General features: G+C 47.6%; 2 protein-coding genes across 2 annotated transcripts; both read left to right on the forward strand.

Annotated features, from left to right (window-relative positions):
- The first annotated feature begins 3643 nt into the window (after positions 1–3643).
- mpst (mercaptopyruvate sulfurtransferase) lies at positions 3644–11762 on the forward strand. Its single transcript, XM_041177525.1, has 2 exons — positions 3644–4274; positions 11070–11762. The coding sequence occupies exons 1-2, from the start codon at positions 3683–3685 to the stop codon at positions 11357–11359; spliced, it is 882 nt and encodes a 293-aa protein (XP_041033459.1). The 5' UTR covers positions 3644–3682; the 3' UTR covers positions 11360–11762.
- A 4335-nt stretch (positions 11763–16097) lies between these two features.
- Positions 16098–26085, forward strand: LOC121271550 (active regulator of SIRT1-like). Its single transcript, XM_041177548.1, has 4 exons — positions 16098–16271; positions 20522–20701; positions 24700–24797; positions 25655–26085. Exons 1-4 carry the CDS (start codon positions 16217–16219, stop codon positions 25784–25786), a joined length of 465 nt encoding a protein of 154 aa, XP_041033482.1. The 5' UTR covers positions 16098–16216; the 3' UTR covers positions 25787–26085.
- The last annotated feature ends 45304 nt before the right edge of the window (positions 26086–71389 follow it).

Consider the following 71389-nt stretch of genomic DNA (forward strand, 5'->3'; position numbering starts at 1 on the left):
AACGTAGCAGCAGTGTGTCACCCTGCAACCATGTCTCTGTAATGGCAATTGGATTCTATCTGCTTGCTCCATTTGTGCCATTAATTATTCTACCCTATCTATGAATTAGGCGTGCATTCAGAAAGATGCATTTCAGGAATTCACCAAGGCTCCTTCGACAGCACCTTCCAAACTCATGACCACTACCTTCTAGAAGGACAAGGGCAGCAGATAGATGGGAACACCAGCACCAGGAAGTTCCCCTCCAAGTCACTCACCATCCTGACTTGGAAATATATCGGCCGTTCCTCCACTGTTACTGGGTCAAGGTCCTGGAACTCCCTCCCTAACTGCACTGTGGGTGTACCTATGCTATGTGGACTGCAGCGGTTCAAGAAGGCAGCTCACCACCACCTTCTCAAGGGGCACTAAATGCTGGCCCAGTCAGCGAAGCCCACACCCCATGAATGAATAAAAAACAAGAATGAGGGTAAGCACTCTTGTCAGACCTGCTGAGTTTTTCTAGCATTTTCTGTTTTGTTTCCCCAGTATTTTGCTTTTATCTGTGTGGATGTGTGGGTGTGTGGGTTTGTGTGTGTGTGTGAGGGGGGTGGGGGCGGTGGGGGGGGGGGGGGGGTGGGCGTGTGTGTGTGTGGGGGTGGGAGTGTGTGGGGGTGGGTTTATGTGGATGTGAGGGTGGGTGGGGGTGTGTGTGTGTGGGGGTGGGTGTGTGTGGGGGTGGGTTTATGTGGATGTGAGGGTGGGTGGGGGTGTGTGTGTGTGGGGGTGTTGGTGTGGGTGGGTATGTGTGTGGGTGTGGGTTTATGTGGATGTGTGTGTGTGGGTGGAGGTGTGTGGGGGTGTGGGTGGGGATTTGTGTGGGTGTGTGTGTGTGGGGGGTGTGTGGGTGTGGGTTTATGTGGATGTGTGTGTGTGGAGGGGTGGGGTTGTATGTGGGTGTGGGTGGGGGTTTGTGGGGGTGGATGTGGGTTTATGTGGGTGTGTGGGTGGGAGTTTGTGTGGGTATGTATGTGGGTGTATGGGGGGGTGGGTGTGTGGGTGTGGGTTTATGTGGATGTGTGTGTATGGGGGGTTGGGGTTGTATGTGGGTGTGTGGGGGTGGGGGTTTGTGTGGGTATGTATGTGGGTGTATGGGGGGGTGTGTGGGTGTGGGTTTATGTGGGTATGTATGTGGGTGTATGGGGGGTGTGTGGGTGTGGGTTTATGTGGATGTGTGTGTATGGGGGGGGGGTGGGGTTATATGTGGGTGTTTGTGGGGGTGGGTGTGGGTTTATGTGGGTGTGTGTGTATGGGGGGTGGGGTTGTATGTGGGTGTGTGGGTGGGAGTTTGTGTGGGTATGTATGTGGGTGTATGGGGGGGTGTGTGGGTTTATGTGGATGTGTGTGTATGGGGGGTGGGGTTGTATGTGGGTGTTTGTGGGGGTGGGAGTGGGTTTATGTGGGTGTGTGGGTGGGGGTTTGTGTGGGTATGTATGTGGGTGTATGGGGGGAGGGTGTGTGGGTGTGGGTTTATGTGGATGTGTGTGTATGGGGGGTTGGGGTTGTATGTGGTTGTGTGGGGGTGGGGGTTTGTGTGGGTATGTATGTGGGTGTATGGGGGGGTGTGTGGGTGTGGGTTTATGTGGATGTGTGTGTATAGGGGGTGGGGTTGTATGTGGGTGTTTGTGGGGGTGGGTGTGGGTTTATGTGGGTGTGTGGTTGGGGGTTTGTGTGGGTATGTATGTGGGTGTATGGGGGGGAGAGTGTGTGGGTGTGGGTTTATGTGGATGTGTGTGTATGGGGGGTTGAGGTTGTATGTGGGTGTGTGGGTGGGGGTTTGTGTGGGTATGTATGTGGGTGTGTGGGTGGGGTTTTGTGTGGGTATGTATGTGGGTGTTTCTGGGGGTGGGTGTGGGTTTATGTGGGTGTGTGGGTGGGGGTTTGTGTGGGTATGTATGTGGGTGTGTGGGTGGGGGTTTGTGTGAGTATGTATGTGGGTGTTTGTGGGGGTGGGTGTGGGTTTATGTGGGTGTGTGGGTGGGGGTTTGTGTGGGTATGTATGTGGTTGTGTGGGGGGAGGGTGTGTGGGTGTGGGTTTATGTGGGTGTGTGGGTGGGGGTTTGTGTGGGTATGTATGTGGGTGTGTGGGTGGGGGTTTGTGTGGGTATGTATGTGGGTGTGTGGGTAGGGGTTTGTGTGGGTATGTATGTGGGTGTATGGGGGGAGGGTGTGTGGGTGTGGGTTTATGTGGATGTGTGTGTATGGGGGGTTGGGGTTGTATGTGGGTGTGTGGGTGGGGGTTTGTTTGGGTATGTATGTGGGTGTTTGTGGGGGTGAGTGTGGGTTTATGTGGGTGTGTGGGTGGGGGTTTGTGTGGGTATGTATGTGGGTGTGTGGGGGTGGGAGTTTGTGTGGGTATGTATGTGGGTGTATGGGGGGGAGGGTGTGTGGGTGTGGGTTTATGTGGATGTGTGTGTATGGGGGGGTGGGGTTGTATGTGGGTGTGTGGGGGTGGGGGTTTGTGTGGGTATGTATGTGGGTGTATGGGTGTGGGTTTATGTGGGTGTGTGTATAGGGGGTGGGGTTGTATGTGGGTGTTTGTGGGGGTGGGGGTGGGGGTGGGGGTTTATGTGGGTGTGTGGGTGGGGGTTTGTGTGGGTATGTATGTGGGTGTATGGGGGAGGGTGTGTGGGTGTGGGTTTATGTGGATGTGTGTGTATGGGGGGTGGGGTTGTATGTGGGTGTTTGTGGGGGTGGGTTTATGTGGGTGTGTGGGTGGGGTTTATGTGGGTGTATGGGTGAGGTTTTGTGTGGGTATGTATGTGGGTGTGTGGGTGGGGGTTTGTGTGGGTATGTATGTGGGTGTGTGGGTGGGGGTTTGTGTGGGTATGTATGTGGGTGTGTGGGTGGGGGTTTGTGTGGGTATGTATGTGGGTGTGTGGGGGTGGGAGTTTGTGTGGGTATGTATGTGGGTGTGTGGGGGTGGGAGTTTGTGTGGGTATGTATGTGGGTGTATGGGTGGGGGTTTGTGTGGGTATGCATGTGGGTGCGTGGGTGGGGGTTTGTGTGGGTATGTATGTGGGTGTGTGGGTGGGGGTTTGTGTGGGTATGTATGTGGGTGTGTGGGTGGGGGGTTATGTGGGTGTGTGGGTGGGGGTTTGTGTGGGTATGTATGTGGGTGTGTGGGTGGGGGGGTTGTGTGGGTATGTATGTGGGTGTGTGGGTGGGGGGGGTTGTGTGGGTATGTATGTGGGTGTGTGGGTGGGGGTTTGTGTGGGTATGTATGTGGGTGTGTGGGTGGGGGTTTGTGTGGGTATGTATGTGGGTGTGTGGGTGGGGGGGGTTGTGTGGGTATGTATGTGGGTGTGTGGGTGGGGTTTTGTGTGGGTATGTATGTGGGGGTGTGGGTGGGGGGGGTTTGTGTGGGTATGTATGTGGGTGTGTGGGTGGGGTTTTGTGTGGGTATGTATGTGGGGGTGTGGGTGGGGGGGTTTGTGTGGGTGTGTATGTGGGGGTGTGGGTGGGGAGGTGTGTTTATTATGTGAAGTGCGCAGCGCTGTCATGTAGGGGGATTGGCAGCGGCCACAAGGGGAGCGCATTTGGCAGCGTTCGGGTGGGAGGTTCGCCCTTTGGGAGGTGACTCCGCCCAGGAAGGAAGGAAGGAAGGAAGGAAGGGGAGAGCAGCAGCAGCAGCAGCAGGAGGATGGCGTTAGTCCGGACCGTGGTGTCCGCCGCCTGGCTGGCCGAGGCTCTGGGCAGCGCTGGGACGGGGACGGGGGCGGGGGCGCTGCGGGTGCTGGACGCCTCCTGGCACCTGCCGAAGCTGCAGCGGGACGGGAGGCAGGAATTCCGGGAGAGGCACATCCCCGGCGCCGCCTTCTTCGACCTGGACGAATGCAGCGACCGGTCCTCCCCTTACCAGCATATGATGCCCCGGCGGGAGCACTTCTCCCGGTACGTGGGCGGCCTGGGCATCGGCAACGACACCCAGGTCGTGGTCTACGACGCCAGCCACCTGGGGCTTTTCAGCGCCCCCCGGGTCTGGTGGATGTTCCGGGCTTTCGGCCACAGCCGGGTGTCCGTGCTGGACGGCGGCTTGGTCAGCTGGCGCAAGGAGGGTCGCCCCGTCACCTCGGAGGTGCAGGACCACCCCCCGGCCGAGTACAGCGCCAACCCCAGACCCTGGGTGAAAACCTACCAGGAGATCCTGGACAACGTCCGGAGCGAGAAGTTCCAGCTGGTGGATGCCAGATCGGAGGGACGCTTCAGAGGCACAGAGCCTGAACCCAGAGAAGGTTTCTTTCTTAAAACTTATTCTGCATTCCTCATTCCCTGAAAATACCTCCTTTAATCACTGCGCTCGACTGAACTTTGCAGCCCATTGCACTAAGATTCTTAAAGCGTATTTAGACATTAGAATTTCTAAGACGCTGTCCCTCAACTTTGCTTCCAGCCTTTAAGCAGGTTCTTGCACTTGCAGTAAAATTTGTTCTTTGGGTATGGCATCGCTGGCACTTATTGCCCATTGCCTGCTCTGGAACAGCCGCGCCAGGGGTTGGGGTGCTGGAGACGATGCCTTGAACCGCTGCAGTCCCCATGTGCTGCCCTTATCTGTAGCAGTTTAAAACAGCTAAGTGACAAGCTGAGCCTTTTATTAAGTCAGCTGTGTTTGTGAGGAGCTGGAGGCTCATCTAGGCCGGACTGGAGTCACTTATAGATCTGACTGGGTATGAATGGCAGGTTACCTTCCTTCAGAGGGCATTAGAGGATCAGACAGCACCTTCCAAACTCACGACTGCTACCATCTAGAAGGACAAGGGCAGCAGACACATGGGAACACCACCACTTGGAAGGTCCCCCTCCAAGCCGCTCACCATCCTGACTTGGAAATATATCGGCCGTTCCTTCACTGTCGCTGGGTCAAAATCCTGGAACTCCCTCCCTAATAGCACTGTGGGTGTATCTATACCACATGGACTGCAGTGGTTCAAGAAGACAGCTCACCACCACCTTCTCAAGGGCAATTAGGGATGGGCAATAAAATTCTGGCCTAGCCAACGATGCTCACATCCCATGAATGAATAACAAAAGTAGCTGGGTTTTTATGAAAATTCGGCATCTCGATGATCACTTTGACTGATGCTAGCTCAATATTCCAAGGATATTGAGAACTACAGGTACAAGCTTCTAAACTAATCACTGTAATCTAGCTGCTGCTTCATGTTATTTGCTTATCTGCTGTTTGAGGGAGGTATTTTTTCATCTATGGAACGACAGAAGCAGCTCCTGTTCAAGCTGCTCATGTTGTGAGTTTGCAGTATGGATGGAAGGCTCGCCTGTGAGGAAATTTACAGCTTCTGCTTCCAATTTCCAGTTCTTTTATTCCTGCAATTTCCTGAAATGTGACTGTGACTCAGAAAACTCAATCTGATGGGTCATGTAATGGTGTGTTTAGATGCTTTTTTTGTATCGCTGCACCTTTACAGTGTATTAAGCTGGTGGCTATTAGATCTATTAGAGCACCCAGCATGTTCCCCTAACCTTTTTGAAAGGCAGCAAGTATAGTTAGACTAAAACTACACAGGGGTCTCACCATAACATGGCCTATGGGGACCATATCTCAGGACCAAGTTAATTCGAGGCCATTTTTGAAAGGGCCAAGCCAGTAAGCCAGAATAATGCCGAACTGCAGATAAACTGCTTAAAATGCCCTTGTAAATTGATATACCATCTGACCTGATGTGAACAGTCTCCCAATAACAATCAATTCAAATGAATTCAATTTTATTTTTTCTCGTAACAAAAATGTGAGTGTACATGTACAATCACACTTTTTACATCCAAAGATGGTCAGTTCTCGCCTACGTGGATTGCACAAAAATATTTTTGAGAGCGTACAGTCTGCAAAAGCATAGTCCGTTTGTTGAGTGAATGGGCGTGTGTTGAAGAAATCAGTAATTTTTAACCATTCTCATTTACTCCTCACCTCTACCTTTGCTGGTTATAGAATGTTCTAAAGTTGTGTCACACTTGCAGCAGTTGATGTTTCATTGGCTTCCAACCATCTCGACAATTCTTCTTGATTTGGATAGCTGTGGGTTGATGGCAGTGGGTTGGTCTCGGTGTCATTGTCGTCATCTTCAGCGAGCTGGATGTCATAAGGGTTTGGATCTTTTACACTGGCCAATATTTCAGCATCTGTCATGGTCTCTTTGGCAGCTTCTTGAGAGTCGATATTGGGCCATGCATTGACACTAGTATCTAATTTGGCTCCAAGTACAGACCTGGCGTTACTTGGGTTGTGGGCATTGAATCCATCATAGTCCCCAATTCTCTTCTCGCTTTCAGTGAAGCCTTCAGAATCTTCCTTTTCATCGCTGTTGGTTTCCGCCTCAAATGCAACAACCTGGGCATGTCCCCAGGAGATTTTGACACAGTTGATTATCACCTCTTGCTAGGCATGGGTGCGTAGATAGATTTCCTCTTTCACATTGAGTTCCTTCAGGCAAGTTATCGCATGTTCCTTACTGTCCACTTTTCCTCTGTAGTTACAGTTGAAGTTGATATGATGCATTGGTCAACGGGTTGAATTTTTGATGTGTTTTTCAGCAGATGCATTTGATGCTCCCATCTCATGTTACCAGGTTACCTGGGTTTGCAGGGCAGTTATCAAGCAGTAAGATGGCCTTCTTCAGTAATTTGTTCTGTCTGCAATGTTTTGTAACATTTGGTGCGAATTCATGGTGGAACCAGCCCTTGAAAATTGAAGTCATCTGGGCTTTGGCACTATTTGAGTGTTGGCAATTTTAGTTTCAGCTGATAAGAGCAGCCTAGTTTGGCAAATTTTCCGATATCAACCAGTTTTGCTGCAGCAAAGGATGATTGTCAACCTTTTCTTTACCTGTTTAAACAAGATATTTTGTTAGTGTCATTTCTTGCCACCAGTGTCTTCTGGTAACATTTAGCAGTACTGAATTTTCTGTTCACAGTTGAAGATTTGCTCTTCAGTGTATCCTCCTTCAAAATCTAAAATCTTCTTTAGCTCAGTGGGAAAAGTAATTGCAGCTAGCTTATCCACGGACCATTGTTCTCCTCTCATAGGAACTTGAAAAATGCTCGTCTGGTTTTTGAATCTTGCTAGCCACCCTTTGCTAATTCTAAGCTCTACTAGGACTCTGGTATTTTCATTCATTCGCTGGAAAAATGTCTGAGCCTTAGCTTGGATAACAGCACCGGCGTGGGCGCACACTCTGCTGGGTGAACCACGTGTGCACAACCTTGCTGAGAGATGTGTTGTCATCATTTTAGGCCTTCTTACCTGCTTGGCCACCTCCATCCATTTTGATTGACGCCCTTCTCAATGTCTCTTCGCCTTTAGCCACCTTTAAATTGATTCAGTGAGCAGCATTCTTCTCGAGATGGGTGCTCGAGTAATGCTTTCCTTGATCGGGGTTGATGATTTTCAGCTTCTTGGCAATGTTATAAGATTTTCTCTTTTATGATTCAGTGGACATGATCTTGTGTTGTTTGTTGCCTGGGTATCAGTACAAGGGCAGGACATCTTTATTCTAAATTTGGCCCATACTAAAACAGAGAAAGCAGCGTTCAGTTACAGTAGGAACCTTTCACTGGCTAAACCCTTAATTAGTCACCAGGCTGCCATGTCATTGGCTGGTTCTAAATCTAACTACGTGTTTCATTATCAAAGACTTATTATTAACAGAACACAGTTCTGTAAATATTGAATACCATAAGTATTTTTCAATATAAAGTGTGACTGAAATTAAAAAGTTTGACAAAGTTAATTTTATAGAATTGGTAGCGACAAATTAAAATTTTCTGGTAACATTTAGCAGTACTGGATTTTCTGTTCACAGTTGAAGATTTGCTCTTTAGCGTATCCTCCTTCGTCTAAAATCTTCTTTAGTTCAGTGGGAAATGAAATTGTGGCTACATTGTCCACGGACCATTGTTCTCCTCTTATAGTAACTTGAAAAATGTTAGACAGTACCACATTGTAACGAATTTCATGCTGTAGCAGACTAGTGGGGTCAGAGTGTAATATTTATTTACAGTTTGGTAAGTATCCATAGCATTTTTAGTTATGTTTCACAGCGAAATATCCAGAGGTCCTTCACAGTTGTTGGAGTGAGGTTGTGGGGAATGGTGGTAGGAGCAAAATAACTTTGTTGCTTAGGTTTATTTTAAAAACAGCACACAAAATGATTGTCCCATCCAGGCAGCTGACATGTTCCTGAGCTACTGGCCAAGCAACCACAGTTTTAAATTAAGTAGTTTTAAATTAGCTCATTCGATTTGCATTAAACATTTTCTAATACTGAGTTGTAACCTTCATAATTAGACCCTGTGCTTTTCTTGAAAGCGTGATTACTTTTTTGCAAATGTATTTCTGAATTTTCCACAACATATTAAATTTCTGCCTGGTATGTGGTACGAAGCAGCTAGAATCCCTTCATCTTAAAATCCACCTTGTATGTTGTATTGTGAAAACACACTGCCCTAACCCATTTTCTCTCCATTCAAATTGCCTCAAACACTCTCCCTTTTGTATCCCATCCTTTAAATTGCGATTACGATTAAATTTGAGTAGGTTTTACATAGACTAATGGACTGAATCAGCTGGATGTCCACTCATTTATCTTGGTAAGACATTGAACTTGTCTCTGTCAATGCTGTTGTTGCTTCTCCTTCATTTCCTCCTCCTACAAATCCCGCTTAACTTCCAGAAAAAATCAGTCTGAGCTGCACATCTCATTTCCTGACCACTTTAAAATTTGGGGAAAGAATAAGGGTTTCCAGTTTGACTGTAGTTAGCAAAGTGTAAAATTTAAAGACAGTGTTCCCCGTTTGTCACAAGATGTAAATTTTATCTGAACCACTTGAATCTCTAGTCACCATGTTAGTGGGCAGGTAAAGCCTCAGCCAACAGGTAGAAACTTACTGTGTACTTATGGCTAATATCACATTGGTTCTCTGTCAATGCATAGTCTTCAAAATTTTTGTCCTCCTATTGCTCCGGGCCTCATTTCATCCACCAAACACTGGTTTACTGCATTTCTATCTGCTATACATACATATAAACATTCTCTCTCTCTCTCTCTCTCCCCCTCACACACACTTTCTCTCACTCTCTCTCCCACGTTCTCTTCCACCCTCTGACTCTGCAAAGATTGAGACGAGGCCAGAAATGACGTCAGACACTCTCCTCACAGACTTTCTCTGGCTTTGGTCCCTAGCAGCTTTCACCTGCTTTGGTTCCTGCACTCTTTAACACACACTCTCTAAACCCCTTCACTTCCCAGAGCTTCAGAAACACTCTATTAGCTGTGAAGTACATTGAGACATCATGAAAGGTTGTTTACAAATACAATTTGGATCTTTATTCACTTGTCCAAAGCTGATGGGTGGCAAACCTGACTTGCCCAAGCTGAACTTTGGACACTAGCTACATTTCACATGTGGGAGGAATTGTTTGCTGTGTCCTACCCCCAGGATTCCTGGTTCAGTAAGAGTCTGAGCAGAACAGGTATTTGACTTCTGACAAAAGCTCTGTAATAATTAACATTCGCATTGATTCAGAGTAACAAATGGAGCGTTGTAAATGATTGATTCAGTGGTCAAATTCTTCAGTGATGTGGAATTTCTCATATAATTTTGTTTTTATGGGCATGGGAGCATCGATACACATCATTATGCTTCAAGCACGTTTCAGATTGTAAACACTCATATCGAAATACTCCACTGAAGTCTTCCTGTGCCAAGTAAATGTGGTATGTCTGATTTAAGGGACCTGAAAGGGAGGTGGGTGTGTCTGTTTGTGTCTGTCTGTGTGTGTGTGTGTGTGTGTGTGTGTGTCTTTTAACATATTAACCATCTCTTACGTCAAAAATAATGAGCATATTCAGTACCACAGCCACAATAATTGGCCTTGGGTTTCTTTTATGAGTAACCGAGTTAACATAAATTTCTTGCCTTTGGACTCTGTGCCCCTATTGATAAAGCCTAGGATGCTGTATGCTTTATTAACCGTTCTCTCAACTTGTCCTGCCACCTTCAATGATTTAAGCACATGTACACCCAGGTCCCTCTGCTACTGCACCCCCTTTAGAATTTACAGCCTGGGGGTGGGGGGCGGCTGTAACTTCACAGATAATCTCTCCTCAATGTATATATGCTCCTCATTTATATCACTCTAGGAAATTTACTCACATTTGCAAGAGGAAAGGCTTGGGGAAATTCAAAGCGTGAATTGATCTGGAAAATTGCCAACTCCTGATTACTAAGAAAGAATGTCAGACTTGCATTTACAAAGCATCTTTTACAACTACAGGATGTCCCAAAGCAGTTTTTCAGCCAGCGAATTTCTTTTGAAGTACAGTCACCCCCGTTGTGATGTAGAATATGCAGCAGCCCACATCACGTTCCCACAAACAGCAATATGATAATGTCCATGTGATTTTCCCTGGCGATATTTGCCAGGACCTCGGGGAAAACTCCACTGTTTTACTTCAATGAATCTTTCACACCCACCTGGGTGACCAGCCACGGCCTAAGGGGTAGAGCCCGCCACCTGGCATTTCAATGTTGAAAATAATAGGAGAGAAGATTAGGTAGAGCAAGATGTTGTGGACAGAAACAAAAAATGCTGGCAAAACTCAGCAGATCTGACAGCATCTGTGGAGAGAAAGACAGAGTTAACGTTTCGAGTCCGTATGACTCTTCTTCAGATCTGAAGAAGAGTCATACGGACTCGAAACATTAACTCTGTCTTTCTCTCCACAGATGCTGTCAGATCTGCTGAGTTTTGCCAGCATTTTATGCTTCTGTTTCAGATTTCCAGCATCCACAGGGCTTTGCCTTTATGAGGTGGGATAGATGCTGTTTCAGAAACCTGTTAAGATTTTAGGAGGACATCTGCAAAGGGATTGAACACAGATCCTGAGAGCTGACATGCACTATGACCCAGTGTGGCGATCAGCATCGCATTTGACCATTGCTACGTATGCTGTTGACCTGGAGCTAGGCTGGGCTTGACCCAATTCATCATTTGTTTTGTTTCATTTCTCTAGGTTGTGAACCTGGTCACATCCCCAACAGCACCAACATCCCCTTTAACAAGTTCTTGGACCCAGAGACCCTGAAGATGAAGAGTGAAAAGGAGCTTCAGTGCTTGTTTGAGGACCACAACATCGACCTGAATAAGCCACTGGTAGGGACCTGTGGCTCCGGGGTCACTGCCTGCCATGTTGCCCTTGGTGCCCACCTCTGTGGGAAAGAAGACGTCATGATCTACGACGGCGCCTGGGTGGAGTGGTTCACACGAGCTGACCCAAGTTACATAATCTCGGAGAAAAATTAGAAAATTAAATAGACAGCGCCAAAATCAACGGTTAAGGGTGTGATGTGCAAGCATTGAGATTAGTAGTTAAGTTAGTGAAGCCCCTCTTAAGTTTGATTTCACGAGTGTATAGGCACTCATTTTTTATTACTTTAGGAGGTAGGAGAAGGGATCAGTCACAACAAAGTTTGTGAAGCCACTTGAAAGGTTCGGTTTACACCCTGTTAAAGGGGCACTCCACTCCAAGTACTGAGCAGGTGTGGTTCACTCTATTGATGACAACATTAGATGGCCTTCTCTTGTAATATTGTTTTGCCATCATTGTGTATTTAGAGGGGTGGTGGTGGGGGAAAGAACAGTGAAGGATGACATCTTCAGCAGTTCTAAGTGCATCAAGAATGATGAGTTGGTGACAAAATTTTGAGGTTGGGGGTGGGGGGGGGGGGGGGGGGGGGGGGGGGGGGGGAGCGCGAACGTGAAAGGAAAATCCATTTCTGGGGAAAATTGACATCAGCCAGAATCATTCACAGATTTTCTTTTATCCCCCCATCTTTCTCTGAGGCACTACCTTGTCATTTACCCAGGATGCTTGGTGTGCCCTTAGGCTGAGTGTCAGCTACTCTTAATGTGTCTCAAACTGCTTCTCACAGTGAATTACTCCTTATTCACAATGACTGTCTATGTTAAGCCAACATTTCAAAGTGAGACCAGATGGTTTTGATGCATTTAGGATGACAGAAGTTGAAATCTGAGCCTAGGTTATCTTTCCCTTTCTAACTAAAATTGTTTATCAAAAGGCCAAAGTTCCACTTTACAACTTACAAGGTTCCAGATGTTAATACAAATAATGTTTCTCAGCCTATGTCAACAGGAGAGCAGGTTTGGGTCAGCAGTTAGACGGCTTATGCTGCATCCACAGTGTGAGGGAAACAGGGGGCTAAATCCCTGCTGTGTCCTATTCCTGATCAAAGCCATGCCAAGTGAAGGCTAAAATATTTCCCTCCAGCAAGGAAGAAATATTGGAGAGGAAAATAGCACCTGAGTGGACCTTAATATCATCCTCCAGCCTACTGGACTTTCTTCATGGAAACTGAACCTATCTTCTGGGCAGAAAAAGTTTCAAAGCTAGTGGCCAATAAATTTGCCCACCTGGTGGCAAGTGTGTGTCCTCCTATTTGAAGAGTTTAAATTGGAAACTCTTCCACTGGTCAATTAACCCAGTCGAGTTGGTCTGTGTTGCTAAGTAAATAGTACCTGCATTAAGCCTGAAGTGTGCATGCAATGGCTAATTCCAGATATTGCTATGAAGCCTGTTTGCTTTGCGTAACACTCAGTGCTGTTATCCAGTAATATGTCTGACGTTGTTTCTGGTCTCTTCTCAATCTTCATAGACTCAATGCATACCAAATGTGCCTCTGTGATCTTCTTGAGTTCCACATACTGGCCAAGTGTGCTATAATGCAGATTTAAGGAATGCATTGGACAAGGAAGTTGAGACATTATTCAGAGCCCATACATACAAAGCCTTCCCCGGACACCCTTACTGCCGGTGAAAGGAATAAGGAAGTGGAATATGCGGGATCCACACCCAAGATCATTCATTTTGTTGCTGTATCAGTTTGCCGTCAGGCCAGCTGAAGCGTTTGATTAAAGGTCCGAGAATTTCAAATAATTTGTGTGAGACAAATGTGTCGGAAGTCCTTTAGAGGGAATCTTAATTAAGATAAATGTTTGAAGAAGTAATGAGAGGAATAACGTTGTGCTAAAGTTGCTAAGACCCAGATTATTCAATATACATGAAAATCCAAAGGAAGTAAGATATAATGAGAAGTCAAGCAATCTGAACCTTTAAGTCAATCTCTAACAGACATTCGACTCTGATTGTAGCAGTCAAGCAGGGTTCTGTGTTGTAGCTTTCTTCCCATGAGGTTTCCAGTGTTACACTCTGCCTTCAGTGTATCAAAAGCACGTGGTTAGAATTTCCTCAGTTAATTTCATTACAATGAGTATGTGACTGCCTATGGACAAACAAAATGGATGGTGGTATTTCTACTAATAGCATCCACATTCCTGGCTAGCTGGCTTGTTTGTGGGTTCAAGTCCCACTCCAGAGAATTTCAGCACAAAATCTAGGCTGACTCTCCAGTGCAGCATTGAGGGAGTGATGCACTGATAGAAGTGTCGTCTTTCAGATGAGACATTAAACTGACACCCTGTCTGCCCCTTCAGGTGGGTGTAAAGGGGAGGGCAAAATAAGTAACATTACAGTTTCAAGCCATTACCTTTCCATTGAATGAAGTGTTGACACTTTTGGAAATTAATCGTTTAATATGTCACTGAACCCAACAGATGCTAATTGTAATTCTTGCAATAAAATTAATTCAATTGACTAAGTTGTTTTATTTAGCTACCTTTTGCATCAAAGTAGATTCTTAAAAATCGGATATATAATTACACCTGTCTTTCCTGTATGTTTTATGTTGAGTGGGTATTGCAACATTGCTGACATGGCTACACGTATAAGACCAGTCTTAGAATATAAATTAGTCAGATGAAGATTCTGAACTGTAGTTCATTTGGTCCAAATGTTATCCTTGCTTCCAAGTTGAAAGACCAAAGCAGTAGCTGTGAAAAGGTCATAGGGTCATGAATTTTAACCCACAGAATCCAAAAACCATTGTGATCCTCAATTGTGCCCCTTGCGTAAAACTAAGGACTGAAACGAGAAACTGGCAGACCAAGGGAGTTGGGTGTGAGATTTTCTCCTTTTGATTAATTTTCCTGAAAAAAATGGGATTGAGCATAAAACAGAAAATTATATGTTATATTCCAGCTATACTTTCATTAAAATTATGTTACTATTTCCTCCATTAAGTATACATTTCTATTTACAAAGGACTTTTTCAAACAGGGGCTAGATGACCTACTCATAGTTGTATGACTGTTCCAAAAGGTTTGTTTTCTGCCCTAAATTACCATGTGTATTTAATCAGTGTTTGTGGTGTTGCTGATTAGGCCTCTGGAAGAATTTTTAAAATATTCATTCATGGGATGTGGACATCGCTGGCTAGGCCAGCATTTATTGCCCATCCCCCCCCCCCCCAATTGCCCATTCAGAGCGTATTTAAGCTCTGCTGTGGGTCTGGAGTCACATGTAGACTAGGACAGCAGATCTTAAAAGGCATTAGTGAACCCCAGATGGGATTTTTTTAATGACAATCAGCAATGGTTTCATGGTCATCATTAGACTTTTAATTCCAGATTTTTACTGAATGCAAATTTCACCCTTACCCAGGGTCTCTGAAATACTAGTCAGTGACAATACCACTTTGTCACCACCTCCTCACTGAGGTTCTTTGATTATTCCAATGAACCTTCTTGCCCATCTGAATAGGCCTCTATTTAACATCTCATTTGAAGCAGGGCATTTCAGACAACACAGCACTCCTTCAGTACATCGGCCACAGGGATTATACATTTTTTAAAAGTGCTCCTGAGGTCATGATAGCAGCTGTATAAATGCAAGTGTTTCATCTTTATTTCATTGAATTATTGGACCAAGTTATGTGTCCTGTGATAATTTTTTTATAAATCTTTCATTTGTATAAACTAAACCTCTTGTTTGAAGGGGTAAACAAAATATTCTTAAGTAAAATACTGCAGATGCTGAGAAACTGAAATAAAAATCCAGCATTTTACATTTCTGTTTAAATATCTTACATTACAACCGCGTATGTTGAGGGGGAGATGGTGGCTTAGGCTTAATGTCACCGGTGTAATAGTCCAGAGACCCTGGCTGATGTTCAGGGGAGATGGGCTCAAATCTCACTAAGACATTTAGTGCCATTTAAATTCAATTAATAAATCTGGAATTAAAAATTAGTCAAGTAATGGTAATCATGAAATTATTGTTGTGAAAACAAATGTCCTTTAGGGAAGGAAATCTACCATCCTTACAGGGCCTGCCCTACAGCAATGTGGTTGACTCTTGTCTGCCCTCTAAAATGGCCTAGCAAGTTCAAGGGCAACAAATGCTGTGAGGTGATGTCCATATCCCATCAAAGAATAAAAAAAACTTAAGGGCTGAAAAACCTATTCAGCTGGTGGTGAAAGTGGCTATAGAAATGAAAGCAAAAACAAAAATACCTGGAAAAGCTCAGCAGGTCTGACAGCATCTGCGGAGAGGAACGCAGTTAACATTTTGAGTCCAAATGACTCTTCATCAGAACTAAGGAAAAATAGAAAAGAGGTGAAATATAAGCTGGTTTGCGGGGGTGGGACAGGTACAGCTGGATAGAGGGCCAGTGGTAGGTGGAGATAACCAAAAGATGTCATAAAAAGGACAAAGAGGTGTTGAAGGTGGTGATATTATCTAAGGAATGTGCTAAAGGGGACATTAGGGTAGAAAGCAGGCCCTCTATCCAGCTCTCCTCCCACCCCCAATTTATATTTCGCCTCTTTTCTATTTTTCCTTAGTTCTGTTGAAGAGTCATACGGACTCGGAAACATTAACTGTGTCCCTCTCCGCAGATGCTGTCAGACCTGGTGAGCTTTCCCAGGTATTTTTGTTTTTGCTCTAGTTTTCCAGCATCCGCAGTATTTTGCTTTTATCTTAGAAATGTAAGTCATGCTTTTTTGTTTTGAGAAGCAGTTCCAGCGTAGTACCCCAGCGTGACCACTGGGGGGGGGATCTGCCATACTCAGCCTGCAACCAGGTGGCGGTCTGCCGGTCCTGCAGGTGGCACTGTGTGGGGGGGGAGGGGGCTGATTGCCGAGGCCGGGCACCTCTTGGTTTGGTTGGTTGTTTGCTCCCTGGGCCCCGGCCTTGGCTTGAAGCGGCTTCTAACGTGGTTCGCATTGCGGCGGTTCCTGGAAGCGATGTCGGCAACACTGATCAGGAAGGGGCTGGATTTCATGAGCGGAGATGTGAGAGGTAGGGGCAAGCCCCCCATTTCCCCACCGGGGTCGCGGTTGAATTTAAGGCGCGGTCCGCTGTCCTCCCCTCTCGGCCTCCCGGGCACTTTCGACCGGGAGCGGCGATTCCGACCTCCCAGCTCAGGGGGGCGCTATGGTTCGCGCCTGTAGCGCCCCCTGCCGCCCTGCCGGAGATTAGCAGCTGCAGCGCCCCCTGCCGGAGATTAGCGGACTCATGCATTAATCCCAAACCTCATTTTCTTCACAAATTGCAAAATCCCAGTGACAGCCCATTGAGGTGAAACTCTTAACTCTGATTCTCCCTTTACAGATGCTGCCTGATCTGCTGAGAATTTCCAGCATTTTCTGTTTTAATCTCATCATACAGAATCATAGAAATTTACAACACAGGAGGACATTCAGCCCGTCCTGTCTGTGCCAGCAGAAGAGTTATCTAGCCTGAATCCACTTTCCAGCTCTTGGTCTGCAGCCCTGTAGATTCGGGCACTTCAAGAGCTTATCTAAGTACTTTTTAAATGTGATGAGGGTTTCTGTCACTACCGCCTTTTCATGTAATAAGGTTCAGATCCCCACCACCCTCTGGATGAAAAAAGTTCCAATTGGTTTTAAATGCTTTTCCTTATTCCAAAATGCTAAACACAGGTTGACCTATTTGAGTTTCTTCTGTGCTCTGGAATTTCCTCCCTAAACCCCTCTCTTCTTCAAGAACCTCCTCCTTCGACCAAACTTTTAATCACGTGTCCTAACATCTCCTCATGGGCTTGGTCTCTGTAAACCACCTCAGGATGTTTTGCGATGTTAAATGCGCTCTCTGAAGGCACCTTGTGTTATGTTGAGCCAACAGGTGTCAGTGTGTCCCTGGCATGGGCTGAGTTGAAGGATTCAAGGTAATTCCTACTGAGGGTGACCCAACTTTTGCAGAGAAAATTAAGGGACATCTTATATTGATGAGAGGGATGGGGAGTGCTGCCAAAGCACTGGGGATGGTTGGGGGAGGTGGGGGGGGGGGTCGTGCTGCCAGTGCTGTGAGAGTGAGGCTGTACAAACTGGAGGAGAGCGGGTAACTGGGCATGCACAAAACATCCCTAAAAAGGTCCAAATTCCAGGACATGCGGCGCCCCAGCACTACGCAGCCTGGCACACAACACTGGACTCGGATACAGGACGATCCATAAAATATGGGCCGCTGGTCACCCTCTTGCCACTAGACACAAAGAGTCACTTCACAGGTTCTATGCAAGAATGCCGCCTGTTCAGTTTTTGAATGCAGTTTCTGAAAAAACTCCGCAATGAAAGCCAGCCCATACTGTCTTAGGTATTTTGTTCTTAAAGAACTTGTACTTAAAAAACACCTTTCACTTTCTCAATATGTCCCAAAGCCCTTTACAGACAAGTAAGTGTGCTGGAAATGTAGTTATTGTGATAATGGCAAGTGTTTTAGTTTCAAATTCATCCAAAGCAAAATCAAAATTTAAGCCTTAATCTGGCCTATAGTCCTGCTATTGTCCAGTTTTATTGGGTTTTGGTGAGGCCACGTCTGTGTACAGTTTTGGTCTCCTTATCCAAAGAAGGATGTACTCCCTTGGTGGGGGTCTGAAAAAGTTCATTGGATTGATTCCTGGGATGAGTGGATTGTCCAATGAGAAGAGATTGAGTAGAATCGATCCATATCCTTTGACGTTTAGAAGAATAAGAGGTGATCCTATTTAAATGTAAAAAAAAAATCCTCAGAGACCTAACAAGGTAGAAGCTGCCAGGCTGTTTCCCATGGTCGGAGGGTCTAGAACTAGAACGATGCGTCAGCCATTCAGGACTGAGGTGCGGAGAAATTTCTACACTCAGAGGTTTGTGAATTTTTTTTACCCCAGAGGATGGTCAGTTGATGAATATGTTCAAGACTGAGATCAATAGATTTTTGGGAACCAAGGGCGATAGGGCTGGGAAGTGGAATTGAGGAAGAAGATCAGTCATCAGCTTGTTAAATGGTGGTGTTGGCTGGAGGGGCAGTAGGGCACACCCCTGCTCCTATTTCTTATGTTCTTATGTTTGGATTTGGGAAAATGTGGCTACGCCAGGCATGCTCACACTACACCCCGTGTCATTTATAACTGCATCTTCAAACTCCCAGATGCCAAACGATCACCCTTCATTCACAATGTTTCTGCAGCCACCAAGTTCCTCAACTGCTCCTTCACCTCCATTTTTGCTCTTGTTCCGAGTAAAATCTTGCTATGCGTGCTTGGCTGAGAGCCCAGACTTCTATACAAGGATTAACTTTGTTGATACAGGTGCAGAGAAGTGAAAACTCTGTTTGATTGACAGCTTTCCGACGAGTTGGCATGGAGAATATGAGGGGCTGTTCAGGGTAGGGGGCATGAGTTGGCATGGATGGTATAAGGGGCATGTATGTGGAATAGGGAGTGGGTGGGTGGAGCAGTGAGGGGTGAATGGCTAGAGGGCCTGAAATGTAAGCAAACAACTGGGACTGAAACAAGCGGACCTTTTTAACTATCCCACTTTGAGACTCGGCCCCTCCCCATGACCATCTGCGTCGGGTGGGGTGGGGCGGTGGTGCAGGGGGGCAGCAGCCAGCCTGACTCTAACCTACTCCTGCCTCCCCAGAACAAAAATTGGGTCTGGTGGTGCCCTTTCTACCGTGGCGGGTCTGCCAAGTCAATAAGTTCTCCATCGAGCTAATCACCTCAGTAGCGAAAATCCGGCCCTGTGTATCATTCTGCAGAATCTCATGACGTATCAAACCCAAGGAATGAATGTTAACTCGGACTGTGATTCTCTTTTTGGTTGTGGGACCACTTTCAAATGGATTAGTCAAGGACACCCTCCCCCTATCTAAAGTATAATGCCATTTAATACTCAATATAAAAGTGCTGCATGAAAAATTTTTAATAATGGATTTACTTACAGATATTTACTTACAGATATGGCAATGCTTGTGCTACTCTGTGCTCCTCTGTCTGCATTCCCCTCCTAGGTGGACAACCAGCACACCCTACACTGGAAATATGGTGGTTGCACTCCAATCTCATTTCCCAGACCTCCTGGAATGTCTCTACAGCCCCTCGGTGGGGAGGACACAGATCCCAGTTTGAGAGCCATTGATCAAGCAGCCGCCCCTGGGCTACAAGATGGTGTTTGGAATCCATTAGACCATAAGACATAGGAGCAGAAATTAGGCCATTCAGCCCATCGAGTCTGCTCCGCCGTTCAGTCATGGTTGATAAGTTTCTCAACCCCATTCTCCCGCCTTCTCCCCGAACCTTTGATCCCCTTACCAATCAAGAACCTATCTATCTCGGTCTTAAATACACTCAATTACCTGGTCTCCACAGCCTTCTGTGGCAATGAATTCTATAGATCCACCACTCTCTGGCTAAAGAAGTTTCTCTTCTGTTCTAAAAGGTCTTCCCTTTACTCTGAGGCTGTGCCCTCGGTTCCTAGTCTCTCCTACTAATGGAAACATCTTCCCCATGTCCACTCTATCCAGGCCTTTCAGTATTCTGTAAGTTTCAATCAGATCCCCCCTCATCCTTCTAAACTCTATCGAGTACAGACTCAGAGTCCTCAAACGTTCCTTATATGTTAAGCCTTTCATTCCTGGGATCGTTCTCGTGAACCTCCTCTGGACCCTCTCCAGGGCCAGCACATCCTGAGATACAGGGCCCAAAATTGCTCACAATATTCTAAATGTAGTCTGACCGTAGCCTTATAAAGCCTCAGCAGCACATCCCTGCTTTTATATTCTAGTCCTCTCAAAATAAATGCCAACATTGCATTTGCCTTCCTAACTACCAACTCAACCTGCAAGTTAACCTTAAGAGAATCCTGGACTAGGACTCCCAAGTCCCTTTGCACTCCAGATTTCTGAATTCTCTCCCCATTTAGAAAATAGTCTATGCCTCTATTCTTCCTACCAAAGTGCACGACCTCACACTTCCCCACGTTGTATTCCATCTGTCACTTCTTTGCCCATTCTCCTAACCTGTCCAAATCCTTCTGCAGCCTCCCCATCTCCTCAATACTGTCTGTCCCTCCACCTACTGTGACGATTTGTCCTGGCAATGCTTGTGCTTTGCCTATGAAGATCAGTAGAGGTTCTATTCCACCGAAAAGAAAAGTCCATCCCATTCCCAGTCCAACTGTCTTTCATTACCCAGTTTGAGCTGGAATTTAACTGGCATGCTCATGTTCTGATTCTGGGTAAGTGGTGACTAAAGTTTCCCATTGCAGTTTCAGGTAAAGGGAAGGGCAGGAAGAAGGCGATTCCAGGACACTCATCTGGTGCCGACCGTCTGCGTCTAGTTAATACGAACAAGAAAGGAATAAAGAAGCAATTAGAGAGAATTCAAGGGCAAGGGAAGAAGATGAACAAAGCAACTGTTAAGGGCAAAGTAGTTAAGTCAGCGCTGGGTAAGTGGCATGGTTGTGCCAGTTTGAGTTTCTTTCTCTGCGGGCATGGACGCTTTCAATTACTTAGCCCCCATCTGCTGAGAGTTTGATCATAAGAAACAGGAACAGAAGGGATCATTTGGCCCCGCTAGTCTGTATTGAATAAGATAATAGCTGGCTGGATCTTAGCCTCAACTCCATTTTCCTGCTGACAACACCCCCGCCCCCCCCCCCCCCCCCCCCCCAACTATTTGACCGTTAACTTCCCAATATTCCAAGAATCTATCTCAGCCTTGAATATATTCACAAATCAATCTTCACTGGTCTCGGGTAGAGCATTCCGAAGATCCAGGACCCTCTGAGAGAAGAAATTCCTCCTCATCCCTATCTTAAATGGGCGAACCCTCATTCTGAAACTGTGCCGCCCAGTTCTAGATTTATCCACAAGAGGAATCACCCTTTCAGCATCCACTCTGTCAAGCCCCCATCAGAATTGTATATGTTTCGAAGAGGTCACCGCTCATTCTTCTAAACTCTGATGAGTCAAGCTGTTCCAGCTTTCCTCATAAGACAACTCCTTCATCCCTTCCGCTTAGCGAATCTCTTTGGAACTGCCTCCAATCCAAGTTTGTCCTTGCTTGGATAAGGAGACCAAACCGGTACGCAGTACTCTGTTCCCACCAACGCTCTGTGCAGTTGTAGCCATTACATAGGAACAGGAGGAGACCATTCAGCCCTTCAAGCCTGTTCTGCCATTCAGTTCGATTATAGCTGATCTAACCCAAGGTATGCGTGTTTATATTTTAAAAAAGGTTTCATTTTGGGGAGGCATTTTTGGTTCTTTGACCTCCCAGTGGCTTCAGGATTGCTACAGACTCCAGATAAGGTTCACCCTTCGAAAGGTTAAATCTAAGCAAGCAGTTGTACTGATGCATTGAAGATGTGAAATGGAGTGCCTAGGATGGGCTGAGGAACCCGATAGTGTGGATAAAATGGAAGGCTAGATTGCTTAGACCTTGGAGAAAGAGGGCGATTGAAAGGGATCACTCTTTCTGGCCCCATATATCATTTTGTTTTGTTCCAGCACAATTACTGCATCTCATGTACTGGTTAGAAATGGTCAATTTGACTAATTTAAGAATAAACAGGTTAAAGCCTTGGTCATAATAATGCAGGCAGTAAGCTTACCTAAAACACTAACAGTGACCCTGCATTCAGGGGAATAAACCACATCTCCATCAGGACACCGGTGGTGTTGGTGGCCTGGAATGTGAAAAATACGGTCACGCGGGCAGATTCCGGCCAAATTGTCACCTGGGGCCATGGATCTGCCCTCTCCTCCCATGGGGAGGGAAGGTGTGTCCTCGCTCCTGACCTCTACCCAGAGACTAATGTTAGAAAGAGCATGCAGTGGACAGGATTAGATTTGCCTGTGATACACATAATTCACAGCCCCTACCAGAAGGGCGAGGTGGGTGGGCGTGGGAATGTAAGAAGAGTTGCTTCCATTTGTGAATTCGGCCTGGTAACCAGCCAAACAGTGATGCTGCCACAGCTGTTGGCTCAGACTGTTGGATCTGCATTCTCAGCTGGAAGCAAGAGCTGGCCACATATCGTCGAGGCTCATCTGATGCATGTCCAGATGGGTTAGATATCAGTAATCAGTAGCTACAGAGATATTTTCCAATAAGAAGTCAATGTCTTCAAAAGGTGAACAGAATTATGTAGAATTTACAGCACAGAAACAGGCCATTCGGCCCAACTGCTCCATGAACAATTCACCTACTGCTTTTCCCCTTAACCCTGCATGTTCTTCCTTTTCAGATAACGGTCTATTTCCCTTTCGAATGCCTCAATTGAACCTGCCTCCATCGCACTCTCAGGAAGTGCACTCCAGACCTTAACCGCTCGCTGCATGAAAATATTTTTTCTCATGTTGCTTTTACTTCTTTTTCTAATTACTTTAAATCTGTGCCCTCTCCTTCTCGATCCTTTCACGAGTGGTAACAGCTTCTCCCTATCTACTCTGTGCAGACCCCTAATGATTTTGAATATCTCTATCAAATCTCCCCTCAGTCTTCTTTTCTCTAAGGAAAACAGTCCTGACTTCTCCAATGTATCTTCATAACTGAAGATCCTCATTCTTGGAACCATTCTAAATCTTTTCTGCACTCCAATGCCTTCACGTCCCTCCTAAAGTGCAGCACCCAGAACTGGGTGCAGTATTCTTGCTGAGGCCAAATCAGTGTTTTATTCAAGTTCAACATACGAACAAGGAGCAGGAGTAGGCCATTCAGCCTCTCGAACCTGTTCCGCCATTTCCTAAGATCATGACTGACCTGATAATAACCTGAAATCTGCATCCCATCTACCGCTGATAACCTATCATCCCCTTGTTTACCAAAAATCTATCCACCTCTACCTTAAAAATATTCAAAGGCTCTGCTTCCACCACCTTTTCAGGAAGATAGCTCCAAAGATTCACGACTCTCTAAGTGAAAAGATTTTGCCTCATCTCCATTTTAAATGGACGACCCTTTATTTTTAAACAGTGACCCCTAGTTCTAGATTCTCTCACAAGAGGAAACATCCTCTCCACATCCACCCTGTCAAGACCCTTCAGGATCTTATATGTTTCAATCAAGCTGCCTCTTACTCTTCTAAACTCCAGTGGATACAATTGTCCAATATTTCCTCATAAGACAACCCACACATTACTCTAGTAAACCTTCCCTGAACTGCTTCCAATGCATTTACATCCTCCCTTAAATAAGGCGACCAATACTGTACACAGTACTCCAAATGTGGCCTCACTGGTGTCCTGTACAACTGAAGGATAACCTCCCTACTTTTGTATCCAATTCCCCTCGCAATAAATGAAAACATTCTGTTAGCTTTCCTAATTACTTGCTGTACTTGCATTCTAGCCTTTTGTGATTCATGCACTAGGACACCCAGATCCCTCTGCGCCTCAGAGCTCTGCCATCTCTCACCATTTAGATAATATGCTTCTCTTCTAACCTTCCTGCGAAATGGACAATTTCCCGTTTTCCCACATTAAATTCCATCTTTCAGATCTTTGCCCACTCACTTAACCTATCTATATCTGTTTGTAGCCTCCGTAAGCCCTCTTCTCAACTTACTTTCCTACCTATTTTTCTGTCATCAGCAAATTTGGCAACCATCCCTCCAGTCCCTTCATCCAAGTCATTTATATAAATTGTAAACAGCTGAGGTCCCAGCACTGGTCCCTGTGACATACCACTCGTTACATCTTACTAACCTGAAAAAGACCCATTTATCCGTACTCTCTGTTTCCTGTTAGCTAGCCAATCTTCTATCCATACCAATGTTACCGCCTATACCATGAGCTTATATTGTCCGCAATATCAAAAGCCTTCTGGAAATCCAAGTGCAGTATATCTACCAGTTCCCCTTTACCCACATTTTACTTCCTCAAAGAACTAACCTCCTTGCCCTTGTACTCTATGTCCCTATTAATAAAGCCCAGGATGCTTTATGATTTATTAACCGCGCTGTCAACCTGTCCTGACAGCTTTAATGACATATACACATATACAACCAAGTCCCTCTGCTCCTGCACCTCTTTAGAATTGTACCCTTTATTTTATATTGTCCCTCCATGTTCTTCCTACCACAATGAATCACTCATCTAACCCTATCAACATATCCTTCTGTTCCTTTCACCCTCGTGTTTATCTAGCTACCCCTTAAATGCTGTTGATCTAAAGTACTCCACATGGCAGCAAGCTCCATATTCTGACCACCCACTGGGTTTTCCTGACCTCCCTATTGGATTTATTGGTGACTGTCACATTAATCATATTTAATTGGAAACACCTTCTCAATGCCTCTCTTATCAAACCGCTTCATGATCTTAAAGACCTCAGCCTTCGCTTTTCTAGAGAAAAGACAATTGGGAAAGGACTTCACTGATCAGTGTTCATGGTCATTATACTCAGCCCCTGAGCTGATGAGAGTCTTGTTTGCCTCCACAGAGGAGTATTGGAAGAAGAGGGCAGCAGACCACACAGAGGAAAATCTCCGGTATATGCTCGGTTCAAAGTTCCTGACTGAGGGCAGTGTTACTCAAAAGGTGGGTGTCTTTAGCATGCCAGTTGCTTGCAGTTTTCCCTACGTAATGGAAGGTTGTAGATTGAAGTGCCGTCCTGAAGGAAGCCTTGAATTTGTAAATGTAATCCGATCCTGAAGCTGCATCAGACAAAGCTGGAGGAAGGACTGGGCCCTTAAGAACGTGTCAGCCACGGCTCAGTCCGTAGCATTCTCGCTTTCAAGTCTCACTCCAGAGACTTGAGCAAAAAAATGCAAGCGGAGGTGCCATCCTTTGGATGCGACATTAAACCGAGGTGCAGCCTGCCCTCTCAGGTGGCTACAAAAGATCCAATGGCACTATTTCAAAGAAAATTGGGGGAGTTCTCCCCAGTGTCCTGGTCCTGGCCAGTATTTATCCCTTATCCAAAATCATTAAAACAGATGATGTGTTCACTTAAAAAAAAGAGAAAGACTTGTATTTACGGCATTCGGCTCCTTCCATTAGCACAAGATGACCCAAAGCGTTTTTTTGAAGGGTCAGTGTTGTAATGTGGAAAACATAGCAGCCAATTTGCGCATGGCAAGCTCCCACAAACAGCAATGTGACAATGACCAGATAATCTGATTTTGTGGTGTTGGTTGAGGGATAAATATTGGCCAGGACACTGGGGATAACTCCCCTGCCCTGCACGCTCACTAAGACCGAAGGGGACTAATTAGATAGACGATGACCCAAATGGCCTCTCCCTTTGCTGTATTATTCTGTGATTCTATGAATGGCATTATGTAATGATAAAGCTCTTGCCTTCTTCAGCCCAGCACACAGGCTACCAGAAAAAGCTGATGTGAAATATGTCTCTCAATGTAAAATTATAATTGTGTTTTTTTTTTAAATGTTAGGTTTTGATGTACAGTCAAGGAAGGAAAGCAAAGGACCGTCCAGAGAAGAAGGAAGTGAAGAAGGAAGAGAAGAGCATATTCACAGAGAGTGAATTTAGGAATTTTGAGAAAGAGTATTTTGGGATGCCCTAACTTCAGCGGAAAGTTAACTTTTGGTGAAAAGAGTGGGACAGCTGGATGCAATTGTTGAGCAGAGATCGCAACACCTAATTAGCTCAAGCCTTAGCTATAAAGACTGTATTGGGAACTGATCTGATGCGTGAGAGGGAGAGAGACTGAAGGAGGAATGGAAGTCTTAACTATCCCCAAGATCAAGACCAGTCTGTAAACTCTGTCGGTGTCTAGTAATTGTTAAAACCTATGATTTCTCAGAGTTTCACTGCAACGTACAAACATTTGCACTAAATATAGAGTAAACATTGTGTTGTACAGATCACTTACTCTGATTTCTAAGATTACTAACTCATGCCAACATTTGTGTAACTCCTAGCTGCCTTACTGACAGCATGCAGCTACATCCTGGAACAGGAACATTTCGAGGTAAAAATGCCCTTCTCCTCCAGTTCGCCATGAGCCATCCCAAAGGACTGGGCCATCTCACTAGTCACGTAGACCAGGCAGGCCAGATTCCAACCCCATGCTGTGCTGGATTTGCTGATCTGAGTTTGGGGTGTTACTATTAACTCCCGTGCCCCGCGTGTTAAAGTGGTGGTAATAAGTCAGGGTTCCTGCTTCTAAACACTATCCAGAAATGCCAGTTGGACTAATGCCCACATACCAGAAATGGATCGAATTGGGCTCAGTCACCATACCCATCCCCTCCCCTTCGAGGCACGATCCTGACTCTTATTGTTCAGGCTTATTGCTGAATAATGGCCACAGGTGAGATGAAGACTGTGCCTTTGTAGTCAATCCGCACATCCACCCCTAACTTGTTAAACTTCCCAGTGCCTTTTATACAGGAAGAGTGAAGTTCAGGAAACGTCTCCCCACAATCACTCTTATCCTGAAGATTCCAGCTGCTTCCAATATCACACCCCACCCACCCACCACCATCTTGAGCTTAGGAGAGGTCAGGCCAATTCTGTCAGCATTACTGCAGTTGAACAGTCATCCTGAGTGTGGCTGACTCAGTGCAGATTTAACCATTCAGAATATCACACTGTCACACCAACGTTTCCTGAGACATTCCACATTGTGTTTAACTCAGTGCCACACACCCACCAGCTGTCACTATATGTTGAGCCATCAGGCGAAGGTTCTCAAGTGCAGCAAAGGCTTGAGTTGCCTGAACTCAACCTGATCCTGTGCTGCTAATCTCTCTCAAACCGCTGGTGACTCCCATTACAAAGTTTCATGAGTGCTTTCCCCCCATTACCACCACATCCAGATGAGCTCACTGCCAGCAGGATGAGTGATGTCCATCACCAGTGCCATCATCACGTTACCATCGATGAACTGAGTTACAGGCAAAACATTCCAGTTTGTGAGCATTGCTGGAATTTAGCGTGTCACTGGCAGACCCGTCACCAGTGACAGATCTGGTGCTTTATTCTAACGTTACACAGCCCAGAATTATTTCTCCAGGTATAACCTAGCCTATGGCTCAGCTGCGTCTGTGTCTAGCACTCTTGCTTCTGAATTGCAATGCTGTGGGCTCAATGCAGTGGCATAGTGGTAATGTCACTGGACTAGCATTCCAGAGACTCCAGCTTCAAATCCCACCCTGGCAGGTGGTGAAATTTTTGAATTGAATAAAAATCTGGAATTGAAATCCTGATGAAGACCACAAAATCGTTGCCGATTATCATAAAAACCCATCTGGTTCACTAATATCCTTCAGGGAAGGAAATCTGCCATCCTTACCTGGTCTGGCCTACATGTGACTCACAGCAAAGTGGTGACCCTGCTGGCCTAGCCGGCGATATCTGCATCCCATGAACAAATAAAAAGAACTCCATTGTAGTGCTGGAGATGCCTCTTTCAGATGTTAAACTGAGGCCCCATCTGACTGCTCAGGTGAATATAAAAGATCCCATGTCAAAGAAAAGTGCCCTGGCCAATATTCATCCCTCAATCAACATCACAAAAAAACATTATCTGGTTGTTATCACATTGCTGTTTGTCGGGTCGGGTAGGGGGGTGGGGGTGGGGGTGGGGGGGCGCTTGCTGAGCACAAATTGGCTGCCATGTTCCCTACATTACAAAAGTCCTTTTTTAGCTGTGAAGATATTTGGTGGTCGTGAGAAGTGTTATATAAATGCAAGTCTTTCTTTCTTTCCACACTATTTTGTCTTTTGTGTGCAGCGAGTTATGGTGATCTGGAATGCACTGCCGGCCTGAAATGGTGCCGGGAGCAGAGTTGACAGTAACTTCCAAAAGGGAAGAAATTTGCAGGGCCACCAGGAAAAAGGGGGAATGGAACTAACTGGATGGCTCGTTCAATGAGCCAGCACAGGCTCAGTGGGCCGAATGGCCAGCTTCTGCCCTGTCATATTATTATTCCATAATTACTGATTGTAAGACTGATTCAGTTTGAAAGCATTGAGCAATGCTTGTCGGATCAGCAGACCTGCCTGCCAGTAGGGAGCAGTATCATTCTGCTTCTCAGTGAGGTTTTGCAGGCCGGGGAACGCAAAAGGCCTGTCTCCATTTCATGATGTGTAGCAGCCACTTTCTGGGCCCTCCCAGAGCTGGGCTGCTCACTTATCATTTTGGCTTGAAAATTTCCCGGTTACTGAGGGTTGCATGACAGCTGAACCTGGACCCCGGCCCCTACACATATCCCGACTACGGACCGTTTCTCAACCTTGACTTCTCACATCTCCTTTCGGGTTTTCATTCCTCCAGGATTTCCCAGAGTTTTGAGAAGTGTTAGACTAGTCACCAGAACATGGCTGTAAGCAACCTAGGCATCAAATCATAAAGACTTTAAAACATTCTGGGATGTTTTTTTTTAAACACTTTTTTTTAATAAACTAATTATAAAATATTGGACATGGTGGGGAAGAAAGACTGTTTGACTGACAGTCAAGAATCATCGGACCAGGTAACCACAATCCAGGCGACACTTCAGTGCCAATTTTGAGGGAATGCTGCACTGTCAGGGTGCTGTCTTTCAGATGAGATTCCAGCCCGTAACGGACTCCTGGATATCTGTTATCTAGATTAGCCATGATCTAATTGAATGATGGAACAGGCTTGAGGGCCTGAATGGCCGTACATTCCCTCCCATCCTCCCTACTCTCTGTTACTTCCCTCCAGCCCCTGATAATTGAATACCTGCGAACTCTCACTAGACTCTGACACAATGAATGCTCACTTGAAAGAGGTGTCAGAGGGCCACCAGGGTATGTGGAAGGCAAACAGAGGAGAGGAAGAGGGCAGAAAGATTAAAAAGCGTTCATTGGAAGAGTACCTACTTTATTCATTCACAGGATGCAGACATCGCTGGCTAGGCCAGCATTTATTGCCCATCCCTAATTGCCCTTGAGAAGGTGGTGGTGAGCCGCCTTCTTGAACCGCTGCAGTCCATGTGGTGTATGTGCACCCACAGTGCTGTTAGGGAGGGAGTCCCAGGATTTTGACTCAGCGACAGTGAAGGAACGGTGATATATTTCCAAGTCAGGACGGTGAGTGACTTGGAGGGGAACTTGCAAGCAGTGGTGTTCCCATGCGCCTGCTGCCCTTGCATACTTGGTGGTAGAGGTCGCGAGTTTGGAAGTTGCTGTCGAAGGAGCCTTGGTGACTTGCTTCACACGCGGTGCTACTGATGAAGGTTTGGGGAAAGACAAATAATACTCAGCATCCCCTCAGAATAATCTTGAGATGAAAACAGAATAAGCTGGAAATGCTCAGCAGGTCTGACAGAATCTGTGGAAAGGGAAACAGAGTTCAAGTTTTGAGCTGAATATGACTCAGTCAGGATGAGGTCGTTTGACATAAAGAATAAGAAAATTGCTCCGTGGGGAGCATGACAGCAGTGATGTGGGCACTTGTTCAATGTGCAAAACATCAATAACTTCAATTTATATAGCACCTTTAACACAGTAAAACTTCCCAATTTGCTTCGCAGCAGTGTTATCAAACAAAATGTGACTCTAAGCCTCGTAAGGAGATATTTGGGCAAAAGGACCAAAAGCTTGGTCAAAGGGATAGCTTTCAAGCACCTTAAAGGAGGAAAGAGAGGCAGAGATGGCGAGGCTTAAGGAGGGAATTACAGAACTTGGGGCCTCAGTAGCTGAAGGCCTGGCCGTGGTGGAGTGATTAAAATTAGGGACACACAAGATGGCAGAATTGGAGGAACGTGGAGACCTCAGAGGCTGCTAAGGGCAGAGGAGGTAACCAGATAGGGAGGGAAGGGGGGATTTAAAAACAAGGATGAGAATTTTAAAATTAGGACATTTCTCAACCAATGTAGCTCAGCAAGCACACAGGTGATAGGTGAATAGAAGACAACATTGTCCCATTGTTAGCAATGTTCCCTACTAATATTTAACATGTGGGAAACCAGGTGTAACAGAGTAGCTGCCTAGGTGAGACAATAATAACATTAGGGCAAACCAGACTAACTAGTTTCAGCTAGTGAGCTTGTGTGCAGTATAGCGTGTGGATACAGGCCACATTTCTTGCTGTAGGCTGGGTTAAACTGGCCTATTGATGAAACAAGTTACCCCTCCCTGAAACCAGGCATTTGAAGATGTGTTTGTGGTATTTAACTCCTCAAGGAATATTCTGATAAAGGCTGCTGAATGAGTGAGTGAGTTTATACAATGAGTAACTGAGCCTAGGAGATCAAGAAGCTTAGAGGTTCCCCTGTGTGTACTGAATTAGACATTTGGAACACCAGTACCCTCCAACCTTCCCTCCACACCATCCAGACCTGAACATACATATCACCATCACTGCGTCAATAGGAGCAGGAGGATGCCATTCAGCTCCTCGATCCTATTCCGCCATTCAGTTGGCACTTTGTGTGGTGTGAACGTTACTTGCCACTTATCAGCCCATGCCTGCTTACATGCTGGCACAGACTGCTTCATTATCTGAGGAGTTGCGCAGGAACTGTGCAATCATCAGTGAACATCCCTACTTCTGAGCAAGTGTCTATCATTGGGGGCCTGGGACGTTGCCCTTATTTCTGTCAGGTTTAACTTGTGCCACTGGAGAGTTTTCCCCTTGATCCAACCTGATTTCAGCTCTACTCCGGCTCCATAATGACACAGTCCCATGAAATCTGCAACGCTCAACTGCTTTATGGGAGCACTTGCGCCACTGCAATGGTGCAAGAGTAAGGTTGAACATCTTCTCAAGGGCAACTAGGAACGGGCAATAAATGCTGGCCCAGCCAGTGACCCCCCACAGCCAGAGAATGATTTTTATAAATACTTTTTAAAACTCTGCCTAAAATATGAACGTCAACCATTGACTGAAACCATTTAAGGTTTTGACTTTTGTATTTAATTCCACATTACCAGAAGCAAAAAAAAAACCTCCTTTCTCATAATGTCAAAAAAAACCCAAATTTTCTGCAGTGGAATTCTTTGAATAGCAAGTGGCTTCCTCATTACTGAGAATGGTGTTCTGGTAAGGAGGAACTCATAGCGTCTGGCCTCACCATCAAATGGTGCAGTGCCTGCTTAAAGGGGCATTGGTCACTCTATAGGGGAAGGGGAGAGTACAGGGATGGGGCATTTTCTGGTTCTGCTAACTCGACCCAAGGGAAAGAGGCCCAGAAGGCCAGATTTTTGTTCTGCTGGTCGGGCTGGATTAGAAGTCAGGCCTGCCGTCCAGGAACAAGTGCGGAGGCTGCCAGGTGCAGAGACGAGCCGGGCTTAAGGGTCTGCCTCTGTGGTCCGGCACCATGTTGAAGTTATTTAAAAAACTAAAACAAAAAACCGCTCTCCACCCTCAGAGCCCACCCCACACACACTAAGCACGTGACCTTCATGCTAAGCTATGCCACCTCATGCCCCCTACGCATCCCCATTGACTTTCAGACCCCCTATGTCTCTCATACCCCCATGCCCATCATACCCTCTATGCCAACCTATGCCCCTCTATCCACCTCCATGACCCCTGTGCCACCCAATGCCCACTACCCACCTCTATCGCACATCATGCTCCCTTTCCCACCCTATGCCCCTCTATCTAACCCATGGCCTCGCATACCGTCCATGCCAACCCATGCCCCCACTCATCCTCATGACCCTTTATAGCCCCTATGCCAACTTAGTGCCAACTTACCTAATATCCACCATGGGCAATCCTCAGGAGCCATGTTGACATAAAATAATGTGTCTTATTGATAATATTACTATTTTAAAGAAAACACGAATTGATAAGAACCCATTCAATACATTGAAATTCTTTCAAGTAATCTCTTATGAAAACAATCATTTCTCTTAAGTGCTTAGTTGTTAATGAAAACAAACATGTCTGTTCTAGAACCAGTCGGAGCTGTCAATAAACTGGTCACTTAACAGGAACCCATTGTGATAATGTTAGGCTGGAAAATCTTGCAGCACAAATCCTATAATGAAAACCCTCAGACTTATATAAACAGACAGAGTGATAAACAGACACTGATTTTTTAAAATTTTAATGCTCAGCAGTAAATCCCTTGACAGCTTTGACAGTTCCGATGAGTTTTGACAATTCTTTAACAGCTTTGACAATTCTTTAACAGCTTGACTGTTCCAATGAGTTAATGCACTTTTTGCGCACAATCTACTTTTGCGCACTGTCTACTTTTAATAATGCCAAAGGGCATCAGACTTACCCCAAAGGATGCCTTATCTCTCCAAAGGGGTACCCTGGCTATCCAAACTAATCCACAAGGTTCAGACCTGCTTCTACCAGGTCTAAAGTGTACACTTTGTGTTTCAGACACCTGCCTCACCAAAATCACACACGAGTGGAGGCAGCTGCTGATTTATATGGGCAGCTCAGCTGCTTCTGTGAACCATGGATGTGCTATTTAGACCCCACCACCTGTGAAAATGGTGGAGGCCAGGTTCGGGGGCAGGTCTTCTGGATTCGGGCCTCTGCCAGCACTATCGTGCAGATGGAGAGCCTCTCCACCTGTGCGTAAATTCAGGCCAAAGTATTCATTAAGAAAGTTGCAAAGTTAGCATTGTATAGAATCAGTGATGATTCCCCTTTTAGGGAATCACACCAGTAAAATTTTACTTCCTTTTTTCTCCCCTCTTGTCCCAGAAGCACTATGTTGCCTCGACCCCAGGTTCAGGAATTTCCTCCATTAAGACATGCCTTAAACCTCCCTCTTTGAACAACATATTGGTCATCTGTCCTAATATCTCCTTATATGGCTGGGTGTCAAGTTTTGTTTGGTAATTGATGCACTTTCAGAGGTTTCACTGTGTTAAAGTTGTCATATAAATATAAGTTGCTTCAGAGTTCAGTTCCTCAGGCTCTTTCCCAAGTAACCATTCTTTACAAGATAGTGAGTTGAAGGGTTGGTGGGGGCACGGGTAGAGAGCAACCCTACCTTCACATGTACAGTACTTTCCAGCATGAATTGGAAATCAGTTTCCAGCTGCTCTGTCACCTCCCTGATGTTCCTAACAACACCCAGTCAACCGAAAGCAGGCCAGGATTGAAGCAGATCCTTCTCTGGTTTAAGTGCCTGTGTATTTAAAACCGAGATAGTTAGGTTCTTGATTGGTAAGGGGATCAAGGGTTACGGGGAGAAGGTGGGAGAATGGGGTTGAGAAACTTATCAGCCATGATTGAATGGCGGAGTAGACTCGATGGGCTGAATGGCCTAATTTCTGCTCCTATGTCTTATGGTCTTATGCCACACCTCCTCCTCCTTCAGGTGCCATTCCCTAAGAGGGCATTGGCAACATGGATTTCCATTGGATTGGTCCATGATTATGCTTGGCAAAGTACTGCAGTGGTTTGCCATTGCCTTCTGCAGTATGGCTGACCAAGAAATTCGCCTGCTCTTACCACCTGCCATTAGGCATATTGGAATCATTCACAGGCTGATAATCAACCTGTTTGGCTATGTTATGAACACACCTTCCGTGGTCATCAAGTCCTGAAGTGGGACTTAACCCCTGCCCCCAACTCTACCACTGCTCCACAAGATCCCCTGTCCATGCCACATCAACATTTATCAACTGGACAAGAGTGGTAACACCATCCAGCCATGAGGGAGTCCTGTTAGTACCCTGGGAAAGGAAATGCTTCAGTTAGCTTTTCCCTCCCACTCACACCTAAAAATACCTACTCGATAACATCCCACTGCAGCAAAATTGAGATTTAGGAAGGTCTCCCTGTGGGAAATGATTTGTGCAAACCACTTATGCCTCACTCAATAGGCGAAGAAAGCCTGATATTTGTTCTGATAATGTGAAGCAGCCTGGAAGCTTAGTGACTGCAATGCCTTGAGCAATAGGGAACGCTGAATCTGTAATAAACTCACAGAGCCATAACAATTGGCTTCGTTGTGGCAATTGTTTCATTTATCCAGATTTTCACGCTGAAACCTCCATCTGATAATTGAGGACATTTACTAGAATGGTTCCAGAGGGGAGGGATTTTCGCCACTGTACAGGGTTAACTTGGAGAAGCTGAGCTTGTTCTCCTTGGAGCAAAGGAGGTTGAGGGAACAAAGAAAAGCTGTAACAAAAACAAAAATACCTGGAAAAACTCAGCAGGTCTGACAGCATCTGCGGAGAGGAACACAGTTAATGTTTCGAGTCCGAATGACCCTTCAACAGAACTAAGTAAAAATAGAAAAGAGGTGAAAGATAAGCTGGTTTAAGGAGGGGTGGGATAAGTAGAGCTGGATAGAGGGCCAGTGATAGGTGGAGATAACCAAAAGATGTCACAGACAAAAGAACAAAGAGGTGTTGAAGGTGGTGATATTATCTAAGGAATGTGCTGATTAAGGGTAGAAAGCAGGACAAGCAAGGTACAGATAGCCCTAGTGGGGGTGGGGTGGGGTGAAATAATCAAAAAAGGCTAAAAGGTTGAGATAAAACAATGGATGGAAATACATTTAAAAATAATGGAAATAGGTAGGAAAAGAAAAATCTATTTAAATTATTGGGGAAAAAAGGGGGGATTGGAAAGGGGGTGAGGATGGAGGAGAGAGTTCATGATCTAAAATTGTTGAACTCAATATTCAGTCTGGAAGGCTGTAAAGTGCCTAGTCGGAAGATGAGGTGCTGTTCCTCCAGTTTGCGTTGAGCTTCACTGGAACAATGCAGCAGGCCAAGGACAGACATGTGGGCATGAGGGCAGGGTGGTGAAATAGCAAGCGACAGGGAGGTCTGGGTAATGCTTGCGGACAGACTGAAGGTGTTCTGCAAAGCGGTCACCCAGTCTGTGTTTGGTCTCTCCAATGTAGAGGAAACCGCATTGGGAGCAAAGAATGCAGTAGACTAAATTGAGGGAAGTGCAAGTGAAATGCAGCTTCACTTGAAAGGAGTGTTTGGGCCCTTGGACGGTGAGGAGAGGGCAAGTAAAGGGGTAGGTGTTGCATGGGAAGGTGCCGTGGGAGGGGGTTGAGGTGTAGGGGTTGATGGAGGAGTGGACCAGGGTGTCCCAGAGGGAACAATCCCTGCAGAATACCGCTGCGAGGGGGGGGGGGGTGGTGTGAAGGGAAGATGTGTTTGGTGGTGGCATCATGCTGGAGTGGGCGGAAATGGTGGAGGATGATCCTCTGAATGCGGAGGCTGGTGGGGTGATAAGTGAGGACAAGGGGGACCCTATCATGGTTCTGGGAGGGAGAAGAAGGTGTGAGGGCGAATGCGTGGGAGATGGGCAGGACACCGTTGAGGGTCGTGGGTGGAAAGCCTCAGTTAAGGAAGAAGGAAGACATGTCAGAGGAACTGTTTTTGAAAGTGGCATCATCAGAACAGATGCGACGGAGGTGAAGGAACTGAGAGAATGGGATGGAGTCCTTAAGAAAAGCTGTGCCCATTAGCTTATTGTACAAGGACTAGGGGACACAGATTTAATGTTTTAGACCTTCATACAGGGGGGTGCAAGGAGGAATGTGAGGAAGAACTTTTTTACATAGTGTGTGGTAATCACCTGGAACTCGCCACCTACAAGGGTGGTGGAATCGAGATAAATGGTTTCAAATGGAAATTGGATCGGCACTTGAGGGATAGAGCAGAAGAATGGGGCTGACTGGATTACTCTACAAAGATCTGGCATGGTCTCGATGAGCTGAATGGCCTCCTGCGCAAAATGACTATAGTTGTTTTGGGTTTTTTTCATTGCTTTCCAGTCGCAATTCTTTCCTTCCTTCACAGCTAGTGTAGTGGTTATGTTATTGGCCTAGTAATTCAGAGACTTAGACTAATAATCCTTCTGCAGTCTATCCTCACAACTGAAGTTCCTCGTTCCTGGAACAACTCTCCTGAATCTTTTCTGCATTCTCTCTAATGCCGTCACAACCTTCCTAAAGCCCAGAATTGGACACAATACTCCAGTTGAGGCTGAACTAGAGTTTCATGCAGGTTTAGCATAACTTCATTGTTTTTGTACTCAGGATCCCATATGCTTTATTAACCACTTTCTCAACCTGCCTTATCACCTTCAATGATTTGTGCATATATACCCTCATGCTCCTCTGTTCCTGTACCCCCTTTAGAATCGTATCCTTTATTTTTTAATTATCTGTCCTCATTCTTTGTACCAAAATGAATCACTCCACCTTCATTATTTATGGCCATAGGCACTATTTATCTACAGTTAATTAACTTTTCATGGTTTAGTAAAACTGTCTTCCCTTCTCTTGACTCACCTCACATACAAAAATCCTCAAGGATCAGCAAACTACCGCTGGGTCCCTTTCAACGATTGACTCTATCACCTCTGGGGGTGGGTTGGAGGGTAACTCGGTTCCCAGGCTCCTACCCCCACACTGCCGCACCCCCCACCCCCCACCCCCCCCCCCCCCCCCCCCCCCCCCCCCCCCCCCCACCCCCCCCCCACCCCACCGCACCCCCCCCCCCCCCCCAACGCAGTTGAAATAAAAAGGCTTGCATTTATATGGCACCTTTCACAAGCTCAAGATGACCCAAAGTGCTTTACTGAAGTACCTTTGAAGTTTAGTCACTGTATCAATGCAGCGCTGATTTGAGCACAAGATCCATGACTGACATACAAAGAAGAAGCACCCAAGGCTGCCTCATCATGGGTGGCAAGGAGCTGAAGTGTACCGAACTGGGCCTTCCAAGATTCAGTGCTCACCTTGTGCTGAGTAACTGGATCTCAGTTGGTGTCAACACCTCCTGGGTAAAGGGATGGAGAATCAACTATGTTTCCATTCCTGCTCCTGGTTGCTGAATGTACTGATGGAGTGTGTGTGTCTGTGTGCGTTATGTGTGTGTTGCGTTTGTGTTGTTTGTGTAAACATTGAATGACGGTTGAGCACATGGGGGTGCACATAAAAAACATAAGAAATAGGAGCAGGAGTAGGCCATTCAGACCTTTGAGCTTTCTACTTCAATACCATTTTCCTGCGCTATCCCGGTACCCTTTATTATTAATATGTAGAAATCTATTGATGTCAGAACATACTCAGTGACTGAGCCTCCACAGCCCTCTAGGGCAGAGAATTCCAAAGATTCACCACCCTCTGAGTGAAGAAATTCCTCCTCATTTCAGTCCTAAATGGCCTGCCCCTTATTCTGAGACTGTGTCTCATTGTTCTAGACACATCCCACCCCACCCCCACCACACCCCCAGCCCCCCGTGAAGGGAAACATCCTTCCTGCATCTATCCAGTCATCCAGTCAAGCCCTGTAAGAATTTTGTATCTTTGAATGAGATCACCTCTCATTCTTCTAAACTCCAGAAAATAAAGGCCCAGTCTCCTCAATCTCCCCTCATGGGACAATGCCTCCATTCCTGGAATTAGTTTGGTGAATCGTCGTTGCACTCCTTCCATGGCAAGTATATTTTTCCTTAGGTAAGGAAGTCAACTGTAATGCCCTCTCTGATGGAACACTCTGCTGACACTGACCATTGAGGTTTTAACACAAATAAGTGCTGCTTAGACAAGAGACCAAAGAGCAACTGAGTGATTTGGGGATTAAACAATTTTCATCCTGGCTTGTGATCAGTTCCAACCTTTAGAGTTGAGATCCAGAACCTTAGTTGGGGATGGTAACAATGGTAGAGAGTTCTTGCCACATCACTGTAAATAATAACTTTTATTTATATAGCACCTTTAAAGTAGCTAAAACATCACCTGGTGCTTCCAAGGAGGGTTTTCAAAAACATTTGAAACTGGACCACCTGAAGAAATTATTAGAATAGGTTAGCTTGTTCAAAGAGTATGTCTTAAGGAGCAGCTTAAATGAGAGATGATCCATGTCTGGATCATGTGTGCCGCATCACCTAAGACGTGCTCCATGGTGAGCTTGCTATCAGCACGAGACTAACAAGGTCGCCCAAGTCTGTGATACAAGGATATTCGGCAGGAGAGACCTCAAGTTAACCGGGATCGGAGTTGATGCTTGGGAAGCCCTTGCTGCTGACTGGAGTGCCTGGAGATGAGCATTCAGAAAGGGCATGGAAAAATCGGAAATAAACCAGATGGCGGAAAAGAGATCCTGACAGGAGGGAAAAAAAACATCAGTTGAGCTTGGGCCAATGCCATTCATCCGTGCCAACTGTGGAAGGGACTGCCACTCACAAATCGGCCTCTATAGCCTCAACAAACTATGTCCAATCCAGAAGTGACATTTGCCCTGGGCACAGTCCATCGTCTCCCAAAACGGACAGGTTCCAAAGAAAATGAGAGATAAAGAGGAGATTTTTAGAGAGGGTGTGTTAGAGTTTAGGGTCCAGGCAACTGAAGGTAAGACTGCCAACAATTAAAATAGGGATGGTGCAAAAGGCCAAAATTGGAGGAGCAGAGAGATCTCAGAGGGTTTTTAGGGCTGGAAAAGATGACAGAGGTGGGGAGGGATGAGGCTATGGAAGAGAATTTTAAAATTGAGGCATTGCAGCCTGGGCATAGAATTCGTGTCTAAGCCTCTGGAGTGTGTCTGGAATCCACAATCCTCTAACTCAGAGTCAAGCTACCTGCGGAGCCACAGCTGATGCTCAGTTCAGGAGCTGCAATGAGTTATTCCCTTTACAGGATGAGTGGAGGGGGTTTCCTTTAAGTTTATAAAGAATATTAAGGATGTGGGATCAGTGCTAAAAGGGAAAAGGATATTGAAAAGTTTGTGCTTTCTGTAAAAGATGCTGCTTGACAGGTTTAGAAACCACTTCCTTGCACACAGTATTATAAGCAAGTGTTATAAGCAAAGTTCTGCATATCTATGGGCTGTAGAGACCGCAAAATCCTTGGCAGCTAGAGAGAGCAAGGATGTTGTGAAACAGCTGCAGTCAACCGATTAGATGCAATGACACAGTTGAGCCAGCAGCTTCAAAATAAGAGCAGAAGCTTGTGCAACACGAGGCTCAATTGTAACAGCAAGAACAACTTACATCTAAATCATTATAATTAGGATGACATAAAATTACTTAGGTTAAACAGGTAATTCAGCCCAATCAGCCAATGCTAGTGTTTATATTCAACTCGAGCCTCCACCCATCTTTCCTCAGCTAAATCTATCTTCCATAACCATCTATTCCCTTCCCCTTCGTCTAACGTCCCCTTAAATGTATCCAAACTGTTTGTTTCAACCATTCCCTGTTGGTAGCGTGTTCCACATTATCATGGGTAAAGAGTTTTCTTCTGAATTCCCTATTGGATGTCTTGGTGACTATTTTATATTAATGGCCTCAGGGCCAGGTTTAGTTTATCATTTTAATGAGAATGTATGATTGAGCAAAGGGAAGACAATGATCTTTAAAAAGGGAGCATTTCCTTCCCTTTCAGCCAGCATAGAAAACACTTTAATGCGATTTCCTAGTTTTCGAATTTAAAATCAGTGAATAAGTTATTTAACCATGGAACTAAATCCTTCCTGGTCACCTCTTTGTTTATGGACAATCAAATAAGTACCCTGATTTAAGAAAAGTTTTGACTCTATGAATTGGAAAGTTGGATTCCAGTTGCTCCAAGAAGGAATACTTGCAGTGAGCACCACCATCTAGAAGGACAAGGGCAGCATATAGATGGGAACATCACCACCTGGAAGTTCCCCTCCAAGCCACTCACCATCCTGACTTGGAAATATATCACCGTTCCTTCACAGTTGCTGGGTCAAAATCCTGGAACTCCCTCCCTAACAGCACTGTGGGTGTAGCTACACCACATGGGCTGCAGCGGTTCAAGAAGGCAGCTCACCACCACCTTCTCAAGGGCAACTAGGGATGGGCAATAAATGCTGGGCCCAGCCAGCAAAGCCCACATCCTGTGAATAAATGATTAAAAAAAGTGAGTTGCAGATTTCTGATGGTCATTGTGCATGTTACAAAGAGGCATGTATTTTCTTGCAACAAGCTAAACATTTCTAAAAGTTCTTTGCTAAATCCAGCACCTCGAGCTGGACAATACAGCACTGCATTCTTTTACATAAGAGTGGAAATTATTGAACTTCTTTTCCTGGCAGCTGTAAGTCGTCCGTGTTTCACAGCCACACAGCAAGGTGCTGAGAACACAGACCTCATAAACTAGCAGCTTGGTCCTAAGGGTCAGCTTGATGTTAATCCATGCTCATTTCGCGAGTCAGCCAATGAGGTAGCTACTTTTCTTATGCTTGTATTGAGCTCTCCATCACAGATTGTCCATCACCATGGACCCAAAGTAGCAGAATTTGCTAACCACTTCCAGTGGGGCGTTATTTAGTGTGGTTGGGGCAGAGGTGCAACACCTTGTCCCAGGACCATGGTTTTCTTGATGTTTACAGCCAGGGAGAGCAATCTACAGGCATGGGAGAAATAGTGCATGAGTAGTTGTATTTGAGTTGCCATGTGGGTGACTAGCACAGCATCAGCAGTGTAGAGGAGTTCCCCGACCAGGGTGCATTGTGTTTTTGCCTTCACTTTTAGTCTTGGTGGGCTGTAGAGCTTGCCGTCTGACCTAGTGTGCAAGCTGACTTCTTCCATCTCTGCAGGGAAGGCAAAGGTCAGGAAAATGGAGATGAAGATACCAAATGGACTGGGAACTCCGACACAACCCTGTTTCGCTGCACTCTTCACTCTGAAACTGTGGGAAGTGGAACCATCGAATTGTCCCATGCAACTCATGTTGCCATGGAAGGAGCAGATGAGCCTGAGAAGCTTTGGTAGACAGCCAATTATTCCCAAAATCTTGCTTTGCTGATGGTGTCGAATGCCTTAGTAAGATTTCCGAAAGTAAGGTAAAGTGATTTTAGCCTGTTACCTACACTTCCCTTGTAGCTGGCGTGTGGAGAAGATCATGTCCGTAGTAGATCTTCCGGCACAGAAACCACACTGTGCTCCAGATACACTTGCTCTGCAAGTAGTTGGAGTCTTTTAAGTATGACCCTAGCAAAGGCCTTCCCCGTGACACTAAGGAGTGAGGTGCCCCTGTAGATGTTGCAGTCTCCTCTGCCATGTTTGTTTTTGTACACTCACATTTAAAATGACTCCTTTAATGTGGTTAAACGTGCCAACGTGCTTTGACAAAGATTATCATTGCACAACATTCTGGCAACTTCTATATCACCACCACCTTCTCAAGTGCAATTAGGGATGGACATTAAATGCTGGCCTTGCCAGTGATACCCACATCCTGTCAATTAAAAAAAAAATCATTGACATTCTGATGATAGTGTTCAGGCACTCCTATGAACCGGAACTATATAAAATGCCAAATGTGATAAAGGCAATTTAATGCCAAACACAATAAATTAGAGGAGATAAAATAGAGATGTTCAAAATTATTAAGAGGTTTGTTGGAGTAAATAAGGAGAAACTGTATCCAGTGACACTGCATGGGGATGTTCTTAGCAGCACCGCCTGCTGCTGTGCACTAACGCTGGGTGTCTCACCCTATCTAGCTCACACAGAATGGCCAAGTCTGAGCTAAAGTTTGGGATGGGGGCAAGTGGAACCCCTGACGATGTCTCCTCAGGAGAATTGTTTTCCCTCATGGTCTGTTCTCCTTCAGGAGCCTTTTAGTGTTGGGAAGGTGCTAGAAAGCTGGGGGATCGACCCTATCAGATGGCCAGGTCACTGAGTATATTCAAGAAAGAAATTGATCAATTTTTGGTTATTAGGGGCGTCAAGGCATAAGGAGAGAACGTGGGAATATGGCATTGAGATAGAGGATCAGCCATGATCATACTGAATGGTGGACCAGGCTCGAAGGACCAAATGGCCCACTCCTGCTCCTAGTTTCTATGACAACAACAACAATTTGCATTTATATGGCACCCTAACATAGTAGAACATTCCAAGGCACTTTCTAAGACTGTTATCAAACAAAATGTGGTGCCAAGTCATATAAGGAGGTATTAGGACAAGTGACCAAAAGCTTGGTCAAAGAGGTAAGCTTTAATGTGCAACTTAAAGAAGGAGAGAGATGTAGAGAGAATAAGAAAGGGAATCCGAGAGTTTAGTGCCAAGGCTCCTGAAGGCACAGCTGCTAATGGTGGAACAAAGAAAATTAGGGATATGCAAGTTGCCAGAATTGGAGGAACGCAGAGATCGCAGATGGCTAAATTGGACTGAGCAGTGAAGTTGATGCTGTTGGAAATGCTTTCTGGATGGGATTGTGGCTGAAATGTTAACCAGTATATGTAAGGACATAGGAAAAGAAAGGTGTTAAAATGGTATTTCTGTTCACAATGTTCAAATCTAAGTCCCCAGGTACACAACTAATTCGCCTTATAGACTCTTCCATTGTGTCAAAGCTACCATATGATATGAATATACAAATTAGGAGCAGGATTAGGCCACTCGGTCCTTCAAGCCTGCTCTGTCATTTGATAAGATCATGGCTGATCTGATTGTGGCCTCAACTCTACTTTCTTATCTAGCCCCTATACCTTTTGACACCCTTGGCAATCAAGAATCTAACTAAGAGATAAAAACAAAAAAACTGCGGATGCTGGAAATCCAAAACAAAAACAGAATTACCTGGAAAAACTCAGCAGGTCTGGCAGCATCGGCGGAGAAGAAAAGAGTTGACGTTTCGAGTCCTCATGACCCTTCGACAGAACTTGAGTTCGAGTCCAGGAAAGAGCTGAAATATAAGCTGGTTTAAGGTGTGTGTGTGGGGGGCGGAGAGATAGAGAGACAGAGAGGTGGAGGGGGTTGGTGTGGTTGTAGCGACAAACAAGCAGTGATAGAAGCAGAATATCAAAAGATGTGAACAACAATAGTACAATAGAACACATAGGTGTTAAAGATAAAGTTGGTGATATTATCTAAACGAATGTGCTAATTAAGAATGGATGGTAGGGCACTCAAGGTATAGCTCTAGTGGGTTTTTTTTTTTATTTTATATAATGGAAATAGGTGGGAAAAGGAAAATCTTTATAATTTATTGGGGAAAAAAAAAAAGAGAAGGGGGAAACAGAAAGGGGGTGGGGATGGGGGAGGGGACTCACGACCTAAAGTTGTTGAATTCAATATTCAGTCCGGAAGGCTGTAAAGTCCCTAGTCGGAAGATGAGGTGTTGTTCCTCCAGTTTGCGTTGGGCTTCACTGGAACAATGCAGCAAGCCAAGGACAGACATGTGGGCAAGAGAGCAGGGTGGAGTGTTAAAATGGCAAGCGACAGGGAGGTTTGGGTCATTCTTGCGGACAGACCGCAGGTGTTCTGCAAAGCGGTCGCCCAGTTTACGTTTGGTCTCTCCAATGTAGAGGAGACCACATTGGGAGCAACGAATGCAGTAGACTAAGTTGGGGGAAATGCAAGTGAAATGCTGCTTCACTTGAAAGGAGTGTTTGGGTCCTTGGACGGTGAGGAGAGAGGAAGTGAAGGGGCAGGTGTTGCATCTTTTGCGTGGGCAAGGGGTTGTGCCATAGGAGGGGGTTGAGGAGTAGGGGGTGATGGAGGAGTGGACCAGGGTGTCCCGGAGGGAGCGATCCCTACGGAATGCCGATAAGGGGGGTGAAGGGAAGATGTGTTTGGTAGTGGCATCATGCTGGAGTTGGCGGAAATGGCGGAGGATGATCCTTTGAATGCGGAGGCTGGTGGGGTGATAAGTGAGGACAAGGGGGACCCTATCATGTTTCTGGGAGGGAGGAGAAGGAGTGAGGGCGGATGCGCGGGAGATGGGCCGGACACGGTTGAGGGCCCTGTCAACGACCGTGGGTGGAAAACCTCGGTTAAGGAAGAAGGAGGACATGTCAGAGGAACTGTTTTTGAATGTAGCATCATCGGAACAGATGCGACGGAGGCGAAGGAACTGAGAGAATGGGATGGAGTCCTTACAGGAAGTGGGGTGTGAGGAGCTGTAGTCGAGATAGCTGTGGGTGTCGGTGGGTTTGTAATGGATATTGGTGGACAGTCTATCACCAGAGATTGAGACAGAGAGGTCAAGGAAGGGAAGGGAAGTGTCAGAGATGGACCACGTGAAAATGATGGAGGGGTGGAGATTGGAAGCAAAATTAATAAATTTTTCCAAGTCCTGACGAGAGCATGAAGCAGCACCGAAATAATCATCGATGTACCGGAGAAAGAGTTGTGGAAGGGGGCCGGAGTAGGACTGCAACAAGGAATGTTCCACATACCCCATAAAGAGACAGGCATAGCTGGGGCCCATGCGGGTACCCATAGCCACACCTTTTATTTGGAGGAAGTGAGAGGAGTTGAAGGAGAAATTGTTCAGCGTGAGAACAAGTTCAGCCAGACGGAGGAGTGTAGTGGTGGATGGGGATTGTTCGGGCCTCTGTTCGAGGAAGAAGCTAAGGGCCCTCAGACCATCCTGGTGGGGGATGGAGGTGTAGAGGGATTGGACGTCCATGGTGAAGAGGAAGCGGTAGGGGCCAGGGAACTGGAAATTGTTGATGTGACGTAAGGTGTCAGAGGAATCACGGATGTAGGTGGGAAGGGACTGGACAAGGGGAGAGAGAAGGGAGTCAAGATAACGAGAAATGAGTTCTGTGGGGCAGGAGCAAGCTGAGACGATCGGTCTACCGGGGCAGTTCTGTTTGTGGATTTTGGGTAGGAGATAGAAGCGGGCCGTCCGAGGTTGGGCAACTATCAGGTTGGAAGCTGTGGGAGGGAGATCCCCAGAGGAGATGAGGTCAGTGACAGTCCTGGAAACAATGGCTTGATGTTCAGTGGTGGGGTCATGGTCCAGGGAGAGGTAGGAGGAAGTGTCTGCGAGTTGACGCTCAGCCTCCGCGTGGTAGAGGTCAGTGCGCCAGACAACAACAGCACCACCCTTGTCAGCGGGTTTGATGACAATGTCAGGGTTGGACCTGAGAGAATGGAGTGCAGTAAGTTCAGAGAGAGACAGGTTAGAATGGGTGAGAGGAGCAGAGAAATTGAGACGACTAATGTCGCGCCGACAGTTCTCAATGAAAAGATCGAGAGAAGGTAAGAATCCAGAGGGAGGGGTCCAGGTGGAGGGAGAATATTGAAGATGGGTAAAAGGATCCGTTGAACTGGGAGAGGACTCCTGCCCAAAGAAGTGAGCCCGGAGACGAAGACGGCGGAAGAAGAGTTCAGTATCATGCCGAGCCCGAAATTCATTGAGGTGAGGGCGTAAGGGTATGAAACTAAGTCCTTTGCTGAGCACTGAACGTTCAGCATCGGAGAGGGGAAGGTCAGGGGGTATAGTGAATACACGGCTGGGGTTGGGATTGGAAGATGGGGTGGGGACGGAGGGACAGGCAGGGGTGGAGGGTCCTAGATGGGTGTTGGTGTCGATGAGTTGTTGGAGCTTGCGTTCCTTAGCACTTGAGAGAAAGAGAAAAAGTTTCTTGTTGAGGCGTCGGATGAGCCGAAGGATAAAATGAAACTGGGGGCACGCGCAGCTTTGAAAAAGGGTACGGCGGTGCTGCTGGAGGGAGAGGTCGAGTGTGTTCATATGGCGGCGCATGGCACTGAGAGTGGATTTCAGAATGTGACGGGAACAGCAGTCCGAGAAACGTTTTATGTCCCGGAGATACCTGTAATCCTGGGTGGGTTCGAAACATGAGGGGTGGAATTTCAGTTGAAATCCATGTGGGGTAAGTCGGAGACGGAGACAGTCACTGAGAAAGGAGATATGGCTGTGAAAGCGGGTTTTAGTAAACACCTTGTCAAACACTAGGAGAGAAATGGAAAGCAATGAAGGTGAACAAGGCAACAGAGAAATCCGGAAATCTTGTCGCAGAGAGGAACAGAACTTCTTCAAGGAGGTAGGCATTTCTTGAAGAGCAGTGGCAGTCAATTAAACACAGAGATAAAAACAAAAAAACTGCGGATGCTGGAAATCCAAAACAAAAACAGAATTACCTGGAAAAACTCAGCAGGTCTGGCAGCATCGGCGGAGAAGAAAAGAGTTGACGTTTCGAGTCCTCATGACCCTTCGACAGAACTTGAGTTCGAGTCCAGGAAAGAGCTGAAATATAAGCTGGTTTAAGGTGTGTGTGTGGGGGGCGGAGAGATAGAGAGACAGAGAGGTGGAGGGGGTTGGTGTGGTTGTAGCGACAAACAAGCAGTGATAGAAGCAGAATATCAAAAGATGTCAACAACAATAGTACAATAGAACACATAGGTGTTAAAGATAAAGTTGGTGATATTATCTAAACGAATGTGCTAATTAAGAATGGATGGTAGGGCACTCAAGGTATAGCTCTAGTGGGTTTTTTTTTTTTTTATTTTATATAATGGAAATAGGTGGGAAAAGGAAAATCTTTATAATTTATTGGGGAAAAAAAAAAGAGAAGGGGGAAACAGAAAGGGGGTGGGGATGGGGGAGGGGACTCACGACCTAAAGTTGTTGAATTCAATATTCAGTCCGGAAGGCTGTAAAGTCCCTAGTCGGAAGATGAGGTGTTGTTCCTCCAGTTTGCGTTGGGCTTCACTGGAACAATGCAGCAAGCCAAGGACAGACATGTGGGCAAGAGAGCAGGGTGGAGTGTTAAAATGGCAAGCGACAGAGAGGTTTGGGTCATTCTTGCGGACAGACCGCAGGTGTTCTGCAAAGCGGTCGCCCAGTTTACGTTTGGTCTCTCCAATGTAGAGGAGACCACATTGGGAGCAACGAATGCAGTAGACTAAGTTGGGGGAAATGCAAGTGAAATGCTGCTTCACTTGAAAGGAGTGTTTGGGTCCTTGGACGGTGAGGAGAGAGGAAGTGAAGGGGCAGGTGTTGCATCTTTTGCGTGGGCAAGGGGTTGTGCCATAGGAGGGGGTTGAGGAGTAGGGGGTGATGGAGGAGTGGACCAGGGTGTCCCGGAGGGAGCGATCCCTACGGAATGCCGATAAGGGGGGTGAAGGGAAGATGTGTTTGGTAGTGGCATCATGCTGGAGTTGGCGGAAATGGCGGAGGATGATCCTTTGAATGCGGAGGCTGGTGGGGTGATAAGTGAGGACAAGGGGGACCCTATCATGTTTCTGGGAGGGAGGAGAAGGAGTGAGGGCGGATGCGCGGGAGATGGGCCGGACACGGTTGAGGGCCCTGTCAACGACCGTGGGTGGAAAACCTCGGTTAAGGAAGAAGGAGGACATGTCAGAGGAACTGTTTTTGAATGTAGCATCATCGGAACAGATGCGACGGAGGCGAAGGAACTGAGAGAATGGGATGGAGTCCTTACAGGAAGTGGGGTGTGAGGAGCTGTAGTCGAGATAGCTGTGGGTGTCGGTGGGTTTGTAATGGATATTGGTGGACAGTCTATCACCAGAGATTGAGACAGAGAGGTCAAGGAAGGGAAGGGAAGTGTCAGAGATGGACCACGTGAAAATGATGGAGGGGTGGAGATTGGAAGCAAAATTAATAAATTTTTCCAAGTCCTGACGAGAGCATGAAGCAGCACCGAAATAATCATCGATGTACCGGAGAAAGAGTTGTGGAAGGGGGCCGGAGTAGGACTGCAACAAGGAATGTTCCACATACCCCATAAAGAGACAGGCATAGCTGGGGCCCATGCGGGTACCCATAGCCACACCTTTTATTTGGAGGAAGTGAGAGGAGTTGAAGGAGAAATTGTTCAGCGTGAGAACAAGTTCAGCCAGACGGAGGAGTGTAGTGGTGGATGGGGATTGTTCGGGCCTCTGTTCGAGGAAGAAGCTAAGGGCCCTCAGACCATCCTGGTGGGGGATGGAGGTGTAGAGGGATTGGACGTCCATGGTGAAGAGGAAGCGGTAGGGGCCAGGGAACTGGAAATTGTTGATGTGACGTAAGGTGTCAGAGGAATCACGGATGTAGGTGGGAAGGGACTGGACAAGGGGAGAGAGAAGGGAGTCAAGATAACGAGAAATGAGTTCTGTGGGGCAGGAGCAAGCTGAGACGATCGGTCTACCGGGGCAGTTCTGTTTGTGGATTTTGGGTAGGAGATAGAAGCGGGCCGTCCGAGGTTGGGCAACTATCAGGTTGGAAGCTGTGGGAGGGAGATCCCCAGAGGAGATGAGGTCAGTGACAGTCCTGGAAACAATGGCTTGATGTTCAGTGGTGGGGTCATGGTCCAGGGAGAGGTAGGAGGAAGTGTCTGCGAGTTGACGCTCAGCCTCCGCGTGGTAGAGGTCAGTGCGCCAGACAACAACAGCACCACCCTTGTCAGCGGGTTTGATGACAATGTCAGGGTTGGACCTGAGAGAATGGAGTGCAGTAAGTTCAGAGAGAGACAGGTTAGAATGGGTGAGAGGAGCAGAGAAATTGAGACGACTAATGTCGCGCCGACAGTTCTCAATGAAAAGATCGAGAGAAGGTAAGAATCCAGAGGGAGGGGTCCAGGTGGAGGGAGAATATTGAAGATGGGTAAAAGGATCCGTTGAACTGGGAGAGGACTCCTGCCCAAAGAAGTGAGCCCGGAGACGAAGACGGCGGAAGAAGAGTTCAGTATCATGCCGAGCCCGAAATTCATTGAGGTGAGGGCGTAAGGGTATGAAACTAAGTCCTTTGCTGAGCACTGAACGTTCAGCATCGGAGAGGGGAAGGTCAGGGGGTATAGTGAATACACGGCTGGGGTTGGGATTGGAAGATGGGGTGGGGACGGAGGGACAGGCAGGGGTGGAGGGTCCTAGATGGGTGTTGGTGTCGATGAGTTGTTGGAGCTTGCGTTCCTTAGCACTTGAGAGAAAGAGAAAAAGTTTCTTGTTGAGGCGTCGGATGAGCCGAAGGATAAAATGAAACTGGGGGCACGCGCAGCTTTGAAAAAGGGTACGGCGGTGCTGCTGGAGGGAGAGGTCGAGTGTGTTCATATGGCGGCGCATGGCACTGAGAGTGGATTTCAGAATGTGACGGGAACAGCAGTCCGAGAAACGTTTTATGTCCCGGAGATACCTGTAATCCTGGGTGGGTTCGAAACATGAGGGGTGGAATTTCAGTTGAAATCCATGTGGGGTAAGTCGGAGACGGAGACAGTCACTGAGAAAGGAGATATGGCTGTGAAAGCGGGTTTTAGTAAACACCTTGTCAAACACTAGGAGAGAAATGGAAAGCAATGAAGGTGAACAAGGCAACAGAGAAATCCGGAAATCTTGTCGCAGAGAGGAACAGAACTTCTTCAAGGAGGTAGGCATTTCTTGAAGAGCAGTGGCAGTCAATTAAACACAGAGATAAAAACAAAAAAACTGCGGATGCTGGAAATCCAAAACAAAAACAGAATTACCTGGAAAAACTCAGCAGGTCTGGCAGCATCGGCGGAGAAGAAAAGAGTTGACGTTTCGAGTCCTCATGACCCTTCGACAGAACTTGAGTTCGAGTCCAGGAAAGAGCTGAAATATAAGCTGGTTTAAGGTGTGTGTGTGGGGGGCGGAGAGATAGAGAGACAGAGAGGTGGAGGGGGTTGGTGTGGTTGTAGCGACAAACAAGCAGTGATAGAAGCAGAATATCAAAAGATGTCAACAACAATAGTACAATAGAACACATAGGTGTTAAAGATAAAGTTGGTGATATTATCTAAACGAATGTGCTAATTAAGAATGGATGGTAGGGCACTCAAGGTATAGCTCTAGTGGGTTTTTTTTTATTTTATATAATGGAAATAGGTGGGAAAAGGAAAATCTTTATAATTTATTGGGGAAAAAAAAAAGAGAAGGGGGAAACAGAAAGGGGGTGGGGATGGGGGAGGGGACTCACGACCTAAAGTTGTTGAATTCAATATTCAGTCCGGAAGGCTGTAAAGTCCCTAGTCGGAAGATGAGGTGTTGTTCCTCCAGTTTGCGTTGGGCTTCACTGGAACAATGCAGCAAGCCAAGGACAGACATGTGGGCAAGAGAGCAGGGTGGAGTGTTAAAATGGCAAGCGACAGGGAGGTTTGGGTCATTCTTGCGGACAGACCGCAGGTGTTCTGCAAAGCGGTCGCCCAGTTTACGTTTGGTCTCTCCAATGTAGAGGAGACCACATTGGGAGCAACGAATGCAGTAGACTAAGTTGGGGGAAATGCAAGTGAAATGCTGCTTCACTTGAAAGGAGTGTTTGGGTCCTTGGACGGTGAGGAGAGAGGAAGTGAAGGGGCAGGTGTTGCATCTTTTGCGTGGGCAAGGGGTTGTGCCATAGGAGGGGGTTGAGGAGTAGGGGGTGATGGAGGAGTGGACCAGGGTGTCCCGGAGGGAGCGATCCCTACGGAATGCCGATAAGGGGGGTGAAGGGAAGATGTGTTTGGTAGTGGCATCATGCTGGAGTTGGCGGAAATGGCGGAGGATGATCCTTTGAATGCGGAGGCTGGTGGGGTGATAAGTGAGGACAAGGGGGACCCTATCATGTTTCTGGGAGGGAGGAGAAGGAGTGAGGGCGGATGCGCGGGAGATGGGCCGGACACGGTTGAGGGCCCTGTCAACGACCGTGGGTGGAAAACCTCGGTTAAGGAAGAAGGAGGACATGTCAGAGGAACTGTTTTTGAATGTAGCATCATCGGAACAGATGCGACGGAGGCGAAGGAACTGAGAGAATGGGATGGAGTCCTTACAGGAAGTGGGGTGTGAGGAGCTGTAGTCGAGATAGCTGTGGGTGTCGGTGGGTTTGTAATGGATATTGGTGGACAGTCTATCACCAGAGATTGAGACAGAGAGGTCAAGGAAGGGAAGGGAAGTGTCAGAGATGGACCACGTGAAAATGATGGAGGGGTGGAGATTGGAAGCAAAATTAATAAATTTTTCCAAGTCCTGACGAGAGCATGAAGCAGCACCGAAATAATCATCGATGTACCGGAGAAAGAGTTGTGGAAGGGGGCCGGAGTAGGACTGCAACAAGGAATGTTCCACATACCCCATAAAGAGACAGGCATAGCTGGGGCCCATGCGGGTACCCATAGCCACACCTTTTATTTGGAGGAAGTGAGAGGAGTTGAAGGAGAAATTGTTCAGCGTGAGAACAAGTTCAGCCAGACGGAGGAGTGTAGTGGTGGATGGGGATTGTTCGGGCCTCTGTTCGAGGAAGAAGCTAAGGGCCCTCAGACCATCCTGGTGGGGGATGGAGGTGTAGAGGGATTGGACGTCCATGGTGAAGAGGAAGCGGTAGGGGCCAGGGAACTGGAAATTGTTGATGTGACGTAAGGTGTCAGAGGAATCACGGATGTAGGTGGGAAGGGACTGGACAAGGGGAGAGAGAAGGGAGTCAAGATAACGAGAAATGAGTTCTGTGGGGCAGGAGCAAGCTGAGACGATCGGTCTACCGGGGCAGTTCTGTTTGTGGATTTTGGGTAGGAGATAGAAGCGGGCCGTCCGAGGTTGGGCAACTATCAGGTTGGAAGCTGTGGGAGGGAGATCCCCAGAGGAGATGAGGTCAGTGACAGTCCTGGAAACAATGGCTTGATGTTCAGTGGTGGGGTCATGGTCCAGGGAGAGGTAGGAGGAAGTGTCTGCGAGTTGACGCTCAGCCTCCGCGTGGTAGAGGTCAGTGCGCCAGACAACAACAGCACCACCCTTGTCAGCGGGTTTGATGACAATGTCAGGGTTGGACCTGAGAGAATGGAGTGCAGTAAGTTCAGAGAGAGACAGGTTAGAATGGGTGAGAGGAGCAGAGAAATTGAGACGACTAATGTCGCGCCGACAGTTCTCAATGAAAAGATCGAGAGAAGGTAAGAATCCAGAGGGAGGGGTCCAGGTGGAGGGAGAATATTGAAGATGGGTAAAAGGATCCGTTGAACTGGGAGAGGACTCCTGCCCAAAGAAGTGAGCCCGGAGACGAAGACGGCGGAAGAAGAGTTCAGTATCATGCCGAGCCCGAAATTCATTGAGGTGAGGGCGTAAGGGTATGAAACTAAGTCCTTTGCTGAGCACTGAACGTTCAGCATCGGAGAGGGGAAGGTCAGGGGGTATAGTGAATACACGGCTGGGGTTGGGATTGGAAGATGGGGTGGGGACGGAGGGACAGGCAGGGGTGGAGGGTCCTAGATGGGTGTTGGTGTCGATGAGTTGTTGGAGCTTGCGTTCCTTAGCACTTGAGAGAAAGAGAAAAAGTTTCTTGTTGAGGCGTCGGATGAGCCGAAGGATAAAATGAAACTGGGGGCACGCGCAGCTTTGAAAAAGGGTACGGCGGTGCTGCTGGAGGGAGAGGTCGAGTGTGTTCATATGGCGGCGCATGGCACTGAGAGTGGATTTCAGAATGTGACGGGAACAGCAGTCCGAGAAACGTTTTATGTCCCGGAGATACCTGTAATCCTGGGTGGGTTCGAAACATGAGGGGTGGAATTTCAGTTGAAATCCATGTGGGGTAAGTCGGAGACGGAGACAGTCACTGAGAAAGGAGATATGGCTGTGAAAGCGGGTTTTAGTAAACACCTTGTCAAACACTAGGAGAGAAATGGAAAGCAATGAAGGTGAACAAGGCAACAGAGAAATCCGGAAATCTTGTCGCAGAGAGGAACAGAACTTCTTCAAGGAGGTAGGCATTTCTTGAAGAGCAGTGGCAGTCAATTAAACACAGAGATAAAAACAAAAAAACTGCGGATGCTGGAAATCCAAAACAAAAACAGAATTACCTGGAAAAACTCAGCAGGTCTGGCAGCATCGGCGGAGAAGAAAAGAGTTGACGTTTCGAGTCCTCATGACCCTTCGACAGAACTTGAGTTCGAGTCCAGGAAAGAGCTGAAATATAAGCTGGTTTAAGGTGTGTGTGTGGGGGGCGGAGAGATAGAGAGACAGAGAGGTGGAGGGGGTTGGTGTGGTTGTAGCGACAAACAAGCAGTGATAGAAGCAGAATATCAAAAGATGTCAACAACAATAGTACAATAGAACACATAGGTGTTAAAGATAAAGTTGGTGATATTATCTAAACGAATGTGCTAATTAAGAATGGATGGTAGGGCACTCAAGGTATAGCTCTAGTGGGTTTTTTTTTTTTATTTTATATAATGGAAATAGGTGGGAAAAGGAAAATCTTTATAATTTATTGGGGAAAAAAAAAAGAGAAGGGGGAAACAGAAAGGGGGTGGGGATGGGGGAGGGGACTCACGACCTAAAGTTGTTGAATTCAATATTCAGTCCGGAAGGCTGTAAAGTCCCTAGTCGGAAGATGAGGTGTTGTTCCTCCAGTTTGCGTTGGGCTTCACTGGAACAATGCAGCAAGCCAAGGACAGACATGTGGGCAAGAGAGCAGGGTGGAGTGTTAAAATGGCAAGCGACAGGGAGGTTTGGGTCATTCTTGCGGACAGACCGCAGGTGTTCTGCAAAGCGGTCGCCCAGTTTACGTTTGGTCTCTCCAATGTAGAGGAGACCACATTGGGAGCAACGAATGCAGTAGACTAAGTTGGGGGAAATGCAAGTGAAATGCTGCTTCACTTGAAAGGAGTGTTTGGGTCCTTGGACGGTGAGGAGAGAGGAAGTGAAGGGGCAGGTGTTGCATCTTTTGCGTGGGCAAGGGGTTGTGCCATAGGAGGGGGTTGAGGAGTAGGGGGTGATGGAGGAGTGGACCAGGGTGTCCCGGAGGGAGCGATCCCTACGGAATGCCGATAAGGGGGGTGAAGGGAAGATGTGTTTGGTAGTGGCATCATGCTGGAGTTGGCGGAAATGGCGGAGGATGATCCTTTGAATGCGGAGGCTGGTGGGGTGATAAGTGAGGACAAGGGGGACCCTATCATGTTTCTGGGAGGGAGGAGAAGGAGTGAGGGCGGATGCGCGGGAGATGGGCCGGACACGGTTGAGGGCCCTGTCAACGACCGTGGGTGGAAAACCTCGGTTAAGGAAGAAGGAGGACATGTCAGAGGAACTGTTTTTGAATGTAGCATCATCGGAACAGATGCGACGGAGGCGAAGGAACTGAGAGAATGGGATGGAGTCCTTACAGGAAGTGGGGTGTGAGGAGCTGTAGTCGAGATAGCTGTGGGTGTCGGTGGGTTTGTAATGGATATTGGTGGACAGTCTATCACCAGAGATTGAGACAGAGAGGTCAAGGAAGGGAAGGGAAGTGTCAGAGATGGACCACGTGAAAATGATGGAGGGGTGGAGATTGGAAGCAAAATTAATAAATTTTTCCAAGTCCTGACGAGAGCATGAAGCAGCACCGAAATAATCATCGATGTACCGGAGAAAGAGTTGTGGAAGGGGGCCGGAGTAGGACTGCAACAAGGAATGTTCCACATACCCCATAAAGAGACAGGCATAGCTGGGGCCCATGCGGGTACCCATAGCCACACCTTTTATTTGGAGGAAGTGAGAGGAGTTGAAGGAGAAATTGTTCAGCGTGAGAACAAGTTCAGCCAGACGGAGGAGTGTAGTGGTGGATGGGGATTGTTCGGGCCTCTGTTCGAGGAAGAAGCTAAGGGCCCTCAGACCATCCTGGTGGGGGATGGAGGTGTAGAGGGATTGGACGTCCATGGTGAAGAGGAAGCGGTAGGGGCCAGGGAACTGGAAATTGTTGATGTGACGTAAGGTGTCAGAGGAATCACGGATGTAGGTGGGAAGGGACTGGACAAGGGGAGAGAGAAGGGAGTCAAGATAACGAGAAATGAGTTCTGTGGGGCAGGAGCAAGCTGAGACGATCGGTCTACCGGGGCAGTTCTGTTTGTGGATTTTGGGTAGGAGATAGAAGCGGGCCGTCCGAGGTTGGGCAACTATCAGGTTGGAAGCTGTGGGAGGGAGATCCCCAGAGGAGATGAGGTCAGTGACAGTCCTGGAAACAATGGCTTGATGTTCAGTGGTGGGGTCATGGTCCAGGGAGAGGTAGGAGGAAGTGTCTGCGAGTTGACGCTCAGCCTCCGCGTGGTAGAGGTCAGTGCGCCAGACAACAACAGCACCACCCTTGTCAGCGGGTTTGATGACAATGTCAGGGTTGGACCTGAGAGAATGGAGTGCAGTAAGTTCAGAGAGAGACAGGTTAGAATGGGTGAGAGGAGCAGAGAAATTGAGACGACTAATGTCGCGCCGACAGTTCTCAATGAAAAGATCGAGAGAAGGTAAGAATCCAGAGGGAGGGGTCCAGGTGGAGGGAGAATATTGAAGATGGGTAAAAGGATCCGTTGAACTGGGAGAGGACTCCTGCCCAAAGAAGTGAGCCCGGAGACGAAGACGGCGGAAGAAGAGTTCAGTATCATGCCGAGCCCGAAATTCATTGAGGTGAGGGCGTAAGGGTATGAAACTAAGTCCTTTGCTGAGCACTGAACGTTCAGCATCGGAGAGGGGAAGGTCAGGGGGTATAGTGAATACACGGCTGGGGTTGGGATTGGAAGATGGGGTGGGGACGGAGGGACAGGCAGGGGTGGAGGGTCCTAGATGGGTGTTGGTGTCGATGAGTTGTTGGAGCTTGCGTTCCTTAGCACTTGAGAGAAAGAGAAAAAGTTTCTTGTTGAGGCGTCGGATGAGCCGAAGGATAAAATGAAACTGGGGGCACGCGCAGCTTTGAAAAAGGGTACGGCGGTGCTGCTGGAGGGAAAGTGCCATGCGCCGCCATATGAACACACTCGACCTCTCCCTCCAGCAGCACCGCCGTACCCTTTTTCAAAGCTGCGCGTGCCCCCAGTTTCATTTTATCCTTCGGCTCATCCGACGCCTCAACAAGAAACTTTTTCTCTTTCTCTCAAGTGCTAAGGAACGCAAGCTCCAACAACTCATCGACACCAACACCCATCTAGGACCCTCCACCCCTGCCTGTCCCTCCGTCCCCACCCCATCTTCCAATCCCAACCCCAGCCGTGTATTCACTATACCCCCTGACCTTCCCCTCTCCGATGCTGAACGTTCAGTGCTCAGCAAAGGACTTAGTTTCATACCCTTACGCCCTCACCTCAATGAATTTCGGGCTCGGCATGATACTGAACTCTTCTTCCGCCGTCTTCGTCTCCGGGCTCACTTCTTTGGGCAGGAGTCCTCTCCCAGTTCAACGGATCCTTTTACCCATCTTCAATATTCTCCCTCCACCTGGACCCCTCCCTCTGGATTCTTACCTTCTCTCGATCTTTTCATTGAGAACTGTCGGCGCGACATTAGTCGTCTCAATTTCTCTGCTCCTCTCACCCATTCTAACCTGTCTCTCTCTGAACTTACTGCACTCCATTCTCTCAGGTCCAACCCTGACATTGTCATCAAACCCGCTGACAAGGGTGGTGCTGTTGTTGTCTGGCGCACTGACCTCTACCACGCGGAGGCTGAGCGTCAACTCGCAGACACTTCCTCCTACCTCTCCCTGGACCATGACCCCACCACTGAACATCAAGCCATTGTTTCCAGGACTGTCACTGACCTCATCTCCTCTGGGGATCTCCCTCCCACAGCTTCCAACCTGATAGTTGCCCAACCTCGGACGGCCCGCTTCTATCTCCTACCCAAAATCCACAAACAGAACTGCCCCGGTAGACCGATCGTCTCAGCTTGCTCCTGCCCCACAGAACTCATTTCTCGTTATCTTGACTCCCTTCTCTCTCCCCTTGTCCAGTCCCTTCCCACCTACATCCGTGATTCCTCTGACACCTTACGTCACATCAACAATTTCCAGTTCCCTGGCCCCTACCGCTTCCTCTTCACCATGGACGTCCAATCCCTCTACACCTCCATCCCCCACCAGGATGGTCTGAGGGCCCTTAGCTTCTTCCTCGAACAGAGGCCCGAACAATCCCCATCCACCACTACACTCCTCCGTCTGGCTGAACTTGTTCTCACGCTGAACAATTTCTCCTTCAACTCCTCTCACTTCCTCCAAATAAAAGGTGTGGCTATGGGTACCCGCATGGGCCCCAGCTATGCCTGTCTCTTTATGGGGTATGTGGAACATTCCTTGTTGCAGTCCTACTCCGGCCCCCTTCCACAACTCTTTCTCCGGTACATCGATGATTATTTCGGTGCTGCTTCATGCTCTCGTCAGGACTTGGAAAAATTTATTAATTTTGCTTCCAATCTCCACCCCTCCATCATTTTCACGTGGTCCATCTCTGACACTTCCCTTCCCTTCCTTGACCTCTCTGTCTCAATCTCTGGTGATAGACTGTCCACCAATATCCATTACAAACCCACCGACACCCACAGCTATCTCGACTACAGCTCCTCACACCCCACTTCCTGTAAGGACTCCATCCCATTCTCTCAGTTCCTTCGCCTCCGTCGCATCTGTTCCGATGATGCTACATTCAAAAACAGTTCCTCTGACATGTCCTCCTTCTTCCTTAACCGAGGTTTTCCACCCACGGTCGTTGACAGGGCCCTCAACCGTGTCCGGCCCATCTCCCGCGCATCCGCCCTCACTCCTTCTCCTCCCTCCCAGAAACATGATAGGGTCCCCCTTGTCCTCACTTATCACCCCACCAGCCTCCGCATTCAAAGGATCATCCTCCGCCATTTCCGCCAACTCCAGCATGATGCCACTACCAAACACATCTTCCCTTCACCCCCCTTATCGGCATTCCGTAGGGATCGCTCCCTCCGGGACACCCTGGTCCACTCCTCCATCACCCCCTACTCCTCAACCCCCTCCTATGGCACAACCCCTTGCCCACGCAAAAGATGCAACACCTGCCCCTTCACTTCCTCTCTCCTCACCGTCCAAGGACCCAAACACTCCTTTCAAGTGAAGCAGCATTTCACTTGCATTTCCCCCAACTTAGTCTACTGCATTCGTTGCTCCCAATGTGGTCTCCTCTACATTGGAGAGACCAAACGTAAACTGGGCGACCGCTTTGCAGAACACCTGCGGTCTGTCCGCAAGAATGACCCAAACCTCCCTGTCGCTTGCCATTTTAACACTCCACCCTGCTCTCTTGCCCACATGTCTGTCCTTGGCTTGCTGCATTGTTCCAGTGAAGCCCAACGCAAACTGGAGGAACAACACCTCATCTTCCGACTAGGGACTTTACAGCCTTCCGGACTGAATATTGAATTCAACAACTTTAGGTCGTGAGTCCCCTCCCCCATCCCCACCCCCTTTCTGTTTCCCCCTTCTCTTTTTTTTTTCCCCAATAAATTATAAAGATTTTCCTTTTCCCACCTATTTCCATTATATAAAATAAAAAAAAACCCACTAGAGCTATACCTTGAGTGCCCTACCATCCATTCTTAATTAGCACATTCGTTTAGATAATATCACCAACTTTATCTTTAACACCTATGTGTTCTATTGTACTATTGTTGTTGACATCTTTTGATATTCTGCTTCTATCACTGCTTGTTTGTCGCTACAACCACACCAACCCCCTCCACCTCTCTGTCTCTCTATCTCTCCGCCCCCCACACACACACCTTAAACCAGCTTATATTTCAGCTCTTTCCTGGACTCGAACTCAAGTTCTGTCGAAGGGTCATGAGGACTCGAAACGTCAACTCTTTTCTTCTCCGCCGATGCTGCCAGACCTGCTGAGTTTTTCCAGGTAATTCTGTTTTTGTTTTGGATTTCCAGCATCCGCAGTTTTTTTGTTTTTATCTCTGTGTTTAATTGACTGCCACTGCTCTTCAAGAAATGCCTACCTCCTTGAAGAAGTTCTGTTCCTCTCTGCGACAAGATTTCCGGATTTCTCTGTTGCCTTGTTCACCTTCATTGCTTTCCATTTCTCTCCTAGTGTTTGACAAGGTGTTTACTAAAACCCGCTTTCACAGCCATATCTCCTTTCTCAGTGACTGTCTCCGTCTCCGACTTACCCCACATGGATTTCAACTGAAATTCCACCCCTCATGTTTCGAACCCACCCAGGATTACAGGTATCTCCGGGACATAAAACGTTTCTCGGACTGCTGTTCCCGTCACATTCTGAAATCCACTCTCAGTGCCATGCGCCGCCATATGAACACACTCGACCTCTCCCTCCAGCAGCACCGCCGTACCCTTTTTCAAAGCTGCGCGTGCCCCCAGTTTCATTTTATCCTTCGGCTCATCCGACGCCTCAACAAGAAACTTTTTCTCTTTCTCTCAAGTGCTAAGGAACGCAAGCTCCAACAACTCATCGACACCAACACCCATCTAGGACCCTCCACCCCTGCCTGTCCCTCCGTCCCCACCCCATCTTCCAATCCCAACCCCAGCCGTGTATTCACTATACCCCCTGACCTTCCCCTCTCCGATGCTGAACGTTCAGTGCTCAGCAAAGGACTTAGTTTCATACCCTTACGCCCTCACCTCAATGAATTTCGGGCTCGGCATGATACTGAACTCTTCTTCCGCCGTCTTCGTCTCCGGGCTCACTTCTTTGGGCAGGAGTCCTCTCCCAGTTCAACGGATCCTTTTACCCATCTTCAATATTCTCCCTCCACCTGGACCCCTCCCTCTGGATTCTTACCTTCTCTCGATCTTTTCATTGAGAACTGTCGGCGCGACATTAGTCGTCTCAATTTCTCTGCTCCTCTCACCCATTCTAACCTGTCTCTCTCTGAACTTACTGCACTCCATTCTCTCAGGTCCAACCCTGACATTGTCATCAAACCCGCTGACAAGGGTGGTGCTGTTGTTGTCTGGCGCACTGACCTCTACCACGCGGAGGCTGAGCGTCAACTCGCAGACACTTCCTCCTACCTCTCCCTGGACCATGACCCCACCACTGAACATCAAGCCATTGTTTCCAGGACTGTCACTGACCTCATCTCCTCTGGGGATCTCCCTCCCACAGCTTCCAACCTGATAGTTGCCCAACCTCGGACGGCCCGCTTCTATCTCCTACCCAAAATCCACAAACAGAACTGCCCCGGTAGACCGATCGTCTCAGCTTGCTCCTGCCCCACAGAACTCATTTCTCGTTATCTTGACTCCCTTCTCTCTCCCCTTGTCCAGTCCCTTCCCACCTACATCCGTGATTCCTCTGACACCTTACGTCACATCAACAATTTCCAGTTCCCTGGCCCCTACCGCTTCCTCTTCACCATGGACGTCCAATCCCTCTACACCTCCATCCCCCACCAGGATGGTCTGAGGGCCCTTAGCTTCTTCCTCGAACAGAGGCCCGAACAATCCCCATCCACCACTACACTCCTCCGTCTGGCTGAACTTGTTCTCACGCTGAACAATTTCTCCTTCAACTCCTCTCACTTCCTCCAAATAAAAGGTGTGGCTATGGGTACCCGCATGGGCCCCAGCTATGCCTGTCTCTTTATGGGGTATGTGGAACATTCCTTGTTGCAGTCCTACTCCGGCCCCCTTCCACAACTCTTTCTCCGGTACATCGATGATTATTTCGGTGCTGCTTCATGCTCTCGTCAGGACTTGGAAAAATTTATTAATTTTGCTTCCAATCTCCACCCCTCCATCATTTTCACGTGGTCCATCTCTGACACTTCCCTTCCCTTCCTTGACCTCTCTGTCTCAATCTCTGGTGATAGACTGTCCACCAATATCCATTACAAACCCACCGACACCCACAGCTATCTCGACTACAGCTCCTCACACCCCACTTCCTGTAAGGACTCCATCCCATTCTCTCAGTTCCTTCGCCTCCGTCGCATCTGTTCCGATGATGCTACATTCAAAAACAGTTCCTCTGACATGTCCTCCTTCTTCCTTAACCGAGGTTTTCCACCCACGGTCGTTGACAGGGCCCTCAACCGTGTCCGGCCCATCTCCCGCGCATCCGCCCTCACTCCTTCTCCTCCCTCCCAGAAACATGATAGGGTCCCCCTTGTCCTCACTTATCACCCCACCAGCCTCCGCATTCAAAGGATCATCCTCCGCCATTTCCGCCAACTCCAGCATGATGCCACTACCAAACACATCTTCCCTTCACCCCCCTTATCGGCATTCCGTAGGGATCGCTCCCTCCGGGACACCCTGGTCCACTCCTCCATCACCCCCTACTCCTCAACCCCCTCCTATGGCACAACCCCTTGCCCACGCAAAAGATGCAACACCTGCCCCTTCACTTCCTCTCTCCTCACCGTCCAAGGACCCAAACACTCCTTTCAAGTGAAGCAGCATTTCACTTGCATTTCCCCCAACTTAGTCTACTGCATTCGTTGCTCCCAATGTGGTCTCCTCTACATTGGAGAGACCAAACGTAAACTGGGCGACCGCTTTGCAGAACACCTGCGGTCTGTCCGCAAGAATGACCCAAACCTCTCTGTCGCTTGCCATTTTAACACTCCACCCTGCTCTCTTGCCCACATGTCTGTCCTTGGCTTGCTGCATTGTTCCAGTGAAGCCCAACGCAAACTGGAGGAACAACACCTCATCTTCCGACTAGGGACTTTACAGCCTTCCGGACTGAATATTGAATTCAACAACTTTAGGTCGTGAGTCCCCTCCCCCATCCCCACCCCCTTTCTGTTTCCCCCTTCTCTTTTTTTTTTCCCCAATAAATTATAAAGATTTTCCTTTTCCCACCTATTTCCATTATATAAAATAAAAAAAAAAAAACCCACTAGAGCTATACCTTGAGTGCCCTACCATCCATTCTTAATTAGCACATTCGTTTAGATAATATCACCAACTTTATCTTTAACACCTATGTGTTCTATTGTACTATTGTTGTTGACATCTTTTGATATTCTGCTTCTATCACTGCTTGTTTGTCGCTACAACCACACCAACCCCCTCCACCTCTCTGTCTCTCTATCTCTCCGCCCCCCACACACACACCTTAAACCAGCTTATATTTCAGCTCTTTCCTGGACTCGAACTCAAGTTCTGTCGAAGGGTCATGAGGACTCGAAACGTCAACTCTTTTCTTCTCCGCCGATGCTGCCAGACCTGCTGAGTTTTTCCAGGTAATTCTGTTTTTGTTTTGGATTTCCAGCATCCGCAGTTTTTTTGTTTTTATCTCTGTGTTTAATTGACTGCCACTGCTCTTCAAGAAATGCCTACCTCCTTGAAGAAGTTCTGTTCCTCTCTGCGACAAGATTTCCGGATTTCTCTGTTGCCTTGTTCACCTTCATTGCTTTCCATTTCTCTCCTAGTGTTTGACAAGGTGTTTACTAAAACCCGCTTTCACAGCCATATCTCCTTTCTCAGTGACTGTCTCCGTCTCCGACTTACCCCACATGGATTTCAACTGAAATTCCACCCCTCATGTTTCGAACCCACCCAGGATTACAGGTATCTCCGGGACATAAAACGTTTCTCGGACTGCTGTTCCCGTCACATTCTGAAATCCACTCTCAGTGCCATGCGCCGCCATATGAACACACTCGACCTCTCCCTCCAGCAGCACCGCCGTACCCTTTTTCAAAGCTGCGCGTGCCCCCAGTTTCATTTTATCCTTCGGCTCATCCGACGCCTCAACAAGAAACTTTTTCTCTTTCTCTCAAGTGCTAAGGAACGCAAGCTCCAACAACTCATCGACACCAACACCCATCTAGGACCCTCCACCCCTGCCTGTCCCTCCGTCCCCACCCCATCTTCCAATCCCAACCCCAGCCGTGTATTCACTATACCCCCTGACCTTCCCCTCTCCGATGCTGAACGTTCAGTGCTCAGCAAAGGACTTAGTTTCATACCCTTACGCCCTCACCTCAATGAATTTCGGGCTCGGCATGATACTGAACTCTTCTTCCGCCGTCTTCGTCTCCGGGCTCACTTCTTTGGGCAGGAGTCCTCTCCCAGTTCAACGGATCCTTTTACCCATCTTCAATATTCTCCCTCCACCTGGACCCCTCCCTCTGGATTCTTACCTTCTCTCGATCTTTTCATTGAGAACTGTCGGCGCGACATTAGTCGTCTCAATTTCTCTGCTCCTCTCACCCATTCTAACCTGTCTCTCTCTGAACTTACTGCACTCCATTCTCTCAGGTCCAACCCTGACATTGTCATCAAACCCGCTGACAAGGGTGGTGCTGTTGTTGTCTGGCGCACTGACCTCTACCACGCGGAGGCTGAGCGTCAACTCGCAGACACTTCCTCCTACCTCTCCCTGGACCATGACCCCACCACTGAACATCAAGCCATTGTTTCCAGGACTGTCACTGACCTCATCTCCTCTGGGGATCTCCCTCCCACAGCTTCCAACCTGATAGTTGCCCAACCTCGGACGGCCCGCTTCTATCTCCTACCCAAAATCCACAAACAGAACTGCCCCGGTAGACCGATCGTCTCAGCTTGCTCCTGCCCCACAGAACTCATTTCTCGTTATCTTGACTCCCTTCTCTCTCCCCTTGTCCAGTCCCTTCCCACCTACATCCGTGATTCCTCTGACACCTTACGTCACATCAACAATTTCCAGTTCCCTGGCCCCTACCGCTTCCTCTTCACCATGGACGTCCAATCCCTCTACACCTCCATCCCCCACCAGGATGGTCTGAGGGCCCTTAGCTTCTTCCTCGAACAGAGGCCCGAACAATCCCCATCCACCACTACACTCCTCCGTCTGGCTGAACTTGTTCTCACGCTGAACAATTTCTCCTTCAACTCCTCTCACTTCCTCCAAATAAAAGGTGTGGCTATGGGTACCCGCATGGGCCCCAGCTATGCCTGTCTCTTTATGGGGTATGTGGAACATTCCTTGTTGCAGTCCTACTCCGGCCCCCTTCCACAACTCTTTCTCCGGTACATCGATGATTATTTCGGTGCTGCTTCATGCTCTCGTCAGGACTTGGAAAAATTTATTAATTTTGCTTCCAATCTCCACCCCTCCATCATTTTCACGTGGTCCATCTCTGACACTTCCCTTCCCTTCCTTGACCTCTCTGTCTCAATCTCTGGTGATAGACTGTCCACCAATATCCATTACAAACCCACCGACACCCACAGCTATCTCGACTACAGCTCCTCACACCCCACTTCCTGTAAGGACTCCATCCCATTCTCTCAGTTCCTTCGCCTCCGTCGCATCTGTTCCGATGATGCTACATTCAAAAACAGTTCCTCTGACATGTCCTCCTTCTTCCTTAACCGAGGTTTTCCACCCACGGTCGTTGACAGGGCCCTCAACCGTGTCCGGCCCATCTCCCGCGCATCCGCCCTCACTCCTTCTCCTCCCTCCCAGAAACATGATAGGGTCCCCCTTGTCCTCACTTATCACCCCACCAGCCTCCGCATTCAAAGGATCATCCTCCGCCATTTCCGCCAACTCCAGCATGATGCCACTACCAAACACATCTTCCCTTCACCCCCCTTATCGGCATTCCGTAGGGATCGCTCCCTCCGGGACACCCTGGTCCACTCCTCCATCACCCCCTACTCCTCAACCCCCTCCTATGGCACAACCCCTTGCCCACGCAAAAGATGCAACACCTGCCCCTTCACTTCCTCTCTCCTCACCGTCCAAGGACCCAAACACTCCTTTCAAGTGAAGCAGCATTTCACTTGCATTTCCCCCAACTTAGTCTACTGCATTCGTTGCTCCCAATGTGGTCTCCTCTACATTGGAGAGACCAAACGTAAACTGGGCGACCGCTTTGCAGAACACCTGCGGTCTGTCCGCAAGAATGACCCAAACCTCCCTGTCGCTTGCCATTTTAACACTCCACCCTGCTCTCTTGCCCACATGTCTGTCCTTGGCTTGCTGCATTGTTCCAGTGAAGCCCAACGCAAACTGGAGGAACAACACCTCATCTTCCGACTAGGGACTTTACAGCCTTCCGGACTGAATATTGAATTCAACAACTTTAGGTCGTGAGTCCCCTCCCCCATCCCCACCCCCTTTCTGTTTCCCCCTTCTCTTTTTTTTTTCCCCAATAAATTATAAAGATTTTCCTTTTCCCACCTATTTCCATTATATAAAATAAAAAAAAAAAACCCACTAGAGCTATACCTTGAGTGCCCTACCATCCATTCTTAATTAGCACATTCGTTTAGATAATATCACCAACTTTATCTTTAACACCTATGTGTTCTATTGTACTATTGTTGTTGACATCTTTTGATATTCTGCTTCTATCACTGCTTGTTTGTCGCTACAACCACACCAACCCCCTCCACCTCTCTGTCTCTCTATCTCTCCGCCCCCCACACACACACCTTAAACCAGCTTATATTTCAGCTCTTTCCTGGACTCGAACTCAAGTTCTGTCGAAGGGTCATGAGGACTCGAAACGTCAACTCTTTTCTTCTCCGCCGATGCTGCCAGACCTGCTGAGTTTTTCCAGGTAATTCTGTTTTTGTTTTGGATTTCCAGCATCCGCAGTTTTTTTGTTTTTATCTCTGTGTTTAATTGACTGCCACTGCTCTTCAAGAAATGCCTACCTCCTTGAAGAAGTTCTGTTCCTCTCTGCGACAAGATTTCCGGATTTCTCTGTTGCCTTGTTCACCTTCATTGCTTTCCATTTCTCTCCTAGTGTTTGACAAGGTGTTTACTAAAACCCGCTTTCACAGCCATATCTCCTTTCTCAGTGACTGTCTCCGTCTCCGACTTACCCCACATGGATTTCAACTGAAATTCCACCCCTCATGTTTCGAACCCACCCAGGATTACAGGTATCTCCGGGACATAAAACATTTCTCGGACTGCTGTTCCCGTCACATTCTGAAATCCACTCTCAGTGCCATGCGCCGCCATATGAACACACTCGACCTCTCCCTCCAGCAGCACCGCCGTACCCTTTTTCAAAGCTGCGCGTGCCCCCAGTTTCATTTTATCCTTCGGCTCATCCGACGCCTCAACAAGAAACTTTTTCTCTTTCTCTCAAGTGCTAAGGAACGCAAGCTCCAACAACTCATCGACACCAACACCCATCTAGGACCCTCCACCCCTGCCTGTCCCTCCGTCCCCACCCCATCTTCCAATCCCAACCCCAGCCGTGTATTCACTATACCCCCTGACCTTCCCCTCTCCGATGCTGAACGTTCAGTGCTCAGCAAAGGACTTAGTTTCATACCCTTACGCCCTCACCTCAATGAATTTCGGGCTCGGCATGATACTGAACTCTTCTTCCGCCGTCTTCGTCTCCGGGCTCACTTCTTTGGGCAGGAGTCCTCTCCCAGTTCAACGGATCCTTTTACCCATCTTCAATATTCTCCCTCCACCTGGACCCCTCCCTCTGGATTCTTACCTTCTCTCGATCTTTTCATTGAGAACTGTCGGCGCGACATTAGTCGTCTCAATTTCTCTGCTCCTCTCACCCATTCTAACCTGTCTCTCTCTGAACTTACTGCACTCCATTCTCTCAGGTCCAACCCTGACATTGTCATCAAACCCGCTGACAAGGGTGGTGCTGTTGTTGTCTGGCGCACTGACCTCTACCACGCGGAGGCTGAGCGTCAACTCGCAGACACTTCCTCCTACCTCTCCCTGGACCATGACCCCACCACTGAACATCAAGCCATTGTTTCCAGGACTGTCACTGACCTCATCTCCTCTGGGGATCTCCCTCCCACAGCTTCCAACCTGATAGTTGCCCAACCTCGGACGGCCCGCTTCTATCTCCTACCCAAAATCCACAAACAGAACTGCCCCGGTAGACCGATCGTCTCAGCTTGCTCCTGCCCCACAGAACTCATTTCTCGTTATCTTGACTCCCTTCTCTCTCCCCTTGTCCAGTCCCTTCCCACCTACATCCGTGATTCCTCTGACACCTTACGTCACATCAACAATTTCCAGTTCCCTGGCCCCTACCGCTTCCTCTTCACCATGGACGTCCAATCCCTCTACACCTCCATCCCCCACCAGGATGGTCTGAGGGCCCTTAGCTTCTTCCTCGAACAGAGGCCCGAACAATCCCCATCCACCACTACACTCCTCCGTCTGGCTGAACTTGTTCTCACGCTGAACAATTTCTCCTTCAACTCCTCTCACTTCCTCCAAATAAAAGGTGTGGCTATGGGTACCCGCATGGGCCCCAGCTATGCCTGTCTCTTTATGGGGTATGTGGAACATTCCTTGTTGCAGTCCTACTCCGGCCCCCTTCCACAACTCTTTCTCCGGTACATCGATGATTATTTCGGTGCTGCTTCATGCTCTCGTCAGGACTTGGAAAAATTTATTAATTTTGCTTCCAATCTCCACCCCTCCATCATTTTCACGTGGTCCATCTCTGACACTTCCCTTCCCTTCCTTGACCTCTCTGTCTCAATCTCTGGTGATAGACTGTCCACCAATATCCATTACAAACCCACCGACACCCACAGCTATCTCGACTACAGCTCCTCACACCCCACTTCCTGTAAGGACTCCATCCCATTCTCTCAGTTCCTTCGCCTCCGTCGCATCTGTTCCGATGATGCTACATTCAAAAACAGTTCCTCTGACATGTCCTCCTTCTTCCTTAACCGAGGTTTTCCACCCACGGTCGTTGACAGGGCCCTCAACCGTGTCCGGCCCATCTCCCGCGCATCCGCCCTCACTCCTTCTCCTCCCTCCCAGAAACATGATAGGGTCCCCCTTGTCCTCACTTATCACCCCACCAGCCTCCGCATTCAAAGGATCATCCTCCGCCATTTCCGCCAACTCCAGCATGATGCCACTACCAAACACATCTTCCCTTCACCCCCCTTATCGGCATTCCGTAGGGATCGCTCCCTCCGGGACACCCTGGTCCACTCCTCCATCACCCCCTACTCCTCAACCCCCTCCTATGGCACAACCCCTTGCCCACGCAAAAGATGCAACACCTGCCCCTTCACTTCCTCTCTCCTCACCGTCCAAGGACCCAAACACTCCTTTCAAGTGAAGCAGCATTTCACTTGCATTTCCCCCAACTTAGTCTACTGCATTCGTTGCTCCCAATGTGGTCTCCTCTACATTGGAGAGACCAAACGTAAACTGGGCGACCGCTTTGCAGAACACCTGCGGTCTGTCCGCAAGAATGACCCAAACCTCCCTGTCGCTTGCCATTTTAACACTCCACCCTGCTCTCTTGCCCACATGTCTGTCCTTGGCTTGCTGCATTGTTCCAGTGAAGCCCAACGCAAACTGGAGGAACAACACCTCATCTTCCGACTAGGGACTTTACAGCCTTCCGGACTGAATATTGAATTCAACAACTTTAGGTCGTGAGTCCCCTCCCCCATCCCCACCCCCTTTCTGTTTCCCCCTTCTCTTTTTTTTTTCCCCAATAAATTATAAAGATTTTCCTTTTCCCACCTATTTCCATTATATAAAATAAAAAAAAACCCACTAGAGCTATACCTTGAGTGCCCTACCATCCATTCTTAATTAGCACATTCGTTTAGATAATATCACCAACTTTATCTTTAACACCTATGTGTTCTATTGTACTATTGTTGTTGACATCTTTTGATATTCTGCTTCTATCACTGCTTGTTTGTCGCTACAACCACACCAACCCCCTCCACCTCTCTGTCTCTCTATCTCTCCGCCCCCCACACACACACCTTAAACCAGCTTATATTTCAGCTCTTTCCTGGACTCGAACTCAAGTTCTGTCGAAGGGTCATGAGGACTCGAAACGTCAACTCTTTTCTTCTCCGCCGATGCTGCCAGACCTGCTGAGTTTTTCCAGGTAATTCTGTTTTTGTTAAGAATCTAACTAACTCTGTCTTAAAATTTTTCAATGACCCTGCTTCCATCACTCGGCAAGAGAATTCCACAGACTAATGACTCACTGAGAGAAAAAATTTCTTCTAATCTCCATCTTAAGTGGGAGATCCCTTATACTTAAGATAAAAGCAAGAAACTGCGGATGCTGGAAATCCAAAACAAAAACAAAAATACCTGGAAAAACTCAGCAGGTCTGGCAGCATCTGCGGTGAGGAACACAGTTAATGTTTCGAGTCCGTATGACTGTTCAACAGAACTAAGTAAAAATAGAAGAGAGGTGAAATTTAGGCTGGTTTAAGGGTGGGGGGGCGGGGTGGTACAAGTAGAGCTGGATAGAGGGCCAGTGATAGGTGGAGATAACCAAAAGATGTCACAGACAAAAGGACAAAGAGGTGTTGAAAGTGGTGATATTATCTAAAGAATGTGCTGAGTAAGGGTAGAAAGCAGGACAAGTAAGGTACAGATAGCCCTAGTGGGGTGGGGTGAAGGAATTGAAAAAGGCTAAAAGGTAGAGATAAAGCAATGGATGGAAATACATTTAAAAATATTGGAAATAGGTGGGAAAAGAAAAATCTATTTAAATTATTGGGAAAAAAGGGGGGATCGGAAAGGGGATGGGGATGGAGGAGAGAGTTCATGATCTAAAATTGTTGAACTCAATATTCAGTCTGGAAGGCTGAAAAGTGCCTAGTCGGAAGATGAGGTGCTGTTCCTCCAGTTTGCGTTGAGCTTCGCTGGAACAATGCAGCAGGCCAAGGACAGACATGTGGGCATGAGAGCAGGGTGGTGTGTTGAAATGGCAAGTGACAGGGAGGTCTGGGTAATGCTTGCAGACAGACTGAAGGTGTTCTGCAAAGCAGTCACCCAGTCTGCGTTTGGTCTCTCCAATGTTGAGGAAACTGCATTGGGAGCAACGAATGCAGTAGACTAAATTGAGGGAAGTGCAAATGAAATGCAGCTTCACTTGAAAGGAGTGTTTGGGCCCTTGGACGGTGAGGAGAGGGGAAGTAAAGGGGCAGGTGTTGCACCTTCTGCAGTTGTATGGGAAGGTGCTGTGGGAGGGGTTGAGGAGTAGGGGGTGATGGAGGAGTGGACCAGGGTGTGCTGGGGGGAACGATCCCTGCGGAATGCCGCCAGGGAGGGCGAAGTGAAGATGTGTTTGGTGGTGGCATCATGCTGGAGTTGGCGGAAATGGCGGAGGATGATCCTTTGAATGCGGAGGCTGGTGGGGTGATAAGTGAGGACAAGGGGGACCCTATCATGTTTCTGGGAGGGAGAAGAAAGTGTGAGGGCGGATGCGCGGGAGATGGTTGAGGGCCCTGTCAACCACCGTGGGTGGAAAACCTCGGTTAAGGAAGAAGGAGGACATGTCAGAAGAACTGCTTTTGAAGGTAGCATCATCAGAACAGATGCGACAGAGGCGAAGGAACTGAGAGAATGGGATGGAGTCCTTACAGGAAGCGGGGTGTGAGTAGTTGTAGTCGAGGTAGCTGTGGGAGTCGGTAGGCTTGTAATGGATATTGGTGGACAGTCTATCACCAGAAATTGAGACAGAGAGGTCAAGGAAGGGAAGGGAAGTGTCAGAGATGGACCATGTGAAAATGATGGAGGGGTGGAGATTGGAAGCAAAATTAATAAATTTTTCCAGGTCCAGACGAGAGCATGAAGCGGCACCGAAGTAATCATCAATGTACCGGAGAAAGAGTTGTGGGACGGGGCCGGAGTAGGACAGGATCAAGGAATGTTTCACATACCCCATAAAGAGACAGGCATAGCTGGGGCCCATGCGGGTACCCATAGCCACACCTTTCATTTGGAGGAAGTGAAAGGGGTTTAAGTAGAAATTGTTCAGTGTGAGAACAAGTTCAGCCAGACGGAGGAGAGTAGTGGTGGATGGGGATTGTTCGGGCCTCTGTTCGAGGAAGAAGCTAAGGGCCCTCAGACCATCCTGGTGGGGGATGGAGGTGTAGAGGGATTAGACGTCCATGGTGAAGAGGAAGCGGTTGGGGCCAGGGAACTGGAAATTGTTGATATGATGTAGGGTGTCAGAGGAATCACGGATGTAGGTGGGAAGGGACTGGACAAGAGGAGAGATAATGGAGTCAAGATAGCAAGAAATGAGTTCCATGGGGCAGGAGCAGGCTGACACGATCGGTTTGCCAGGACAGTCCTGTTTGTGGATTTTGGGTAGGAGGTAGAAGCGGGCCGTCCAAGGTTGGGAGACTGAGGTTAGAAGCTGTGGAAGGAAGATCTCCAGAGGAGATGAGGTCAGTAACTGTCCTGGAAACAATGGCTTGATGTTCAGTGGTGGGGTCATGGTCCAGGGGGAGGTAGGAGGAAGTGTCTGCGAGTTGACGCTCAGCCTCTGCAAGGTAGAGGTCAGTGCGCCAGACAACAACAGCACCACCCTTGTCAGTGGGTTTGATGACAATGTTGGGGTTGAGAGAACGGAGTGCAGCAAGTTCAGAGAGAGACAGGTTAGAGTGGGTGAGAGGAGCAGAGAAATTGAGACGACTAATGTCACGCCGACAGTTCTCAATGAAAAGATCAAGAGAAGGTAAGAATCCAGAGGGAGGGATCCAGGTGGAGGGAGAATATTGGAGGTGGGTGAAAGGATCCGTTGAATGGGGAGAGGACTCCTGCCCAAAGAAGTGAGCACTGAGACGAAAGCGGCGGAAGAAGAGTTCAGCATCGTGCCGAGCCCGAAATTCATTGAGATGAGGGCATAAGGGTATGAAACTAAGTCCTTTGCTGAGCACTGAACGTTTAGCATCGGAGAGGGGAATGTCAGGGGGTATAGTGAATACACGGCTGGGGTTGGGATTGGAAGAAAGGGTGGGGACGGAGGGACAGGCAGGGGTGGAGGGTCCTGGATGGGTGTTGGTGACGAGGAGTTGTTGGAGCCTTTTGCACCTGAAAGAAAGAGACAAAGTTTCTTGTTGAGGCG

This window comes from Carcharodon carcharias, chromosome 31, assembly GCF_017639515.1.
Source record: "Carcharodon carcharias isolate sCarCar2 chromosome 31, sCarCar2.pri, whole genome shotgun sequence".
NCBI classification, from domain to species: domain Eukaryota; kingdom Metazoa; phylum Chordata; class Chondrichthyes; order Lamniformes; family Lamnidae; genus Carcharodon; species Carcharodon carcharias.

Coding starts and splice junctions, on each gene's coding strand:
- mpst (XM_041177525.1), top strand. CDS start 3,683: ATGGCGTTAGTCCGGACCGTGGTGTCCGCCGCCTGGCTGGCCGAGGCT. Junction 4,275..11,069: donor AGAGCCTGAACCCAGAGAAG/GTTTCTTTCTTA, acceptor TCATTTCTCTAG/GTTGTGAACCTGGTCACATC.
- LOC121271550 (XM_041177548.1), top strand. CDS start 16,217: ATGTCGGCAACACTGATCAGGAAGGGGCTGGATTTCATGAGCGGAGAT. Junction 16,272..20,521: donor CATGAGCGGAGATGTGAGAG/GTAGGGGCAAGC, acceptor TTCCCATTGCAG/TTTCAGGTAAAGGGAAGGGC. Junction 20,702..24,699: donor AGTAGTTAAGTCAGCGCTGG/GTAAGTGGCATG, acceptor TTGCCTCCACAG/AGGAGTATTGGAAGAAGAGG.